The following is a 70,675-nucleotide window of genomic DNA, read 5'->3' as shown; positions in this document are numbered from 1 at the left end:
TTACACACACACACACACACACACACACACACACACACACTCCTCCCATCCCCAGATTTCTCTCCCAATTTCAGAACCATAAGCCAATTCTGACCTCAATATTCTCCCCTCAAGCCTTTTGGCCCAGGTGAACAGCAAAAAAGGGCAACAGAATTCTGCCTGCAGCCATACTCATGGAACCTTTGAGGAGCCAGTGAGGGTGTGGGCAGGTATTACCTAAGAAGAAACCCCAGACTCTCCAGTGCCTCCAGGGACGAAAGAAAAGAGGGGATGTAATAGGTGAAGAGGTGAAGAGGAGCCAGCGGGGAGGCAGAAGTGGGACAGGTCTCAGGGGAAGCCAAGGCAGGGCAATCCTCCAGCCAGAGAGCAGCTGAGGGTGGGGCAGGCTGGGGGTGGGGAAGCCGGCTCTCCTGGGCAGGTGGGAATCAACCCCGGGTGGGCGAGCAGGGAGAAAGGCTGGGCGACGGGCAGCTCACCTCCGGGTAGCAGTCCTTCGCTAGCACCTGTAACATCGCTGTCTTCCCACACTGCACATCTCCCACCAGCACGAGCTTACATCTGACCACCACTGGCTGGGGTGCCCGTCTCTCCTTCATAATTGCAGCCTCCGAGGGACTTGGACTCGGGATTCAGAAAGGAGCGGGTTGCGCCAGGTGTGCCCCAGCACACCAGCTCAGCCAATTCCCTGCCTCCCTCCAACTGAGCAGGAGAGCGGCACAGTGCCCTTATATCTGTCTGGTTGAGCCAATCACAAGAGGAGGCGGACTCTGTCGAAGCCAATCCCTGGGGTGGGATCCCCTGCAGCATCCAATGGTAAGAGGATCTGAGTCAGCGCCCTCTTCCTCCCTTCCCTTTCTCTTAAAGCTGCACCGTTGCTTCCTCTTGAAAGGGGATTCCCACGCTGTTTTGTGTTTGTATTAGGAGAGAGGAGAAGAATTGAAGCAAAATTAAATAATATCGGAGTATCCACCAGATAACAAAAAACATAAGCTAGTCATGGAAACAGAAGGTGAAGTCAAAATGGAGTTTTAGGGACTGTCCCAAGAGGAGAACAGGACTTGCCTAAATTATGGACAAGCAGCACCTGGGATTGGGGAGGGACGGGATGGCCCCAGAGACCTCTGACTCCTTTGTTTTCATCTAATTCCTATCCAAACCACTTCCCACTTCTGGCTTTGCCTCCCAATATCAGCTCCTACGGTACCCCTTTTAAAGTCTCTTCTGAAGATACCCTTTTTAAATCTCTCTTGCTGTACCTCTTTTAAAGTCTCTCCCTCAGGAATAACCTTCACAAAATGAACAAACATACAGTTTTTGAACCAGAGATTGGCAGAGAGAATGAGGGAATCTGCAAGTGAGGGGTGAAGCACAGGAAGAGAGCAAAACAACAGAGCATGCTCTGTTAGCCAGACAACCTCTCACCCCAGACCTAGCAGGAGATGCTTAAAGGTGTTTGTTCTGCTGCCTGGGTTCAGCTTCCTGGATGAATCAGATGCAGGTCTAATTCCAGGTTGACACCTACTGATACTAACACTCTAACATGTGTCACCTGGTTAAAGTCCAGCCTGGAAGACTAGGCCTGGGACTTTGGGATTAGAAGCTGGAGGGTAATCTAAGGTTGAGATGAGCTTCATCCTGCCTATCTACCCTGCCCTTCAGAGCACTTGCATCTCAGGGGCATCTCTACTAGATAGAACCATGGATATACATAGCTCTTATAAATCACTGACTATCCAGTAACCAAGGTATCCAAATAAGGCCTCCAGGGGATTAGGGATTAACAGAAGCCAATTTAGGGCAAATTTGAGAGCAATCCAGAGTCTGTCTTTAGATCTCTTCACCTGGACAAGTCTAATACCTCTGGAGCCCTGGGTCTTTTATTCATTCTTTATTTATTTATTTATTTCCTTTTTTTTTTTAAATACCAGGGATTGAAATCAGAGGCGCTTAACTGCTAAGCTACATCCCGAGTTCTTTTTATTTTTTATTTTGAGTCAGTATCTCCCTAAATTGCTTAGGCCATTGATAAACTGCTAAGACTGAATTTGAACTTGCAATCCTCCTTCCTCAGCCTCCTGAGCTGCTGGGATTTCAGGCCATGTGCCACTGCACCCAGCAACATGCCCTGGGTCTTATTCCATCTGAGCTCTTAATTCACACTGTTGCTATCCAAGGACATTTTCCCCACAATAAAGGATGTTTAGGGCTGAGGATATAGCTCAGTTGGTAGAGTAGTAGAGTACTTGCCTTGCATGCTCTTGGGCCAAGGCCTGCACTGCCCTCTGCCCATCTCCTAAGCCCTATCATTTCCAGGTATGGCAATTACCTGAGAGAAGCTCTAGGGTAGAAAAAGAGTTATTCAGGGGCTACCATTAGCTGGTTACCTTCCTGTCCCAGGCTCTCTGGAAGTTTCTTCCCTTGACCTTCACCCAGGTCTCATCCTCAGCCTTCTGATAATATTCTATCTATGGAATTTGTCCTCTTCTTGCCCTTTTAAAGCAAACTGACAGATTCTCTGAGCTGCCCATAGTGTAGCTTGGGAGAGTTCCAGAGCAGCTGCCACAACCTGGAGTCCTTTCCCTCAGCCTGACCTTCTCCTTCTGTACCTGACCATTCCCCACCCTCTGTCTCATCTGTATTTAGTTCAGGAAACATCAGTAGGATTCCTATGCATCTTCTTAACCCTTAACTGGGTTCCCTCCAATTGCAACCCCAAAGGTCTTAGGCTTCTCTCTATGTTCTCTCCAAATCTACCTGTCCACATACAACTTCCACCAGCCATTCCAAATAAACATCCAATACAAGTAAAAAGAGTTCCTGCTGTGCAGATAGATTCCTCTGCCTTCTAACAAGATTGCCATTCCTGAATTCCTCTGAGGTAGAAATTCTGGGAGCTGATGCCAGCACTGACTTTTCCCTGGGTGGCTACATTCAGGGAAATGTAGCAGAAAGTCTGCACAGTGACATGGAGTAGCCTCCACCATGGCTGTCTCAAGATGTGTCTCCAGAGATATCTTGAGAATCACATGTCTATGAGTCATGGTGGGAAAGGTGTTGTGAGGTGACTTGTGTGTTAGGTGAGAAGGCAGTGTGACATGACAAAAAGAGGATGAAGCCAAAGTTCCACAGATCTGGGCACTGGATTCAGCTCTGTCCTTCAGCTGTGTGCCTTTGGGTGACTCACTTCCCTCTCTGGGCCCTTATTTCCCTAAACGTGATGTGAGGAGTTTAACTAGAAAAGGGCTTTTTTTAGAGTTAGGTTCCCTGCCCCAACTTTATTTAAACCTCCTCCAAGTGTCTTTATTTAAAACTCTCTAAGATGGCTCTTTTCCTATTAAGACCAGAAAAGTTCAAGACAAGGTTATACTTGAAAGCATTATGCCAAGGTGAAAAAAAATCCAGTCGCAAAAGACCACATATTGTATGATTCATTTATATGAAACATTCAGAATAGGCAAATTCAAAGAGACAGAAAGTAGATTAGTGACTGCCTAGGGCTGTAGGGTTGGAGGAAATGGAGAATGACTGCAAAACCAGTGAATTGTACAGTTTAAATTGGTGAATTGTATGGAATGTGAATTATATTTTGATAAAGCTCTTACTTTGAAAAATAAGACAATTCCAAATCATCTTTATAAAGTCTCTATTAATTTGTTTTTTTTTCTTGTGGAAATGTTAAAACATTTATAAAGAAAGAATAAGTGGGCTGGGGATGTGGCTCAAGCCGTAGCATGCTGGCCCGGGTTCAATCCTTAGCACCACATACAAAGATGTTGTGTCCGCCAAAAACTAATAAATATTTAAAAAAATTCTCTCTCTCTCTCAAAAAGAAAGAAAGAAAGAAAAGAAAAGAAAGAGAAAGAATAAGTGATCCCCATGTACTCATCTCTCAGCTCCAACAATTATGAGCATAATCCTGATTCATCTTTACCCCCACCCACTAGCTCCCCTACTTCTTCTGTACTGGATGATTTTTAAATAATTCCCCCCCTTTTTTTTCATACCAAGGGGCACTTAACTACTGAGCAACATTCCCAGCCCTTTTTATTTTTTATTTTGAGAAAGGTCTTGCTGAGTTACTTAGAGTTTCACTAACTTACTGAAGCTGGCCTTGAACTTGTGATCTTCCTGCCTCAGCCTCCCGAGCCACTGGGTTAAAACAAATTTTAGACAGATATTTTATCCATAGACATTTCAGTATTTATCTTTAAAAGAAAAATACTCTTTGCTAACAACCACTCACAGTTATTGCAGCTAAAGAATAAATAGCTTAACTATTTATATTGCCAAATACCCTGTCTGTGTTAAAATTTCTCTGACTTTGTTATATATTGATGCATTCAAATAAGAATCTAAACAGGGTTCACACATAGAGTTTGTTTGATGTGGCTTTTATTTCATAGACTTTTTCTTTTTCTTCTTTGTGTGTGTGTGTGTAGAACACACACACAAAGTATAGAACCCAGGGATGTTCTACCACTGAGCCACACTCCTTGACTTTTTTATTTTTTATTTTGAGACAGGGTCTCACTAAGTTGCCCAGGCTGGCCTGGAACTTGTGATCCTCCTGCCTTAGCTTCCCGGCTGCTGGGATTTCACGTGTGTACTGCCATGCCAGCTTCATGGACTTTAATTCTATAGGTTCTCCCTTCCTTTGCTGTTTCCTTGCCATTTGTTTCTTAAAGAAACCAGGTTTTATATTCTGTAGTGGATTCCATATTCTCAGTTTTATTGATTGTATCTCCAGTGGTGGTTTATTATTATTTATTTATTTCGGTGGTGTTTTTTATATATATAAACTCTTAAAAATTCAATTTCAGGGACTGGGGTTGTAGCTCAGTGGTAGAGCACTTGCCTCACATGCATGAGGCACTGGGTTTGATCCTCAGCACCACATAAAAATAAATAAATAAAGATATTGTGTCCATCTACAACTTAAAAAAAATTCAATGTTATGCAGAATACCAAAACAAAGACAAAAAACATAACTGGTTGAATCAGAATGGGGACATGCAGTGGAAGTCAACCAGTCTTCACTCCCCTCCTGGGTCCTTCCAAGGGACAAATCCCAGGGAACACAGTTTAAAAACTGCTAAGTCTGCCAGGTTCAGTAGCACACGCTTATAATCCCAGCTATTTGGGAGACTAAAACAGGAGTATCATAAGTTTGAGGCCAGCCTGAGCAATTTAGTGAGACCCTCCTCAAAATTAAAAAAATAAGGATCGGGGGCTGGGGTTGTGGCTCAGGGTTAGAGCATTTGCCTAACATGTGAGGCACTGGATTCAATCTTCAGCACTACATAAAAATAATAAATATAATACATGTATTGTTTCCATCTAAAATGAGAAACATTATAACAATAAATAAATAAATAAGGATTGGATGTAACTCAGTGGTAGAGTGTCCCTGGGTTCAATCCCTACTACTATAAAAAAAAAGTAAAAATAAAAACTACTAAATCTTCATAATACCCTTTTCGCTGAATGTGATTGTGTGTGTGTGTGTGTGTGTGTGTGTGTGTGTGTGTGTACTATGTGCTCAAAGCTCAGAACTGCCCTATCTTTTTTTTGTGTTGTTGTTGGTTCAGATTACTCTGATAAGTTTCCTATCTAGGACAGTGGCATAACACACAAAGACATTCAGGATGGTAGCAAATTAAAATTCACTTTGACGCTTAAAAGAGAGTACACAAGCCCAGTACTTTCTCTGCCCTAGGGATTCTTGCAAAGACCTCCTAGGCACCCTGCCACCTTTGTCTCCCACAAATCTGGCAGGGCCTACCCCATTCTCCCCTTCCCTTAATATGACTCAGGAGCTACACCCGCACTAGAACTTCTTATGATCTCAAGAATCTCTGTTCCCTAGCACTTGGTAACACCTGATCTTTTGACTGCTGTTATTTAATCTAGAGTATCCACTTAAAGTGCAGACCAAGCTCACAAGACACACCCCTGCTTTCAGAGAGTTTTCAGCTAAGAGGATAGACAAGCAAGAAGCCTGATGGGTAATGAAGATCAAGAACAACAGGAGTGATCATGGAAGAGGGTGCTCTCATGTTGGGAGGTACTAAGCATAGCCAAGGACTGAAGAATCAGTCCATCAACTGGAATGGACAGTTCAGGGTCGGGGGTAGAACAGTTTGCCTGAGAACATAATTATGAAGGAAAAATATACTGCTAAAATACCATAAAAAGCAGTTCAAGTACAAAGATACAGGAATTTGTAGTTTAAAGAAACACCAACAAGGGCTGGGGTTGTGGCTCAGCAGTAGAGCACTTGCCTAGCACGTGCCTAGCACGTGCAAAGCACAACATAAAAATAAATAAATAAAATAAAGATGGGGCTGGGGATGTGGCTCAAGCCTGGCATGCGTGTGGGCCTGGGTTCGATCCTCAGCACCACATACAAACAAAGATGTTGTGTCCACCGAGAACTAAAAAATAAATATTACAAATTCTCTCTTTCTCTCTCTCTCTCTCTCTCTCCTCTCTCACTCTCTCTTAAAAAAAATAAATAAAGACATTGTGTACAACTAAAAAATATATATTAAAAAAAGAAAAAGAGGGGATGGGATTGTGGCTCAGCGGCAGAGTGCGTGCCTCTTACATGTGAGACCCTGGGTTCGATCCTCAGCACCACATAAAATAAATAAACAAAATAAAGACATTGTGTCCATGTATAACTAAAACAAATTTTTTAATTTAAAAAAGAGAAAGAAACATCAACAAATATACCTATACTTCGTTCTTGATCGTTAATGCCCTATAGCCAAAGACCACCAGTAGACACTTATAGTTGAACAAAATTGCATTTATTGACTCACTTCAATAAGAACACACACCACAGCAGAACTGAGGCACACTCAGTAAAAAGGTATTAGGAAGGTCTTGGGATTTGAACTTAGGTTTTGGTGATTTGGAGCGAGATCAAGGAAGTCAGGCTTTGCTCTGGGTTGGATGCTGTCAGAAAGTGGGATTTCTTTTTTTTTTTTTTAAAGAGAGAGACAGAGAGAGAATTTTAATATTTATTATTTTTTAGTTATTGGCGGACACAACATCTTTTGTTTGTATGTGGTGCTGAGGATCGAACCCGGGCAGCACGCATGCCTAGTGAGCGCGATACTGCTTGAGCCACATCCCCAGCCCAGAAAGTGGGATTTCTTACTAACCTTTATCTAGGAGACAGAGAATGAAGCAAGACTAAAGCTTTGATTGGTAAAGAAGCAGCATTCTTTCAGATTAGCTAAGATAGATGGATGTTCAGGATTTTGTGTGTGTGTGTTTGTGTGTATGTGTGTGTGTGGTTTTTGTCTTTGTTCAGATATTATTACAGAAAGCTCTTGCTTTCATCTCAATCTATTCTGGTCCTAGAGTGGCCTTTCCTGATGATGGTATTCTGTGAAATGGCTCATCTTTAACAGGAGAAGACCAAAGCACTACTGAAAGTGCCCCACCAGTTCCTGGATATCAGGGGCTGCCTTCCTCCTTCTCAGCTCTTCTTCTGCTCCTCTTCCCAGGAGCTGGGCACAAAGCAGAAGGGGAAAATAAAGGCAAGAAGAGAATCTTCCAGGAAAACTTCTTAGATTCTAAGTAGCAGTGACATGGAATACAAATCAAGAATAGGATACTGAGAGCTGGGCCAAAGTATAGGGAACGTTCTAGAGGACTGGGATGACTTGGAAGAAAGAGATGGAGTTCTAGGGAAGAAGATCATTGTATACAGTGGAAGTGTGTGTTTGTGTGTGCAAATAAATGTAGGTAAAGGGGAAAAAAGACAAAAGTCAATCAAATAAATAAATAATTTGAAAGCAAATAAAATAAAATTTTTGAAAAGCAAGCCACCTGAGGCGGACTAAGAACTAAAAGGGACATATGGAAATGGACAAGGATGGGGTCACAGCAGAAATAGGGAGGCACTGAACAGAGTGGTCCTGAAGCAGCCTGTGTCCTGTCTGGTTTGGGCTGACCTGGTAAGTGGGTGTGGAAGGCAGAAAGGTGCATAAGGTGGCCAAAGGGAGTTCAGCCTAGCCACCCAAAGGGCAGGCACTCTATAGACCATGTTGTGTGGCCCTCCTGCCTTCTTTTGCCACCACCCAGGGCTTGGCCAAGACCAAGATGTGGTCTTGTTAGGTAAGTAGAGGAAGTTTTGTGCTAGGGAAATCCTCAAGAGGACTGGCCTCAGAGACACAGGAGTGAGCTGGGAAATTATGCCAATCCTAAGCCAGTCCTCCAGTTTTTCAGGTCCAGCTACTCCTCATACTCTGGTGTGCCAACTCCCTCACCCTCTATCACCTTACTTTTTTTTTTTTTTTAACCCTCCATTACATCATTGCTGGGGATATTGCTTCCCCTCTCTGGGCTCTTCTAGCTCCTTCTTGATCTAGCAAAGATGGGCACGAGTATAATTCTCCCCATATTGCTCCTGCCCCTAGATTTCCCACCTGCAAAAGTAAGGTAAGTACACTATGACAGAAAAATAACTGTAAGGAAGTTTTGGGGTTTTTTTTTTGTCTCTAAATAGATTAGCTAGGCGTAGTAGTGCATGCCTGGTAATTCCCAGTGACTCCAGAGGCTGAGGCAGGAGGATTGCAAGTTCAAGGCTAGCTTCAGCAACTTAATGAGGCCCTAAGCAATTTAGTGGGACCCTGTCTCAAAATTAAAAATACAAAGAACTAGGGATGTAGCTCAGTGGTTAAGCAGCCCTGAGTTAAATCCTTAGTACAACAACAACAACAGGGGCTGGGGATGTGGCTCAACCGGTAGCGCACTTGCCTGGCATGTGTGTGGCCCGGGTTCAATCCTCAGCACCACATACAAAAAGATGTTGTGTCCGCCGAAAACTAAAAATAAGTATTAAAAAATCTCTCTCTCTCTCTCAAAAAAAAATTATTAAAAAAAATCCAAATAGGTTTGGGGCTAGGGTTGTGGCTCAGAGGTAGAACACTTGTCTAACATGCATGAGGCACTGGGTTCGATCCTCAGCACCACATAAAAATGAAATAAAGATATTGTGTCCATGTAAAACTAATAAATAAATATTTTTTAAAGAGAGAGACAGAACTTTTTTTAATATTTTTTTTTTTTTTTTTAGTTTTTGGTGGACACAACATCTTTATTTTTATGTGGTGCTGAAGATCAAACCCAGTGCCCCGCGCATGCCAGGCGAGCATGCTACCACTTGAGCCACATCCCCAGCCCCATAAATAAATATATTTTTTAAATCCAAATAGGTTAAAAACAAAAACAAGACAGGCACAGTGGTGCATACCTGTAATCCCAGTGACTAGAGGCTAAGGGCAGGAGAATTGCAAGTTTGAGGTCAGCCTCATCAATTTAGGGAGATTCTAAGCAACTTAGCAAGACCTTGTCTCTCCAATTCAAAACAAACAACAATAACAAAACACAAGAAGGGGCTGGGGTTGTGGCTCAGCGGTAGAGTGCTCACCAACCACGGGCAAGGCCCTGGGTTCAATCCTCAGCACCACATAAAAATAAATAAAATAAAGGTATTGTGTCCATCCACAGCTAAAAGAACAATATTTTTAAAAAAACACAAGAAGGTATAGAGATCATATCTATCATTGACTTAAAGTCTTCCTATGGGGATAAAATTCAATTGAATAAAATCCAGTTTCTTATCCTGGCTCATAGAGCTGTATATGACTACTCTGGCTCCAGCCTGCCCTCATCTCCTGTGGTTCTTCCTGTTTTCACTATGCTCCAGCCACATTGAACTTTCTTTTCTTTTTAAATTTTCATTTCAATTTAGAATTCTTTTTAAATTCTTTTTTATTTTTTAATTAATTTATTTTTATGGTACTGGGGATCAAACCCTGGATCTCAAGCATGCTGGTTAAGTCCTTCACCACTGAACTACATCTCTAGTCCTATTTTTTTATTTTTATTTTTTTAAATATTTTTTTTTTAGTTGTAGTTGGACACAATATCTTTAATTAATTAATTTATTTTTATGTGGTGCTGAGGATAGAACCTGGGGCCTCGCCCATGCTAGGTGAATGCTCTACTGCTGAGCCACAACCCCAGCCCCAATTTTCTTTATTTTTTTAAGAAACAAGGTCTCTCAGACCAGGCTGGCTCTGAACTCCTAGCCTCAGGTGATTCTCTGCCTGAGCCTCCTGAGTAGCTGGGACTGCAGGTGGATGTCATCATGGCTGGTTTATATTTTTATTTTAATATAGTAATTGTACTATTAATTAATTGTACATATTAATGGGGTATACTGTGACATTTCCATACAAGCATAGAACATGTAATGATCAGGGTAATTGGCATATCTATCACCTTAGACATTTATCATTTCTTTATATTGCGGAACTTTTTTGTATTCTTCCAATAATGACTTTCAAACTTTTCTGTCCACAAGTCACAGTCAGAAATACAGGTTTAAATAGGGAGGCATGGTGGCACACGCTTGTAATCCCAGTGGCTGGGGAGGCTGAGACAGGAGGATCAGAAGTTCAAGGCCAATCTCAACAACTTAGTGAGGCCCTAAGCAACTTATCAAGAGCTTGTCTCAAAATAAAAATTTTTAAAAAGGGCTGGGGATGTGGCTCAATAGTTAAGTGCTCTTGGATTCAATCCCTGTTACCAAAAAAGATACACTATAGAAGAAAAAAATACATGATAAATCATCAATATCCAAATATAGGCTCACGCTATAGATATACAGATATAAACAAATGGATTATCACACTATCTCTATGTCTATAAATCTCCTAAAGTTTCCCAACACGTTTGCTAATTACAATGCACCCTGATATTTTCTACTTCATTTAAAAAAAAAAAAACACTTGTCAGGACTTACTAAATTTATTTCCCTGTCCACTCTGCTCTGGCAAACCAAATGTTTTGCCAAAAGGGCCTTTTCCCTGGCTCTTCCCTCTGCCAGGAATGCCCTTCTCCTTAATTGTCCCAATTGGCACCTTTTAATCTTTTAGATAATCAGGCTATTACCAACTGCCCAGAGAGGTCACCAAGACTACAGCCATTTGATCTTTCTCTTTTGTGTGCTCAGTAAGGCCTTTATCACTGATGTTTTTCTGGTTTATGTATTTTTTTGTTCATGTATTATCTTTTGATGGTCTTTTTCCCTCTGGCTAAGATGAACTCTGTAGGGACAGCGTATCATGTCTAGAACAGTGCCTGTGGCACAGCAGACCCTCATTGGTAGAGCAAAGAAATGAGCTTTGTCCAGACTACTCCTCTTTTCACACCTTGGCATTCTCCTCTATAGTGTGTGACATTGGACAGGAGCCCCTCCAGCTCTACTGACATTCCAGTTTTCTGGGACACACCAGAGCAGGTGCTCCATACTCCCACGTCAAACCTGGTGGGCAGGACAGAAGTCAGGCTCTTTACCCACAATCTGTGCACAGATACTGAGGAAGGGCCTTACACAGACCCAGCCAGAAAACAACTGATGGAAAGGCAGAACTGGAGGCAGCTGGACCTAATGAAGACTCCCGTTTTGGTGTACTTCCTGGGTGTTAAATGTTCTGCCTGCATTTTCTCACTCAATCTTTAGTCTCTGAGGGTGGAAGAGGTGGTAGAGAATATCATGACGCATTCTACTCTGGAGCAGCCGGGTTGGATTCAAAACCTGACTCCAACACTTGCAGAGCTGCACAGGTTGTGATCTGGCGCAGGCTTGAGCCACACTTTGTGGTTTGAATCCTGGCCCTACCAGCTACTACTGTGTGACCTTGGATAAATCACTCACCCTCCCACTGAGCTTTCTCATGTCTCAGATGATGCCATTAATTACATTACCTCATGTCTTTCCAGAATATCTCCAGGAAGCTTTCCTGGGAATTAGAAATCTGAATCAAATGAGTAATCACCAGTTGGCCTCCCATTCCACATAACCCTGTGGGGCTCCTGGCCTTTGAGCACATCTGGGGGTTAGAAGGTCTGAGTCCAGGGTCCAGCACTTACTAACTTATGAACTTAAACAAGCTACAACCTCTGGGAGTCTGTTTCCTCAGCAAGGATTTTGGATTTCCAGAGCCTACATTTCATCCATAGGTAGGACATTCTGATGCTGATGGCCAGTCTCAGTCTCCACCACCCTAACATTTCTTCTCCCCTGAAGAAGAACAAATAGAATTGCCACTGAGAGCCCTGAACGCTGATCTCTGTTTTTCCTTTTTCTTTTCTTCTTTCTTCTTCCTCCTCCTCCTCCTCCTCCTTCTTCTTCTGGCAGTTCTGGGGACCAACTCAGGCCTCAGGCATGCTAGGCAAGTGCTCTATCACTGGACTACATTCCCAGATCTTTATATTTTTATTTTGATATAGGATCTCACCAAGTTGTCCAGGCTGACCTCAAACTTGTGATTCTCCTGCCTTAGCCTCCCCAGTTGCTGGGATTACAAGGGTACATCACCATGCCAGTTTCCGATCCTATCATTCTTGAATCTCTCCTTTCCTCCTCCAATTTCCTCCAAGTTGAATAATGAAAATCCTTTTCTCTTGCCCTCAGAGGGTTAATTCTCAGTCTTTCTCACATCTCTCCCTCACCACTTCAACTTATCATCTGTTACTTCTGACACTGGCAGCACTAGGTCTAGTTTTGTGACCCAGGCTAGGGTTTGAACTGAGTTGACCAAGAGGGTTGAGACCTTTTGTCCTGAACGCCCCTAAAATTCGGGGAATAATAACTCTATTCTTGAGGCCTTGTCCTTGCAAAGTGCTGTGCAAAGTGTTCTCCTTGCTTGATTTCACTCAAATCCCTCAATGACCCTGTTTATTCAGTACTATTTTACTGATGGTGATACCTGAATGTAATAGGTAGGGAACAGGGTCTTACATTTTTCCCATGGCACAGCTCCTTCTTTGAATCAGGGTTCTGTGCCTTGAGTTAAGCCAAGAACCACAGGATAGAGCTGCATTTTTGGAGGGAGGGACAAATGCCACAGTGAGGAAAACTTTTAGGAGGGAAAAGGTAACAATATAAAAAGGATAAAAGACCCAGAGGCACTAGCACACACAGTACACAGGTTCGGAACAGTGTTAGGAGCTGCATGTATCAGTCCTGATAGGACTGAGTGGCAGAGTGTTGGGAGGTGGGTGGGGTAAGTCCGGGAATTTTCAACCAAAAGAATGTGCAGTGGGGAGGGGGGGGTGTTAGGCAGGGTTGAAGAACAGTCAGGGAAAGAAGTGCCTTGGCGCCCACGCCTGTGGAAAACCAAAAAGATCAGGAAGGTGCCAGTGTGCAAACTGTGTTTATTTTTTTTCCAAAGTCTAAAAATAACAGAGAAAAGGAAACATACACATACTAACCTAACCAGAAATGGGGAAAAGTGGTCACAGTGACAGCTGAGAAATTTGAGACAGGAATTTCAGGAACTGGGATAACTCAGTGACCTGAACTTGGAAATTCCACCCCATGACGTGACAAAGCTCTTGAAGCTGCTGGCTTCCGATCAGAGTTAGGAGCACTTTCCAGCAACCCAGGAGGGGCAGAGAGAGAATGAGAGGGCAGACCTGTCAGGTCTAGGACTGAGGGTGCAAAGGATCCAGTGTGGGGTCCTCCATTTAGCCCTCTCTCATAGTAATAATAACCAGTACAACAAAAACAACCCTTTACTAAGTGTTCACCAGATGCCAATAATCTTGTAAAGCAGTATCATTTCCACTTTACAGTTGAGGACACAGAAGCTGTGAGAGGTTAAGAAATTTGCCTAAGTTCTCACAGCTAACAAATGACAGCAGTAGAAATCTTGCTGAGGGCTGGGATTGTGGCTCAGCGGTCGAGCACTCGCCTAGCACGGGCAGGACCTGGGTTCGATCCTCAGAACCACATAAAAATAAAGGCATTATTTTTATTTTTTAAATAAATTTTTAAAAAAAAGAAATCTTGCTGAAATCACAACCTGTTTTGAGGATCTGAAGAAAGCTACATATCCAGCAGCTGAGAAAACAAAGTATAATGAACTTTTATTTGCACATTTCTTATTCAACTTCAGGGGGTTCAAAGAGATAAGAAAACTGAAGATAGTAGGGTCAATGTTATCTATCTCCAACCCTTATCCTCAATAAACAAAACAACAGTAAACAAAACAACAGTGTACAAGGGGATGGCTTACAGCAAATCCATGGTCCCTTGAAACCTCTCCTTTCCTGGGATGGAGGGTTTGCCCTAGTTGGTTTGAGAGTCCACTCTGGGGTGAGATGGGGATAGCAGTGGCAGGTGGAAGGAGGCCTGTCAGGAATGCCATAATGGTCTCTGGGGAGAAGCCTGCATTGTGTTATATATCCCTCGCCCCCTCAGGGTATCCTTTTCGGGCTGAGATTTGGAACTGCCCAGCCTAGAAGAGATGAAGGCCTCCTCCCTTAATTAAATGCCCAGGGGTTGCTATGGAAACCAGAGCTTCCAAATCCTGACCAGACAATGGGGAGAGGAGCTATCTCCGGCCTAGATAAGTGAAGCTTCAGGGGCCGCACTGGGGACAGGGATGGGGGCCAAGCAATGAGAAAAAGGTGGTGGGGGGTGCCAACCCAAGAACTCAGCATCCCCTCTCCCTGGAAGCGTGGGAGGGGGGCGTCTGAGAACTCAGGGGTCTGTCTGAGACCAGGGCAACCCTCCTGGAAAAACGGAAGGGAGTGGGGGTGGGTAGCTGGAGCCAGGCAGTGCCCAGAATTGAACACCTCCTTTGTTCCCAGAGGAGAAAGCCAGCCAAGTGGGTAAACAAAGGGAGGAGGCCAGAGGGCAGACAGCTAAGCGATAAGGCCTGGAACTGCAAAGAGCTGAGTAATGGAGCCTTAGAAAGGGAAGGGAAATCTCTAGAGACCCAGTGACTGCAGCTTGTTTGCATACAATGTCAACTGAGACACACAGGACACGTGTGTGACAGACATGCACCTCTACAGAAACTCCATTCCTTTGGGACACTTACCTTTGTCCCCTTACCTCTCTTAAGGAGCCCCCTTTTGATTTTCACTGTTTAAAGTATCTGCTTAGGGAAGGCTGAGAATGGTCTAGTCTTCTCTTTAAAAAGTTCAAGTCCCCACAAGATGCTTCATGTACTTCAGTGGGTCATGGGTTGTGTTATCTCATGGAGAAGAAAATCCCAATTTGGGAAACAATACAATACCTATGTTAATGTATATTCATGCAATACTTAGGTGCCAGGAACTGTGCTGAAGGCAGTGGTCCTTCATTTAATGCCCCCTGCAACTCTGTGAGATAAAAATTATGGTCTTTTTTTTTTTTTTAAATGACAGTGATAAATCTGAAGGCAGTTAGGTACATGAGGCAAGGGTTCGAGCCAGGAAGTAGCAGAGCTGGGATTTAAACTCAGGTTCATCTGACTCTTGCCATTTTTCTTATCTTCGCTTCAAGAGCTTCTTGGAAACTTTTCTGAGCAAACCCACTCTGTTCTTATCCCTTCATTCTCCCACTCAGTGTTACCTAAATACATCTATAGAAGCAGCTCCCAATTTCTAAGCTGGTTATTTAAAGGGTTTATGTATAACTTGGTTGCTTGGAACCAAAAGACAGTTTTCCCAGATTAAAAAAAAAGAAGAAGAAGAAAAAAAAGTTAAATGGGTCCATAAAGTCCACTTTGGTCCAGAAGATAGCCAATGGTGGTATGTGTAGTTCAGGACCACCCTAGACAACCATCATTAGTGACATTATTTCCTACAGAAATACCAAAACACCTTTGTTACATATGAGAAAGAAACCACCTAGTTCTCCTCCCTCATCCTGTAGACATGTTTTTTCCATCCTGTAGAGTGGAGTGTATGTGTGTGGGGGGGGCGTGGAAATCTGATCTGAGGGAGCATTTCTTGAGAAGGGGGACCAGAGTGGAGAATGGTTAAGAGGTCACATCTCTGGAGCTGAAAGAACTGCTTAAATGGCACAGAGAAGATTTGAGGGCAAGGGGATGAGCACAATGCTTGTCTGCAAGTGTTAAAGAGGAAGTTCCAGGGGACCAAAAGGGACAGAGAAGATTTTTATTCTGTAAGGAAGAATGTTCTATTAAAATCTCCTCAAAAATAGAATGGGCCTCTTGGGGAAGTAGTGAGCTCACTGTTACTGGGAGTATTCAAGGAGAAGGAAGATGACTGACTACTGGGTAAATAGCAGAAGGAAAGAACCACTGGACCAGTGGACCTCTGAGAGGCATCTAAATTCATATATCCATTTAGCAAAATGATTTGGAGTACGCCTATGTGCCCTGCTCTATGCCAGGAACAAAGATGAGGTCCTAGGGCTGGGGATATAGCTCCGTGGATGAGCATTTTCCTGGAATGACTGAGGCCCTGGGTTCCATCCTTAGCACCCACACACAAAAGATAGAGTCCCTGCCCTCATGAGTCATAGCTGAATAGGAGAATTAGAATAAACAATTGTGTTTATTTATTTATAATTAGTTAATTATAAATAAATAAACACAATTGAATATGTAACTTCAAATTGTGATGTATATTTTAAGGAAAATAATAGGGCTCTACTATGAGGGACTATCAGAGGGATCTAATTTAGAGATTGGACCTGAGGGGGCCTCTTTGACAAACACACAGGAAGGCAGAGATCTGAAGGATGAATGGGGGGCAGCCTGGAAAACATAGGATGTGTGTGTATGGGGAGAGGGTGTTCAGAATAAAGGCAGCAAACAATAAAGTCCCAAAGAAGGACAGGGCAGTGTGACTGGAAAACTATGAATGTGGGAAAAACAGCGAGAAATGACAATAGGGAAAACAGGGGCTAGGTTTCATAGATCACTGTATTCGACTTACCCTGTTGCCCCATGCCCTGACCCTGTTATCCCTCTCCAGTGCTGACCCTAGGAGCTGCTAATCCAGCAGCTCCCCCCAGTTGCAAGGCCTCACTATTTCTCATGGTTCCTCTCAATTCCTGGGACCTTCCTAGTATCAGATGTTCTTTGTACCTCATCAGTGTCTTGGGAGGTAGAGTGGTAGACTTTCCACCTGTCTTGTGGGAGGCCCAGCTTCAATTTTTAACCCTTGCAACTGCTTCTCAAGAAGTAGTATAGTAGCTCAGCGGACACTAGGACTCCAAGATGGCGTCAATCGTGCCAGTGAAAGAGAAGAAACTCATGGATGTCAAACTAGGGGAGTTGCCAAGCTGGATATTGATGTGGGATTTTACCCCAAAGGCATTGTGGGAGCATTTCAGAGAGGTTACCACTGGTACTACAACAAATACTTCAACGTGAAGTAGGGGAGCATCCCGGGGGTCAACATGGTGCTGGCAGCATACGTGCTTTTCAGCTACTGCCTTTCTTACAAAGAACTTAAGCACGAGTGGCGACGAAAGTACCATTGAAGAGGGGCCAGTGTGGAGACCATATTACGTACTCTTGAGACTGCCTCCCCTGTGAAGAACTGAAATCATGGCCTCACGGCAGAATCCTTTCATATCCTGAGTATTAATACCCAATAAAAGGTGACTGGTTAAAAAAAAAAAAGAAGAAGTAGTATAGTTTACTGGTGAAGAACTCAGACGACTCTGGTATCAGACTGCCTGGCTCTGTCACTTAACTTGCTATTTTATCTTGTCAAATTACTTAAAAAGTTTACCTGTGTCTAAAATGAGACAGATGAGCATGCCTGTCCCCTAGGAGTATTGTCAGGTAATATTTGCCAAGTGTTTAGACAGTGCCTGACATGGAGCAAGTACTATATGTGTTTGTTAAATAAACTAAATCACTGGCAATAAATCATTGCATCATTTCCTGTTTCCCTATCTCATTCTATGTTCTCCTAATCTCATCCCTAGGCCTACAGCAGGGAACCAGGTACAAACCTACTGCTGCTGTCTCTCCTTACCCACTTTTCTGTCAAAACTGCCTCTGGCCACAAAATAATATCTAAAAAAAAGTAGGTGGAGCTGAACTCACCCCCAACTGGCCCTCCTCACTCCTGAAATGAAAGAAGTTCCTAATGATGGGTTGTGGTCAAATTCAGGTACCCTCATGAGGGCCTCCTCCTTCTCACCCCTCCAGCTATCTTCCAAGGCTGAAATTCTCTGCACTCACTAAATATATCACTAACCCACCTCCCACTTGGAGTCCCACTTCACAGATCCTACACCCGATCCCCAAGACAGAGTTTAATCTCCCACATGCTATCACCCTATGCTCAATACATATGGAACTTAAACTTGTGTATGTAACCACTAGCTTTCTTGTCTTTGTCCTTGAGGGCAGAAGCGGTCTCCTGTTCTCTGCTGCATCCCAGGACCCACATATGGCATTTACCCATCTAGCTTCATTTCTCATCAGTCCTCCTGGCATCTTTGAGCCCGCCATGTGGGCCTGCTGTCAGGTTTGCTGTTCTCTCTGCTCAGGGCCTTTACTGGTGCTCTCCTCCCTGCTTTAATGTTTCCTTGCCTAGTCAGCTCCTACTCCTCCAGGTCTCCGCTTACCTGTTACTTCCTCCAGGAAGACTTCTCTGGGGACCCTGGTCCAGGTAAGTTGCCTTCTTCTAGGATGTTCCAAAATCTGCATCTGCATTTCCTCCACTGTGTTTTAAGCATCTCTTGTCTGTGCCTCCCACTAGTCTTTTAAATTTAGGTAGGGGAGGATCACATTTATCTAATTTGCTACTCTATCCCAGTGCTCAGGACAGGACCAGCACATAAAAGACCAAAGAGGAGGCTGGGGATGTAGCTCAGTGGTAGAGAACTTGCCTAGCATGTAGAAGGCCCTGGGTTCTGTATCCCAGCACCAAAAGAACAACTACAACTACCCCCACCCTCAATACAAACAAACAAACAAAACAACAACAACAACAACAAAAAAAAACCCTGTGTGTAAAAGAGAGAGAGATCAAAAGATATGCAACATCTCCCCCTCAAAAAAGATTAAGAACCACTGTGTAGACATTCCATAGATACTTGTTTTGATTGGATGTATCCATCCACAAATGGTTTATACTCGATAAACTGTTATTGAATGAATAAATAAGCCTCCCCCTCAGGGTTAAGGTGTTTTTTGATGTTTTCCATGGATCAAGAATAATCTCAAGAAATCTGCCAGAAAAAGTTAAAGTGCTGCTTGCTTCAGCCTCTGACCCTGTGGCCCTATTACTCCCTCAGTGCAGCCCACAGCTTTAAACCAACGCTTCGGTGGCTCTCAGACCCTGCCAGAATCCATCTCCCGCCCGAATTCCACCTACTGCGCTTTTGCAGCCTGTCAGCTGAAAATAATCCTTGTGAAAGCAAGGGGGTAGCACACGAACAGGGAGGAAGTCCTGCAGAAGCTTTAATGAAGGAGACTCTGCCCCCTGCCGGCTGCCTGCTCCCCTTCAGCACCTGGCCGAGAGCCAGGTGACTCAAAAACCGAGGTCAGAGCCGGAAAAGGGAGGCGAAGTAGAGGGCCGGGAGGAGGCGGTCCCCCGCTGGGCAGTCTTTCCTTTGGCAATTTGGCTTTGTCTTAAAATATTTCAAGGGAGGCTTTGAAGGCCCTTTCGCTTCTTCCAAAGGCTCGGGTCTCTACTCTCAAGCTAGCAGCTTAGGGAGGCAGGGGGTGTAAAGTGGCTGGAGACTCTTCTGGAGCTCCAGAGAGGTCCAGTCTTCCAGACTTGGCTTTCTCATCGATTTATTTTCCCTGAACCTGTCTACTGCCGACACCTTTGGATACTCAGCCAGTTCTCTGCATCGCCTACACTTGGCGGTGCGGCGTAACAGCCTCCCCACATCACCATGGAAACAGGAGCCTCTGCATCCATCCCAGATCTGATTTGCGAAGCTATAAGAAGAATCTGGATTTCAGGGAGGAAGTGCAGAAGGATACAGAAAGGGCAAAAGGGGAACGTTCACAGAAATGAGAAAGACACAGAAAGTCAGAGTGGTGGGTGGATTGCTTTACAAAGGTTATTAAATAACTTGTACCCTGTTAAGCGGGTCAGCTTCCTTGACAAGACAAAAATGCGGTATTTTTCCGGGCCATCAGTCAATCCAAACTGACCAACTTCCGCACTGTCACTCAGGAACCACATAATTTTGAGTCAACCCTCTAAAAGTATCACTTTTCTCATCTTTAAAATATAAATAATAACAGCGCTTACTTCACAGGATTTTGTAAGAATCCCATGAGGTAATGCAAATATAACACTTAACTCAATACTTAGCACAATATGAGCGCTCAAAAATTTGGTTATTGAGCCTGGCACGGTGGTGTACACCTGTAATCCAAGTGGCTTGGGAGGCTGAGACAGGAGGATTGCAAGTTCAAAGCCAGCCTCAGCAAAAAGGTGCTACACAACTCAGTGAGAACCCTGTCTCTAAATAAAATACAAAATAGGACTGGGGTTATACATGCTACCTGTGTCTATATTTATTATTTTCTCTGCTAAATTGCCAGCTTCTCAATAATAATGCCTTTTTTTTAAACAATATTCTTTTTTCTCTTTCTTTCTTTCTCTACTGATATTGGGGAGTGAACCCAGGGGATGCTCTACCACTGAGCAACATCCCAAGCTATTTGTATTTTTTGAAACAGGGTTTTGCTAAGTTATCTAGGCTGGCATGGAAGTTGTGATCAGCCTCTTGGGTAGCTGGAATAACAGGGATGTGCCATCATGTCCAGCTTAGTTTAGTTACAATTTTCAAAGTGCCTTTTTTCTTTTTTCTTTCTTTCTTTTTTTTTTTTTTTGGTACCAAGAATTTAATGAACCAACCATTGAGCCACATTCCCCCCTCCTTAGCTTTTTTTTAAAATATTTTTTAGTTGTAAATGGACATAATGTCTTTATTTTATTTATTTATTTTTATGTGATGCTTGGTAGGCAAGTGCTCTACCACTAAGCCACAGCCACAGCCATCATATAGCCTCCCTTCTCAGCTTTTTGTTTTTTATTTTGATACAGAGTCTTGATAAGTTACTGAGGCTGGCCTTGAATGTTCAGTCCTCCTGCCTCAGCCTCCCAAACCACTGGGATTACAAAGCTGCACCACCATTTCCAGCTCAAAGTGCTTTTTACACATAATTTTGAATTTGTTAAGCTCCAATCCTAAAAAATAGGGAAGGGATTATTCTCCTCACTTTGCAGATGAAGATTATTCAAGTTTAAGTTTGTTCAAAACTTGGTTCTGACCTTGTGCTAAAATACAGGACTTCGTTGAACCGGAATTCAGGGCCCTATCCACTCATTTCCATGCTGTGTGCCTCTGTGCCCAGTATGATATTGCAAGCAGTCAGTACTTCAGTTTGATGACACTGATTTTCTGGAGCAAGAGTTCTGTGAAGAGCTAATCCTGAAGTATGAGCATTTGGGTTTGACCATAATGAAAGTAAAAACTCTTAATTGAATCTATAATTTTCAAAAATTCCAAAACATGTGTGGTGGTACTCTTCTATAATCCCATCTGAGGCAAGAGGATTATAAACTCAAGGCCAGCCTCAGCAACTTAATAAGACCCTACCTCAAAATAAAGTAAAAGGCACTGGGGGTATAGCTCAATCATAGAGGGCCACTGGGTTTAATCCCCAGTACCTTACCCCCACAAAAATTCTGGGTTGGGGGTATAGCTCAGTGGTAGAACACTTGTCTAGCATACACAGGGCCTTGGGTTCAATCTTCAGTACCCCTCCCCCAAAAGAATTCTTATAAGCAAATGTCATACTTAGTAGTGAATGTTGAAAGCTTTCCCTTTGAGTAAAGGGGAAGCAACAAAATGCCGATTATTGTCTATTTAATATTGTTTTACATTGTCCTAGAGATTGTAATGAACTCACTATTTAGAGATGATATAATTATGATATGGAAAATCTAGAAAAATCTACAAATAAAGTACATGGATTAAGAAATGAGTTTAGAAATACTGCTGAATTTGGGCTGGGGGTATAGTTCAGTGGTAGAGTGCCTGCTTAGCATGAACAAGGCCCTGGATTCATTCTCCAGCATCAAAAAATACATATAAATAATAATAATAATAATAAACACTACAGAAATACAAGATCAATTTTCAAAAAGTTCATTTCATTCTTGCATGTTAGCAACAAAAAAGGTTTGAAAAGGTGCCATTTATGCTGGAATAGAATTATCAAATACCTAAGAATAATTCTAACAAAATATATTTAAGACCTCTAGCAGGCTGGGATGTAACTCAGTGGTAGGGTACTTGCATAGCAGGCATGAGGCCCTGAGTTTGATATCCAGAACTGCCAAAAATAAAATAAAACAAAAAGATCTTTAACAGAAATACTATATAAAAATATTAAGACAAAGAATAACCTAAATTAATAGATATCTCACGTTCATGAATTAGAAGACTCCTTATAAAAGTGATAGTTCTCTTCAAACTCATCTAAGAGATTCACTGCAATCCCCTATAAAATCCCAATGGCTTGAAAACTAACAAACTGATTTATGAATGTACATGGAAACTCAAAGGTCAAGAATAACTAAGATGCAGGCTGGGCTGTAGCTCAGTGGCAGAGCGCTTGCCTAGCATGCATGAGACACTGGGTTCAATCCTTAGCACTATATATGAATAAACAAATAAAATAAAGGCATTCTTTCCATATACAACTATTTTAAAAAAATCACTAAGATGCTCTCCAAGAAGAACAAATGTTAAGTTCTTGGTCTAGTATATATTAACACTTATAATAAATCTATGATAATTAAGACAGTGTTATATTGGTACAAAGATAAACAAGGTCAATGGAATAAAGAACCCAAACACAAACCCACGCATATATGGATATTTTATTTATTTATTTTTTGGTACAGGGATTGAACCCAGGGGCACTTAACCCCTGAGCCACATCCCTAGCCCTTTTTATTTTTTATTTTTAATTTAGAGAGAGGGTCTCACTAAATTGCTGAGGCTGGTTTTGAACTCACTATCCTCCTGCTTCAGCCTCCCAAGCCTCTGGGATTACAGGCATGCACCACTGTGCCAGGCTATTGGACACTTGATTTATGACAAAGGAAAACAATGCAAAGCAGTGAGGAAATACCCCAAAGGAATATTTAAAATCACAACATCAAACATAAACTCCAGTGCTGGGTTTCTGTTCATGACCAAAAGTCTCAGGGGTCACTCCAGGTAAACTGGGCTAACTAGGCTACACAAAATAACCACACAAGAGACACAAATACCTTTTTGTTTGGGGTCACTGTGATGGCTCCTCTGATCTTAAAGGTCCACAGGAAGAGAGAGAGCAAGAGCACATGCTGACGCCTTTTATTGAGGAGAAGCTATTCAAATGAGGCAAGGAGTCAGGTTTCAGGGGGCTGAGTCTATCTTCATGATGTCCACTGTCAGCAGGTTGACTGACATCTAGGTAGGCCACACCCAAGGGCACAGTAAGAGAAGGGGACACACACAAGGCACTTCCATGGGACATTCTATTCTAAACAGGGCAAGGGGTAATACTACAAAGGAACAGACGAGCATAGCTCCACCCATGGGGCTGTAGGAAGGCACAGTCACTAGAACCCTAGAAGAGTGGGGCAGTCTAGCAGCATGGGTGCCTGATGCTACATCGCCCAGCAGGGGAGTTAATTCAGTCACATGCGAGGTTGGTCTCCCATACTCCATCCTGAGAGCCATAGCCAAGTAAGAATGAAGCACGGCATTTTTGGTTGAAAGGTGACCCCGCTCAGGGATTAGGGTGGCTCCAGGTTTAGGGTGGATCCTGCAGGATTAGGGTTGCTCCAGGTTTAGGGTGGATCCTGCTGGGAATAGGGCGTACCCTGCTGCCTCAGGCGCCCGCCCGCTCCTTGAGTTCCCATGGAGTTCTCTTGGGGTTCTGAGAGTATTGGTATGCAGAGCCCAGAGGAGGGAGTGTAATTTTCCCAGAACGTGTGTGTAGAGTGCCGGTGAGAGTTCAGGAATAAAGAGTTGCTGTTGGAATCTACAAGGCTTTTGTGGTGGCTCGGTTATTTTGTGCCCAGCCAGACTGCAGCAACTCCAGGTGAATTATAGTTACAAATGTAAAAGTCAGAACAATAAAGTCTCTAGAAAATAAGGTAAAAAACCTACCCTTATGACCTTAGGATAGGAAAAGACTTCTTATCAGTATAAAAAGGAGGGAACTGAGGTGTAGCTCAATGGTTACACACTTGTTTGGCAATCATGAAACCCTGAGTTCAATGCCCAGTATCTCAAAAAAAGAATACACACACACACACACACACACATATATGAAAAAGAAAAGGTTAAATATTATGGTATGTGAATTAACATTTTTATTAAATTTTTTTTAAATGAAAAGGTAAACCATTGACTGGAAGAAGTGATTTGGAACACATACTGATAGAGGACTTTCATCTAGGTAATAAAATGAACAATTACAATTCAATAAAAGGCATATAACCTAATATAAAAATAGTCAAGAAGTTTGAATAGATACACCACAAAAAGAGATGTCCAAATGGCAAATAAACAAGGGAAAGAGCAAATCCAGATTTGCCTTCCCTGAACACAATGCTTCTGCCAAAACTATCATCCGTGACTTTCAGGACGTCTTGTCCACCGTCATGCTATTTCACACCGTATAGCTTTTGATCAAGGAATTCACTTCCCTGCAAATGAAGTATGGCAATGGGCTAATTCTTGTGAAATTAACTGGTCTTATCATGTTTCTCACCAATCTGAAGTAGCTGATTTGATAAAACAATAGAATGGCCTTTTGAAGACTCTGTTATAGTGCCAACTAGGTACTGTAACATACAGGACTGAGGCAAGATACCCACAAAGGCTATATGGATGTTGTGAATAAGCTTGGGAGTCATGGGAGTGGCACCACTCACTATTGTAACCCATTAGTAAAAGTTTTATATCCTCTTCCCCTGATCTCATGTTTTGCTGGCCTAGAGATCTTAGCTCCCTGAACAGGAATGCTTCTACCAGAAGACACAACATTTCCACAGAACTCTCAGTTGAGATTGATGCCTGGTCACTTTGGACACCTCTTGACTTGGAATCAACAGACTAAGAAGGGAATTATGGTGTTGTCAAGGATGATTGATCCTGACTACCAAGGAGAAACTGGAATATTACTACACAACTGAGGGAAAGTAAGAGTAGTCTGGGAGGCAGGAGATCCCTTAGGTCATCTTTTAGCAAACCCTGTGACTAAGGTCAATGGAAATGAACAATTCAGGCAGGACTATTAATGGCCCAGTGCTTCAGGAAAGAAGGTTTGGGTCACCCTTCCAGGTAAAGAACCATGATCTGCTGAGATGCTTACTGAAAACAAAAGGAATACAGAATGGTAATGGGAAAAGGTAGTTCCAAATATCAGGTACCACAATGTGACCAGTTATAAAGCTGAGGACTGGAACCATTGTGAGTATTTTTGTCTTGTTTTGTTATGAATATATTTGTGTGTATATATAATAGGCAATTATCTTTAGATTTTTCTTCTTTTATTCACTTATCATGTAACATAAGATTATCAACTTGATATCCAATATTTAAGTATTACTAACTTTACATCATAATATTTGTTTTTTTTAAACCATCTCTTTTTTTTTAATATTTACTTTTTAGTTATCCGCGGACATCTTTGTTTGTATGTGGTGCTGAGGATCGAACCCGGGCCGCACACATACCAGACAAGCGCGCTACCACTTGAGCCACATCCCTAGCCCTACATCATAATATTTGAATTATGGGATAGCAAGAAGAATAAACATCATTCAAGGAGTTTAACCCCTTCTGTGTAAGGAGTTAGGGTGTTTTTGATTATATATAGGATAGTTGTATCATGTTAGGAACAATTATGACCTTGTTATTATCTTATTTGGAGATTAAGTATGGTTTAAGGAGATTCATATGGGGACAAAGTTGACAAGGGCTATTTTTTATGTCAACTTAATTGAGTGATGGAGTACTGGACATTTGTTCAAATATTATTCTGGGTGTCTTTGTGAGGTTGATTCTAGATGAGATTAACATTTGAATCCATAGATGGAGTAAAACAGTCCTCATAATGTGGATGGGCCTCATCCAGTCCTTGAAGACCTATATACCAGAAAGGCTCAGTGAGAGTGAACTCTTCCTGTCTGTTTGAACTGGTCTTTTCTGAGACATAGGCTCTTCTGAATCTTGATCTGGTGACTTTCAAATTGAAGTTTTCCTAAGTATCCAGTTTGCCAACTGCAGATGTCTCAGTCTCCAAAATCACACGAATCAAATCCTTGTAAACACACACACACACACACACACTGGTTTGGTTTATCTGGGGAACCCTAATATGAGCATTACATTTCACATTTAAAACAACTTTGAGGCACATTTTGCATATCTGATATAAAATCTACTCATTTCAATTATACTGTTCAATGACTTTTTAACCCAAATTTATCAAGTCATTCAACTTGACTCAAATTTTAGAACGTTTCCATCATCCTAATATGATCCCTTATGCACACTTACTATTAATCTTCCCTTCCCCTCTTCCAGGCAATGATGATTATTTTAGTTCAAGCCACCATACAGAATATCATATACTGGGTGACTTAAACAACAAATATTTCTTTCTCAGTTTTGGAGGCTGAGAAATCCAAGATTAATGCCCTGACAGATCTGGTGTCTGATGAGGGCCCTCTTCTCAGTGTGCAAAAGGCAGTCTTCTAGTGTCTTTTTTTTTTTTTAACCTCAGTACTGGGAATTGACTTATAGGCACTCTACCACTGAGCTACATCTCCAGCCCTTTTAATTTTATCTTGAAATAGGGTCTTGCTAAATTTCCCAGGCTTGTCCGAAACTTTTGATCCTCCTGCCTCAATCCCATTTCTGGGATTATAGTTGTGCACCACCACACCCAGCTTGGAATCTTCACAAGACCAAGAGAGACAGTTTGTAGTCTCTTTTCCTTCTAAGGACACTTCCCATTATGGGAACCTATCTTCATGATACTATCTAAAGCTTATTACAGCACAAAGTTCCCACCTCCTAATACCATCCTATTAGGGGTTAGGATTTCAATAGTAATCTACTTTCTGTCTTTACAGTCTAGCTTTTTCTGAAATTTCATATAAATGGTATGATACAGGGGGATGCAGTGGTACATGCCTGTAATCCCAGCTATTCAGGAGGCTGAGGCAGGAGGACTGTGAGTTTGAAGCCAGCATGGTCAACAAGGGGTAGCCCTGTCTCAAAAAAATAAAACTAAAATAAATTAAATGATATAATATGTGATGTTTTTGAGGTTTGTCCACATTATAGCATGTATCCACCTCTGTTCCTTTTTATTTCTGAATAATGTTCCAATACATGGACATAGCATATTTTGTCTACCCATTCACATATTGATGGACAGTTGTTTCCAATTTTTTCAATTGGTCCTGTGTGAGTGGTATAGTTGAGAACACCCCTGTGCAAGTCTTTGTGTGCACACATTTTTCTCTTAGGAAAAATTCCAAGAGTGAAATTGCTGGATCACATCATAAATTTACATGGGTTTTGTTTAACATTTGCCTTTTTTTGGGTCATTTTTAAATTTTATCTATTTATTTATTTTTTGCTGTTCTGGGATTCAAACCCAAGCCCTGTGTTTGCTCTACTAATGAGTTACATCCCAAACCCTAACCCTTATGTCATAGATTCTGAAAAACTGCCAAACTGTTTCTCCTCATTCCCTCCAACACTTGTTACTATCTTCTTTATTATGGCCATTCTAAACAACCAAAAAGTTCTCTGTGGAGGAAAAAAATAAATAGAAACTTAAAAATATAAAGCACACTGCGGAGACTGAGGTTTTTGAAGGGGTGAAGGAACTCTCACAAAAACTGACTGCGGTCCTCCAGCTGGTAGGGGGCGCTCCAAGACAGGGCTCTTCTCCCAGCCTCTCACTGGGCTGTCTTAACGAGATCTTCGTTGCTAGGAAACGAGACGCATTTATTTCCCCTGGAGAGGCGGCGATCACAGACCGCTGGGGTTCTCTTGTCTGAAGACTGAGAGCTAAGATCCCGCTATCTTAGTTCCTGGGGCAGTTCCAGAAGGAGGTGTCTTTCTAGGGAGTGTTTTCCTTTTACCCTAACGTGGGCTGAGGTCAGCCGCAACTCCTTGTTTGGATCCAATCCTCGGCCTAAGCATGCTTAGGAGAGGGAAAAAGGCCAAGACACCTCTGTCGGAAGAGGAGCAGCTGCTTCTGTATCAGCAGAAGTTGCTGGCAGAGGAGGAAATGGCCAAGAAGAAAGAGAGGCTCCTCAGCCAGTTCTTGAAGGTGATGGCCTTCTGCATTATGTCCTGCCCAACCCCCGCCACCCCCTGCACTGGCCCTGTCGCCTGGCTCCTGTCACCGCGGCAACTCTTTTTCTTTCCCTCCTCCCCTCCTCCGGAAACCCTGAAATCCAAATATACTTAGATTTAAGGCAACACTGATTGGGAGGTGGGGAGTACTCTGGAAGCCTAAAGGAGGGCAGGTGGAATAGAGTTGGCAGTCTCAGCTGAACCCCAGAACTAAGTAGATGGTGCTGGCTATCCGAATTTAGCTATTTTGAATTCTGATATTCTCCCCGGAGATGGGTCATTATAATCATCCTGCTCTGATGCTTGAATGCCTCCCCTTGACTTACTCTTGCTCTCCCTATGATGCCATCATGCTATTCCTGACTTACTTTGGGCCCTCCGAAAACAAAAACAGGAACCCCCTGAGTATGATCCCTTAGAAAACAGTGGATAAGGTGTCAGGTGACAAACTACAGTGATCTTGTTCATCGTATTGTGTCAGGGCAATGGGCCTTAGTCTCCTAGAGGTGTTTATTCATTCCTTCACACAGGACAAGCTGGCCAAGGAGGAACAAAACAGTGCTCTTAACCTTAATAAGATTAACACACAGTGGAGAACTGTCCTTCGGGAGGTCAAGACTAAAGAACTTCATAAAGACATTGAAATCCTCAGTCAAACATTCGAACGAGTGGTGGACTGCAAGGACAGTGTCATCAAGGTAGGCACTCTTTCCAAAGAAACAGTTGAGTATGGCTTCCTTGATTCTTAATAGAATGGACCTAGGGAATTAATCAATCTTAAAGCCCTCACAAGACACAGACTATTGTTAAAGGCAGGCTTTTGGCAATAATTGTTTTTCTTGAGATGAAAAATAGAGTATCTTTTTTCCTTGAAGGGAGCCATTCTCCTTGGTCATCTACTGCCCCAAATCAGAACTATGTAATACTAGAGGGTTGTTTGGTTTGGTTTTGTTACTAAGGATTGAACTCATGGGTGCTTTAACACTGGGCTACATACCCAACCCTTTTTATTTCTTGAGACAGGATCTCATTAAGTTGCTGAGGATGCCTCCTTGAACTTGTGATCCTCCTGTTTCAGCCTTCCAAATTGTTGGAATTATAGGCATGTGCCACCAATCCCAGCTATAATATAGAGTTTCAAGGGTGATATATATATATCACCCAGTGAATTGAACTTAGTCCCACACCTTTATTACAGTGTCAGAGAAAGGAACTGACTTGCCCAAGACCACATAGCTAGTCAGTGAGAGAGCTAGGAGAGTACAACATGGGTTTCTTAACTCCTACTCCAGTGCTTCATTCAACCAGATTGTTTGGCCTCTTTGATATAACCTTGAAAAAGGTTGGGAAGATCTCCATAGGTAAGAAAATTTCTGGATTACTAAGCAATTCAATCATCCATGCTTATGCTCCTGGGAGGTTCTCCCCACTACCACATTTTTTATTGGTGTATTATAGTTGTAACATACTTATGGGATTAGTTGTTACATATTTGTACATGCACACAATTCACAAAATAATATAATTTGACCAATATCATTCCACAGCACTTTTTCCCTCTTTCCCCATCTTGATAGGTTCTTAAGTTCTTGATTCCTCCCTATTTTCAAGGAATTTTTGCTTTATCTTTCCTTCCTTTTCTCTTATTTTACAGTACTGGGGATTGAACCAAGGGCATTCTATAATTAAGCTATATCCACAGCCATTTATATTTTTTTTATTTTGAGACAAGGTCTTGCTGGATTGCCAAGGCTAGCCTTGAATTTGTGATCCTCGTGCCTCAGCCTCCCAAGTAGCAGGGATTATAGGTGTGCCCACCATGCCCAGCTTCTTCTTTTACCCAGCTTTTTATATCCTACCTCTATTTACTGATTTCTTGGTTGTTTCCATTTCAAAAACAAAAAATCCACAGTAACAGCAAATATACACTATCAAAAAGGTATTCCCCCCCTCCTCTAGAAAACATGCTTTTTGTTCCTAGCCTACCCCTGGGGAAAAAATTCCAGCAGACCTGGGCAACTGTCAGAGATGCTTAGTAAGAATCTTCAAATTTGCAGAAAAAAATACACTAGACGTTTTTCACTCTGCCAGTTTATACTTAATGGCTTTTAAAATGGATTTTACCAGGAACATATTGGAAGTTATCAAATAATTGATGAAACAAGAACCAGTGGTATTCATTAAGGAGTGGATATTATTATTATTATGATTAAGAAATGTTGAGCAGTTGGTCAGGTTACCCATGAACCAATTAGCTTCTTCTTACAAATAACTTTGTAGCTTATGATTGCAGTCCTTGCCTTAGGTCAATCACACAGTGCTAATATTAAGCATTTTCAGGGTAATTCCTGAATAACCAAGATTGCGCATGTTAAATATACAATATGCAAATGTTAGTGATCCTCACTACCGGCCTCTACTTATTCATTTCCCATTTACCTTGCATCCCACAGTATCCACCTTTTTCTAAGAAATTACTCTGATAAAAGTTACCAGTCCAGAATCCTGGCTACTTTTCATCATTACTTCTCCTCTAATCTGACCTTTCCATGGCATTGACACTCTTGTTCATGACCTACATCTTAAAATTTTCTTTTGGCTTCCATGACACCATTCTGGCATTTCTCCTGCCTCTTGGGACACATATATCCAGTCCTCTTTGTGAATTCACCTTCCTCTTGCCATCTCCTGAACTTTAACATTCCTTAGATCCCTGAGCCTGCTCATCTCACCCTTTAACCAGTTGTCTAGGGCTTAGACAATGTGACTCATTACCCTGGCTTCAAATACCACTTAGCTCTTGATGCCTCCCAGGTCTGTAATACCAGCCTGGGTTTTTCTCTTTGAGTTCCAAATTCTTATATTCAAACTTTGAGGTATCTATTTCTGGCTATTGCACTATACTCACAACTGAACTCATTAGTTTCCCTTCCCCTAACACCCTCATTCTCCATTCTCCACAATCTGTCTTTATACTTTCTATTAGGATGATTGGATTCACTAAATCACCTTGCCCATAAACCTGGGAATCATCCTAATTTATCTCCATCTATGACCTCCTATAAATCTCTGGTTTTAAGTATTTTTCAAAGCTACGCCCTGCTGTCCTTCTCCACTGTCCTGCTGTAGTTCAGACCTAAACACCATCTCTCATCTGGACTACTGCAGAAGTTTCCTATCTTCCAGCTTCATACTCAACTGCCTTCAGATGATTCTCTACACAATTACCAGGATTATCTTCCTGAAGCAAAAATCTAATCCTTTTATTCCACTTCTTAAATCTTCTTAGTGGCTCACCTCATCTACAGGAAAAAAAAATCCAAACTCCATGGTAAGAACATCATGGCCCTTAATGATCTGTCCCCTGTCTGTATCTTTCATACAGCCAGTTTTGATTCTTACCTGTGTCTTCATAACTGCTGCTCCCTCTCTCTGGAATTCTCTTTCTCCACCTCCCCAGGTTTCTTGAAAAACTTTTACTCTTCTTTCAAGGGTTGATGCAAATGACATCTCTTCAGTGACACCTTCCTCAGTGCTCTTAGTCAAATGTAGGCACTTGGTCCTTTATATCCCATTGTCATGTAATAAATCATCAATTTCATGGCAATTCCCATGTCATATTGTGATTTTCTCCTTATTTTACACTTTCCCTACTAGACTGTGAGTTCTGAGGGAACACTGAGCATAACTTTTCCTCTCTGAATCCTCCTCGTCTAGCACAATTCTGGTACATAGTAGGGGTGTAGTGAACATTTGTTAAGTGAGCAAGAAATCTTTTGTTATAAGAATCTATTTCACATATTTTTTCATTCTAAACATAGAAGGTAAAAGCTAGCTCTGTATAGAGGCTGTAATCGTTTATAGTAAGTATATTCAAAGTGCATGGATTATATGAATATGATTTAATATGTTTTACTTTTTTGAAGATTACACATTCATCATATTCCAAATTTGAAAGATTAAAATGGTTATATAAAGAAAAGTTCTATAGTGCCTTTCAGCCATCCAGTGCCCCTCCCAATAATTCTAGTTTCATGCATAAGTTTTTTCATATAAATGAGAATATTACATATTGTTCTGCACCTTGTTTTTTTCACTTAACAATATATCTTGGGGATTGTTTCATGGTCACCCATAAAAAGCTTCTTATTTTTTATAATTACATATTATTCTGTATTATAATTTTTTATTTTTTGTGTGTATGGTGCTGGGGATAAAACCTAAGGCCTTGAGCATGCTAAGCAAGTGCTCTACCACTGAGCACATCCCTAGCTCCTTTATTGAAGTTTAACATGTTATACTGTCCTATTTCCTGTATTTTGGCAGCTGGTTATAGAAGCTTAAAGATGTGTTCTTCTTGGGGCTGGGGGTGTGGCTCAAGCAGTAGCACGCTCGCCTGGCATGTGTGAGGCCCGGGTTCGATCCTCAGCACCACATGCAGGCGGGGATGTTGTGTTTGCCGAAAACTAAAAAATAAATAAAAATAAATATTAAAAAATTCTCTCACTCTCTTTAAAAAAAAAAAAGATATACTTCCATCAGAAAGTATATAATATCTAGTTACCTTTCAGTGAGGGTTGCAACTACTGTGATCCATAATTCATTGGTAATTACAAAATGATGATTTTCTAAAATAGTATTGTTCCTTTTTCATTTATTAATTTGAATATGTCTATAAAATGCTGATTTTCTAAAATAGTATTGTTTCTTTTTCATTTATTAATTTGAATATGTCTATAAAGAAATACTTCTCTTTGGGCTAGGGTTGTAGCTCAGTGATTGCCTCACATTCGAGAGGCTCTGCATTCGATCCTCAGCACCATAAAAATAAAGATATTGTGTCCATCTACAACTAAAAGAAAAATTTAAGAAAAAATAAATACTTGTCTTCAATTACTATTCGCAATTACTAGAGGTATAGTTTATATAGGAAAAGTCAGGATAAATGCTTAAACCCAGGGCCTTGCACATACTAGGCAAGCTCTACCATTGAGGTACAACCTCAGCCCTTTTCATTTATTCATTTTTATTTTAAAACAGGGTCTGGGGCTGGGGATGTGGCTCAAGCGGTAGCGCGTTAGCCTGGCATACGTGCGACCTGGGTTCGATCCTCGGCACCACATACAAAAAAAAAACAAAAATGTTGTGTCTGCTGATAACTAAAAAATAAATAAAAAAGGGTCTCAGTAAGTTCCCCAAGCTGTCCTAGAACTTGCAGTCCTCCTGCCTCAGCCTCCCGAGTAGCTAGAATTAGAGTTGTACACCACCATACCTGACATTTTCTCTTCCTTTTGCTTACTAGTTTTTTAAAAAATGGTTTGTCTGACATCTTCAGTGATAACTGACTTTTTTAAAAAAACAGTATCTTTATGAACTCAAAATCAAATATATTTGATGTTTTTCAATCCAATGCTGCTGTTTTGTTTTGTTTTTAGTTGTAGATGGATACCTCTATTTATTTTTATGTGGTGCTGAGAATTGAACCCAGGGCCTCACACTTGCTAGGCAAGTACTCTACCACTAAGACACAACCCTATCCCCAATTCTGTTCTTATCTTTATTGATGCTCAAACTATCCTCATCCCTTTTTATTTTTTGTCAGTGGAAGCATTCCAGTTATCTATTGTTATACAACAAGCCATCCCTAAAGTAGTGGCTTAAAACAATTTATTATTATCTCTCATGATTCTGTTAGGTAGACTGAGCTCAGGGTGATTCTTCTCAAGCAAGGTTAGTTTTCAGTCAGATGTCAGCTGGGGCTGCATTCAACTAGGCCGGATGGCTAAATGTCCTAGGTGGCTGGCTCTTGATTCTGGCTGTCAGAGGAGTTTAACTAGGTTGTTCACTATGCTTTCCCGTGACCCCTGTGTAAATTGGGCTTCTCACAGCACGACAGCTAGGTTCTTAGAGGGAGCATCCCAAAGGGCAGGAAGCAGAAGTTGCCAGGACACATAAGGGGCTATGCTTGGAACTGGCACAGGTCACTTCCACCATATTCTATTGATCCAGGGAGTCACAGAGTCTTCCCAAATTCAAGATGATGGAAAAAGAGTCTACTTTTTGATGGCAAGGTCATATTACAGAAATGGATTGGCAAGATCATGTTACAGGAAATTATCAGATGGGAGATACTGCTGTGCTTATGTTTGCAAAATATAATCTACTATATGTATTTCATAATGGTTCCTGAGTCCTTATGACATGACTATATTGGTTGTTGATAGCTTCTTAATGATCTTTTGTGATAAGATACCCTAGGTTCAACTTATTTTCTGCATAAAACTTCAAAGTGGTCATTTCTCCAAAAACCCTGATTCCATGTAGTGGTGGCCCCATCATTGTAAATATTTGTTGTCCACAGGATATTGGGGATCCCTGACATCATCCTTGCTTTACACTCAAGAGTGAGTAGGTGCCAGGCATGGTGGTACACACCTATAATCCCAGTGGCTCGGGAGGCTGAGGCAGGAACATAGTGCATTCAAAGCCAGCCTCAGCAACATAGGCCCTAAGCAACTTAGCAAGACCCAGACTCAAAATAAAACAAAAAAAAGGGGCTGGGGATGTGGTTTGGTGGTTAAATTCCCCTGGGTTCAATTCCTGGTACCATAAAAAAAAAAAAAGTGAGTGAACCAGTACTTACAAAGCCAAAGTCTTGGCATTAGAAACTGAGGGAAAAAATGCCATCTTGTCATCCAGCTAGCCAGCTGAATAAATTTTTATTTTCTCACACAGATGCCATTTGACCAGAATGGTAACTCTGTTTTTCCTGTCCAGTCTTTAGCTAAGGACCTAACAGAAGCTGAGGAGCAGTATGCCCATGCTGACCAGAATGGTAACTCTGTTTTCCTGTCCAGTCTTTAGCTAAGGACCTATCAGAAGCTGAGGAGCAGTATGCCCATGCCCTACGCAGCCACTTACACAATATTGACCAGCTCTTGGCCCTGCAGAGGCGCCGGCTCCACCTCCTGGAGGAAAGTTACAACAATGAGCTGGAGGTCCTAACCAAGGAGTTTGAGACAGAAAGGTATGGGTCCCAAGAGAAGACAGGGGTCTGAGTCCAGGGGAGTGACTGTTCTGTGTGAAGGAGCTGCTTGTAAGCAGGTGGCCAGTACCTGGAAGCATTCCACTTTTATTATGACATGACCCACAACAGAGAACATTCTGAGTTTGTTCTAAACAAATTCAGGTTCACCTTACAGCCTTTGCTTTCCTTTACCCCTTCCCCCACCCCCCATATCCCTACACACACACACACACACACACACACACACACACACACACACACACCACCCCCTGGCATCAAAATGCCCTTACCATCCACTTTCAAATATCAGAATCCTACCCATCTCACAGCAGACAGATTTGGGAGGGAGACTTCACTTATATTTATATTTGGATTAATGTATTACTTATTCAAAAATCAAAATAAAATAATCTTATTCTCTCTGGCCATAAAAATGTAGAGCCCACCCTCTCTCTGTTCTCTGTAATATCAAAGAGTTTGTACCATTCATACAGTTTTATTACTACTGCTTTAAATTGTCATTATTGGTCCATATGCTGTATCCATTGCAGCAAGGACAGTATCTTGTCTCCTATAGGAAGACAATTATTGACCAACATGAGAAAGAGATTCACTATCTACAAGATGTCTTCATGGCCATGGAGCAGAACTATATAGATTCTGAGTATGAAAGCAAGTTGGAGTTCCAAAGCATGTGGGATGATCTCAAAAACAAGGTATAGAAGGGATTAAAGGGACAGGAACTGGGAGAGAAGTAAGAGAAAAATTGTTCAAGCTACTACAGATAGAATAGAGCCCTGTAACCAACAGTCAATAAAAGGGTGTGCCACTGTAGTTGCTTCAACTGCTTTTTGTAATTTTGTAAAACTGGTCAGGAAGGAAGATCATTCTAAAATATCAAGGGAATGCATTTTGGAGCTTAAAAAGCAACAAGGAGATCATCTGGCTTCCTCTGAACTACAGATGAAGATACTAAGGTCCAAATAAATAAATGACCCGCCAGACTCACGCTTCTGATTTGTGGTAGAGCCAGAAGAATTAATCTAGGTCTCCTGCCACTTAGCCCAAAATATTTTTTACCATATTGGAGATTATAAACTTAACTACTCCATAGACCTAGGTTTAGATATAGGGTTCTTTTTGTTTTTTTTTTTTTTGCTTTTATTTTTATTTTGGTACTGGGAATTGAAATCAGGAGCACTTTACCACTGAGTTATATCCCCAACTCTTTTTATTGAGACAGGGTCTTGCTAAGTTGCTGAGGTTGGCATGGAACTTAAAATCCTCCTGCCTCAGCCTCCCAAGTTGCTGGGATTAGAGGCATGTGCCACTATGCCTGGTGGGGTTCTTGTTTTCATGTTATGTCAATGTTTTATAAAAACTTTGAATACATTTTCTATATTTAGAAATTGAAAATATTTCACATAAAAATCTAAATTTTCGACTTCCCTTGAAAAATTTAAAGATCTAGTGGCAACATTGGGTCATGTTTCCAAATGGCAGCATTCATGTGGAGTTGTAGGAGCTCAAGTTCACTACAGGACCCACTCAGCCCACAATACTTTCTTATATTATCTTCCTGGTCTTTATGGGCATTTTGAAACAGTTCAAAACATGAGGTTTCTGGTGGAAATAAAGGGCATTAGTAGCATAATTTTAAACATTGGGTATTTGGGGGGAATTTCCTAGAATTTAGAAGAGAAGCACTTTCTACGAATACAACTAGAGAATGTAGTAGAAGATCTGTGGAGAAGGTTCCAAGAAGCACTCAAGAATTACACTGATGCCACAGAGGATCGGAAAATTGCCTTTGAAACCTTAAAGGTGAAGGACGAGAAGAGCTCCAAAGAAATTGAAGCACAAATGAAAAAAATACAGAAACTACAGGTAGTATCACCATCAAAAAGCTGCTTACACTACTCCATTATTCCCCTTTCCCCTTTCTCCAGTTCCCACTGGGTCTCATTACTCCACTGAGTGAGAAAAGATGATATACTCTGATTTCAGTTCCCAGGCTGCCCTTTTCCTGGTCAATAAAGACCCTCCTCTGGTCAAGTATTTCCTCTGTCTGTCCAGGAGGCCATAACTATTTCAAAAGGCAAAATCATGCTGCATAGTCGTGAGAGTGAAGATCAGAACCAGTATATCCGTAATGACAAGGAGTTGGTCCTTATACAACTGCGAAAACTTAAGGCTCAAAGGATGCAGGCTCGAGAGGTATCCCAGGAGAACTTAGTCAAGCTCACCCTGGAAAGTAATGCCACCCTCAAGGCCTTGAAAAAGATCGTTGATAAGGTAATAAAGGGGAGAGGACAGTCAGAACAAAGGCAAATAAACTGCTTGAGGTGAAAGGAACTTAGAGAAGTAGAGGAGGGTTTCCTCGTGCTTCCTAAGCTTAAGTGAACACTAGGAATATCTTCATTATTCTCTCTCCCCCCCCTCATACATTTTAAATTAAATAATAACAGCTTAATTTAATAAAAATATGAAATACTTAGACCAGTGCTTGGCACATGGTAAGCACTAGGTGTTAGATGTATTTATTACTGTTGTCTCTCATTTTAATGAGAAGTTCCGCTGGAGTTGTTTCATGCAGAGAACTAACTCCACTATTTCCCTTTTAGCCCTTTCCTAATGAAGTCTGTTCCTGCTTCCAACAGGGTGAAAAGATCCTTAAACTTGCTGAAATATGTAGAAAATATGAAACAGAGGAAGAGAAAGTGCTGCCTTTTTATTCATCAGTATTGACAGCTAATATACAGGAGGAGAATGAGGAACAAAATCCCGAAGAGCTTACTATGGAACTTGTGAAGGTAAGGGCTGGGAGAGGATAGGCTTTGGGATAGCATTTGCTACTGAGTCCTGAAGCACACTTTCCCTCTCTAACTCAATTACCAGGTGATGGCTGACTACGTAGGGATGGAGAATTTCTGGAAAAGGTACAACAAGGTGAAACTGGAGCAACTGAGCCTCCAACACAGACGAGCCCAGCTGTTGGAAATTAATGGGAAGCTTCGGGAGATGCTCAAGCAGTACTTGGATGGCATCTCTGTGAGTGATGAAGTGTTGAGCAAGTTCAACCCACTCTTCATAGTCAACCATCAAAGCAACTTATCCCAACCCTTGTCCACATCTACTGCCCAGTCAGGTGACAAACCACCTCCAACTACTTATAATATCATTGAAGCAGCCCACATCATCTCCCACACCCTGTGATCCAAGGGAGGACACGTCTTTCCAACCTCAAAGAAAAAAAATTTTTTTTTGAGACCCAAGTGCTTTGCTATTAAAAACTTCCATGGAGTTTATGAACTCCTTATATTTTTGCTGTCTTGGACAGAGCAGTTCACTTTGAAGACACTAGGAATACTGCCATCCTGGGGAGCAGAGAAAATAGGAAGGCAATGACGCAGTGAAGCACAGCCCTTTGGTGTTGTGGCACCATGGGAGCCCATACCAATACCTTAAGGACCTAGAGGCCAAGTGGGCAGATCCTATGGGCAGATCTTTGGGGTATATTAGGACAGCAAGAGGTGGTCAGGGGAAGTGGTGACCTAAGGCTTCCAACCACCCCCCCTTGCCAGGCAAGATCCAACTCCAGAATGCCTTTTTTTCTCAGCCCTTCACCTCTTTCCCACTTACAAAAAACAGCTTCAGAAAGTATCAGGTGAAGAATACAAAGCTCTTTAAAAGTACTATCATTTATTTCTTTTTACTCTTGTTTCGTTTTTCTTCCTTGAGCTTCTTTTTGGAGACTTTGGGTGTGTTGGCCTTTTTGTATAGGTGAAACCCAATGAGACACAGGAGGCCTGGCACCATGGCCATGCCTACCAGAGGCAAAATGCCCTTCACCAGCTTTTGCCAGTAGTTGGCTCGGATCAGTGCAATCAGCTCCACGTCATACTGCAACACTGCATCCGCTGGAGAGGCAGAGGGGAGGTGAGGATTAGAATCTCTTGTGCATTTTATCTGGGGCTTTGAATATGAATGAAAACAGGAAGGGCTGGCTATAGCAAAGCCAACTATGAAGCTGGCAAGACTTAAATGTGGGGTTGAGTTCCCTTAGACAAAGGCAGAGGAGGGTTATAAGCAGAGTCTAGTAATAGTCATATTGACCCCAACTACATGTATGGCTTGGATTCAGTGAGGTCTTTGACAGCACAGGAAAATTATGAATATGAAATATATAGGCTGTTCTCCATTTATAAAAGAACCCTCTATACTACCTATACCCATTTTCCAAAGAGCCATATGGACAGAATCATTGCAGAGCTAAAATTAACTGGATTTAAAGTAGACAACTTTAAAATTCCACCAACCAATGAGCACATTCAATGTGATTATTAGAAAAACAGTAGTTTGGGGCTGGGGCTACAGCTCAGTGGTAGAGCGCTTGCCTAGCATGTGTGAGGCACTGGGTTTGGTTATCAGCACCACATATAAATAAAGGTCCATCAACAACTAAAAAAAAAAGAAAAAGAAAAGAAAGAAAACTTACAAAAGAAAGAAAGAAAACAATAGTTTAGCTAGGTGTGGTAGTGCACACCTGTACACAAGAAACTGAGGCAGGAGGATCACAAGTTAGGGCCGGCCTGGGCAACTTAATGAGACCCTGTCTCAAAAAATAAAAAAGGCTGGGGGTATGGGTATAGCCCAGTGATAGAGTGGCCCTGGATTCAGTCCTCAGTACCATAAACAAACAAATAGGGGCAAGTGGAAGAGGAGTGAATGGGAAGGGAGAGGTATACAAAGAAGCAAATAAGCAGTACTGTGAATTGGGAAGTAATAGAACATTGGCTAAAATAGTTTCTCTCTAGTCCCCCTACCCTCTTTCCAGACCTTCCTCTAGCTGGGACTAGGAGAGGAATTATGTTCTCAATGCTCTGTGGAATAAAACACATTTTAGCTAATAGAACATTTGTTATAACCAAAAGCAAAAGATATGTGTCTTGGGAAATCTGTCCAGTATCAGCCCTTTAAAAACAGATATAATAGGGGTGTAGTTGTGGCTCAATGGGAGCTTCAACTCAGTTGTAGCTGAGTGTGAGGCACTGGGTTCAATCCTAGCACCACATAAAAACAAATAAATGCATTAAGTCCATACATAACTAAAATTTTTTAAAAAACAGATACAACAATGATTTATAAGAGTTTTCCAAGTTATGGGGTAGACTTGGCTTTTAAAGATTGCTTTTTTTGAGTTCCTTGACTATTCTGAGAGTAGTAATACAAGCAGCAGACCCATGTAGGTCAAGCACGTATCTCTTCCCTAAAAATATTCCAGCTGCCAGAGGTGGCCTTAACAGGTGATGTTTGTAGTCTCTATTGGTGACCTGAGCAGAAAAAAAAAAAGTGGCTCTGCAGAAGGAGGCCCCAGCCACTCCTGTCCCTTTCAGTAAACCTGATCTGGACCTTCTCAAGCTCCAGACCAAAAAACAAAAAAAATTAATTCCTTGTAGGGACTGGTTTTTTGATGGCCTGAAAGAAAGACCTAGTCAGATTACCTGGGACAGATGGTGGAAATCCCCGTTTTCCATAGGCCAAGTGAGAAGGGATGATTGCCCTTCGCTTCTCTCTGAGGGAAGGAATGTAAGTCACAGCCAGAGGTGGGAAGGTGGGCCAGTACCTTCAGTCAGCAAAACCCCTTGTATATTTATACCCAAAACATGAACTTTCCCACCTGCGTGTCTAACAGCAAAAGTGTCCATCTCCCTACAACCCCAACTCCTCCAACAAAACCAGAGGGGCACCGGTTTTAGATATCCTCAGAAGGCCTACTGATGTGGACCTGTCCAATGTGAAGCCACAGTCCTTTATCCCACATTCTACTGACTCCTGCAGGAGCAGGATGGCAGAGAAAACCTCTACCCAGGGAAAGGGGATACCCACCCTCCTATACCCTCTTCCCAGATACTCACCCTACACACATGTCTAGAAGGCTCTGCTCCAGACCTTGAGGAAGAAGACATAACTTACTGGAAGCTACTCACATTTACCAAGTCACCCAAGAGAAAGATCAGAGGTTCACACTTAACTCTCAATTGAGTCTTCCCCACTTCTCAAATTCCTGGTTTCCAATGGGGTATGGGGCAAGAGAAGTATTAGAAGTGGGGCTTAAATCTTAGGAAGTAACTGGAAGAGCCCTGGGGTCTTATTCCAAGAGGCCTTTCCTGGGCAACTTAGGGGTTGAAAAGCCAAGAAAGGGCATAGGTTGGGAAGAGGTGAAATGAGAGGCACAGGTCACATACCTGGAATCACCTGCTTTTGGCCAAGTTCTATAACCAGAGGATCTCTGGTCAGAGAGGTGTCAATAATGCGTCCATCTATCAAGGTACCCTGGTTGGGAGAGAGCGTCAAGAGCACATACCTAGTGCTTCCTAAGGAGGCGGGCAACACACACACCTGGACCGCAAGGTGGCGGCAACCCCCTTATTGCTGCAGTTTATCCCTCTAGGGCAAAAAGGAACAGGAAGTCCCAAAGGGCTGGCACTTACTAGAGACCTCTCCACCCTACGTTTCTCAGTGCCAAGGAGGAATTGGAGGAAAAGCACCAAGGGGAAATAGGCAGGAAAGAGGGGCGCCCCTCCCCCCCCCCCCCCGCCACGTGCTCTACGACCCCAGAGCCTGAATTTTTCCTTCCAAACCCTTGCCACGTGTCTAAGCCAAAGCTGACGTGTTTCAGCAATGCCCCGCCCCTCCTAGGCCCCGCCCCAACCCCTTGTGCCCCTCACCGTGTAATGTATGTGGAGCGTGTCTCCAAAAGCAGCGGGTTCTGCACACGGTTCGGGGGGCTCCACCTACGATCGGACTACAAGGGTCACGGAAGCTCCTCCAAAGATCTAGTTCTCTCCCCTAGACCCAGCACCATCCAACTCAGTTCCCGCACTTCCTCTCTTCCCCACTCCCAGGTTCGTTTAGATCCTGGAGTTCCCCCACAGGTTCTGGCCCATCTCCTCACCAAAGTCTCCACTTGGAGGGTCCGGACGGGACTTTCGGTTTCGAACCCAGCCTCAGCCCGGCACACCGTCCCACTGAGCAGCAGCAGCAGCAGGAGATGGAGGGGCAGGAATAAGGGGCGCAGGGTCATGACTGGATGGGGGCAGGGCACTGGGGCACCTGGACAGGCTACTCCAGTGGCGGAGATTAGGAGATCTTTTCCTCGGCGCCCAGGCGAGACTGGACGCGACCGGGCTTGTGGTGATGAGCGAGCTCCTCCTCTCGCAATCCTTGCTCCACCTTGTCCCCACCTCCTGGAGGGAGGAGGCCGCAGGAAGCCCTCCCTACTCTCTGAGATAGGGAGTTCGCATTCTGACCCATCTGTCCGTTAGCCGTTCTGTCCCACAGGAGGAATTGCTGCCACACCAACAGTTGTCAAAGGTGGCATCCCTCTCCCATCTCTATACCTTCAGCTCCACTCTCTGGAGCAGAGCACTGTCCTTTCCTTTTGCTTTTGGAAAGCTAACTGGAAAGCACAAGGAACTATTTTCCTGTAAGAATGGGATGAATTCCTGATCTTTTCCTCTGGCATTACCATTTTTCTGCTTTCATTAACAACCTTTTTAAAAGAGCAGCACAAAAAATAAATAAATAAATAAAAGAGCAGCACATACAAACCTTTTGTTTATGCAAGAATTTCAGTCTTTAAAGAGGGTTTCAAATGATTTCAGTCGATCCTACCAGTACCATTTGCATAATTTGTTCAGCCTTTGGCACCTGGATTCTGCTCGCTCAAAGGCTATCAGGGAGCTCACATTTACCAAACTCTGGGGCCATTTCTTGGCCTGTTGTCTTTAGCATCATCTCTCTGGTATTTGGTGCAACTGAGCTTTGATTGCCCTTGCAAGCCCTAGACACAACTACCTACTAGGCATCTCCACCTGGATGTTTTGCCAGCACTTCAGACTCAACACACCCAACAAGTACTCATTCTTCCTCCTTCCATCCCACCCACAACAACCTGGTCTTATTCTCCCAATCTCCTCTTTTTGCTAGGGGCTCAGCATTCTCTGATTATTCTTCATCTACATTCAACCAGTCTCCTTTGGCTTCCCCCTCCAGTCTCTCCAGCTCTTTTTCATTCCCATTAAGACCTCATTTTTTCTGCGCACCCTCCCCCAAGCCCCAGCCACTCTATGGGATTGTTAAAGAAAACACACACACACCAGCAGGAGGGAATTTCTGGAGTGATGAATGCTCCATAACGTGAGAGGGACATGAGTTGGATGCAAGCACTTGTCAAATCTTAAACTCTATGTTTACAATCTGGGAATCTCACTTTATGCAAATTATATCGCAAAATTCTAAATACTGAATATATCCCCATAAAACTATATTTCTATGTCTCCCTTAAAGCTGCATATGGTCACAGACATAGTGGGGCACACCTATAATCCCAGGTACTAGGGAGGCTGAAGCAAGAGGATCACAAATTCAAAGCCAGCCTAGACAACTTAGTAGTAAGTCCCTGTCTCAAAAAATAAAAAGAGGCCAGGCAAGGAGGCACATGCCTATAATCCCAGTGGCCTAGGAGACTGAGGCAGGATTGCAAGTTCAAAGCCAGCTTCAGCAAAAGTGAATGTTAAGGAACTCAGGGAGACCCTGTCTCTAAATAAAATACAAAAAAAGGGCTGGGGATGTGGCTTAGTGGTTTAGTGCATCTGAGTTCAATCCCTCTTACCAAAAAAATAAAGTGCTAGAGATGTAGCTTAGTGCCCCTGGACTCAAACCCCTGCACTGCAAAAACAAACAACCAACCAACCAACAACAAAAAAAACCTAGAGGACTTATTGGTCACCTAGTTTATATCTAATAAGAAACAGAAGTGTTGAAAGCATTGTCTTGGCCCAGTACCAAAAAAAGAAAAAGAAAAGAAAGTAAGTATTGTCTTGGACTTCCAAGAAAGTTCTTCAAAGGGAGTTAGCTAGGAAATGTATCATTGTGTTCCTCTCCCTCCCCACAAGGTCTTGCCTTCCTTCCTTCTGCTACCTGGAAGATAGATAAGATTAATTATGCTCTGGTAGCTATATTAGACCATGAGGTGATCATAAGGATGAAGGCTATGTCTAAAACTGAAGAGCCACCACATCAGCCCCTGGATTGCCTACCATCAGATGCCTTCCTCTAACCATCCCTTAGGGATCACTGGAGATTGAACCCAGGGTCTCCCCCATGCTAGGTTAAATACTCTACTATTGAATCACATCCCCAAACAATCAAACATCTTTAAATTGAGATTTTAAAAAATACTTTTTTATTTAAAAGAGGAATAAACCTCATTCCCAACCTCTCCTACTTGAGACATTCTGTACATTTTTACTATTTAGTTTGTCATGTCAGTTGCCCACCAAAAACCTACCATGACTCCACACTGCCCAGTGAATAAAATTCTGACTCCTTGACATGCCAATTAAAAGCTTTTGTAATCTAGCACTTATTTACTTTTCTCAACTGGTCTTTTAGCCTATTAAACTGAAAGCCTTTTAGAAACAGAACCTCACGTTTCTCTTTTCTATATCCTCATTGCTTGTGTCTGACATACAAATGTTTATGAACTAGACCAAAACCTCTTCCTGCTTCTGGACTGTGATCTGGCCATCAGAGGAACCTATACCATGTGTTTCCATCTCTATGTCCTAGTTCATGCTCTTCTCTTTACCTGTCAAGTTTCCTCCAGGTTAAATTCAAGTATCTCCTCAGTGAAGCTCTGATTCTCTTAGTTAACAGTGACTTTCCCTATTTTTGAACTTCAGGCATATACTTAGGGACATTTTTATATTTTCCCTTGGGTTGCAGCTATTTGTGCATGCCCCTCTCCTCCAGTCTCATATCCCCTGACAGCCAGCTCACTGATACCAAGGACAGGCTGTGATCATTCCTAGATCTCCCAAGTACCAGCTGAACAATAATCTCCAAATAACAGATTCTAGATAAATATGTTATTTTTCCTCCTTTGGTACTATGGATTGAGCTCCTCTCCAGTTTTTTTGTTTGTTTGTTTTTTGGACACAGAGTCTCTCTAAGTTGCTGAGTCTGGATTCCAACTTGTGATCTTCCTAACTTAGTCTCCTGAGTCACTTGGGATTGCAGATGTATGTACCACCAAACCCTGCACAAGTGCTTTATTTTGAAAAATTACACAATGAAATAAGGAGAAACTATCAAAAATAAAGAGCTAACTATACTAGTATGTAAATCTTCTAAGCCAAATGTATATACCCTTAAATAAAAAAGCAGGTACAGCACACATGTGACATAAGTGCATTCATATTTTAACTAAAATGTGTTGATATATATATTTTTAAAAGGTAATGAGAGGGGGATCAGGGTTGAGGCTCAGTGGTAGAGCACTTGCCTAGCATGTGTGAGGCACTGGGTTTGATTCTCAGCACTGCATATAAATAAATGAATAAAATAAAAGTCCATCAACATCTAAAAAAATCTTTTTTTAAAGGTGCTAGGAGCATAACTGAGGGTGGTGAGAAGATAGAAATGGGAAGAATAGACATCAAATTCCACATTACTCTATATATTTATGTTTTGTTTGTTTGGAAGTACAGGGAATTGAACCTAGGGCAACATGAATGTTAGACAAGCACTCTACCCCTGAGTCATATCCCTAACACTTTTTGTTTTGAGACAGGATCTTGCTAAATTGCCCAGTTGGCCTCAAATTTGTGAACCTCCTGCCTCAGGCTCCAATGTAGTTGGGATTACAGGCTTTATCCCACCCAGCACTATTACTTGGATCTTTTATAATATATTTTTATTGTAAAAAATTTTTAATTAAATATTAATCAACAAGATAGATAACAATACAAGGGAAGTGTGGAAGGTGTTGACTGAACTATGCTAATAAAGGTAAAGGAATCAGGGTGGAAGAAAAAAGGAAAAAAGGCCTGTGTTTAGAGAGGCCATGGGTAGCTTTGTGGAGGAGGTGAAACAAGCTAAATCTTAACATGGGATTTTTTTAATCAAACAATAAAGAAAGTAAAGGCAGAGAAAACAAGATTTTGGGGTGAAATTAATAAATCAACTTGGTGAAAATAAGAGACTGGGCAGAGAAGCAGAGAGGTAGGTGGAGAGGGAATTAAGGGCTGGTTGTGAAGAACCCTGAATGCCAGTCTAAGGCAGTGGAAACACTTTGAAAGTTCCTGCTACATTCCTAGAATGGTGTCAGAAAAGTGGGAGGCTATTGTCTTGTTCAGGCTCTGTTTGAGAACCTGAATGTGAAGGGAGAGTGGATACAGTGAAAAAGAAAAGAACAAAACTAAAACAGACAACAATATCCACCTACAGAAGGTAGCACAAGCCCACCTCGACTCAGAAGGGACCAAGGAAGGAGCTTTTTCCCTGGGTTAAGTTAGAAGAACCTGAAAGAGAAAGATGAGATGGGGTTCTGGAAAAGGGAGGGGAGCTCACTCAACCCTGACTAGAAGTATTACATAAATCAGAGAATCACTCCTAGAAAAGCTCCCACCTTCAGAGGTGCCAGAAAACTCTCAATGGTTTGCACATAGGTAGAACTGGTCAGCCCTGTGCATGGAAAGCCAGTTCTGCCTTGAGTGTTTCTACCCTGCTATGTCTAGCTCAGAAGCCACATTGGATCCACAAGTAGGGCCCAGAACTCTCCTGCGGTTCATGGCCAAAGTGACACACACGAGCAGACACTTTCACACCTGACCCAATTTCCTCACTTCCAGTGAGGAACCACACTGCCTTCAGTGGTTTTGCTTCCTTTAACATACTCAAAGCTTCCATTTCCTCTGTCCTAACATGCTTCACCTTTCTCAGCAATTCAGAGTTATTCTTACCCATACCAATAACCAGGGTCAGGAAACCCAATTAGAAAAAACCTTTCTAATTAAGGAATGAAAGCATCTGGATCCTGTCACTCCCCAGGGACCACCATGATACTCCACCTCTTCAATTACTGAGTTAGAAAGTGAGAGAACTGGAAAGAAGCTGCTTAGCATTATTACAGCCTGACCAAGTACACTACTCCCAACTCTGTGCAGCAGCAAAAGACAGGGTATCTGCTACACAGTTATTCTCCAAATGGTACATTATATATATCCCAAAGGATTCCAGAGCATCCCAAAAATGGATTCCCAAGTCCCTCCATGAGTATAGAGGTCTGACCCATTTTTAACACAGACCTTAAAACATGAAAGTACTTGCCATCAGGCACAGTGGCACATGCCTACAATCCCAGCAACTCGGAAGGCTGAGGCAGGAGGATCACAAGTTCAAGGGCAGCCTTGGCAATTTAGCACAACCCTGTCTCAAAATTAAAAATAAAAAGGGCTGGGAGTGTAATTCAGTGGTGGAATACTCCTGGATTCAATCTCCAGTACTGGGATACGTGGGGATAACAAAAAATATATAAAACTTGTCAGCTTTCTCTTTTAACCAATCCAGAAATTTGAATTGGCAATGCTGAGTGCAATGAATCCCCAGAGCCTTCAGACCTTGTTGTACCTCATATTGTTTTGTTTCTTGCAGTGCTGGGGATTGAGCCCAGTACCTCATATATGCTTGGCAAGCACACTACAACTGAGTTACATCCCCAATCCCACTGCCCCTATACTCTGGAACAAAGAGTATAGCTTTGTCCCCCAGGTTGTTTCCTCAATCCATGTTCCCCACAAACTGGATGGTTTAAATAACTACCACAAGAGGGCTGTCTTCTACGTCTTCCTGGAGTCTTGAGTATTTGGGACAAAAAGGAATAGGACAATCTCTTCAAGTCTGTTCAGCTCAAGCGTGCTCCATTATCATTGTCTGATGAGAAGTTATAGCTCTGGAAGTTATCTATTTATTAACACACAAATAAAGCACTTGGGAAAAATGCTCTTATTAGCAGTCTGTCACCGAGCAGAAGACCTTGGAGGAGCCTAGGAGGAAACTGTCATCCGATTTGTGTATTTGTGTGTGTTGTGTGGGGGGGATGGTAGTACTAGAGAATGATGTCATCTAATTTTGAGGGTAAATGGGTAATGCCTCAAGCTACAGAGTTGGTACAGTGATATCTAGCAGTTTTGAGGGTTACAAGTAGGCAGAAGCACTTGGTCCTTGAGAGTGATAGCTTATTAACAGGAGAGAGGCTGAAAAGGAAAAATGGCAGGGAAGGCAACTGAAAGGTAATTGAATACAAATTATATACTTCATACTGGTACTTGGGCTTCCAAGCTTATTATAGTCCGAAATCCTGTCCATTACCTACCACAGCAACCTGGGAAGACCTCTGTCCACAAAGCATAAGAAAGTATTGAGAATGGGGGAGGCCTGGATGGCTTAACTAGCCTAAGCATAGCACCATCCCTTTTTCTTTGCCTGGAGCCAGACAACAATATCAAAAGAGAAACAGAGCAGTGGTGAGAGTGGGATGGGAAAAAATAAGCTTTATAGAATAGTTTGATTCTCCAAGACATCTAACAATCTCTGAATGAGGCTTCGCATCCTGATAGTAGGGAACCACAAGCTAGAAGTAGAGTTGATGTAGGGCCATCCACTCAAGAATCAAGTTCACAGATTTGTACACTTAATGCATATTTGCTACCAAAATCCAGGTAGGGGGACTCCAATATATGATTGAGGGGGTCCATGTCCAAATGGAAGCACCTGATGTGCAGGCCTAGGGAGATCTGAGATTGGAAGAAATACAGTATCCTCCAAGTTCAGGGCCCTCCAGTCATTGGAATGCACAAAGGATACCCACAGGTGATAAATATGGCTAATTTCAGAGTTACACCCTTCATTTCTAGAGGAGCAAAGTCACAGAGCCTTCACATTCCATCATCAGATTCATTTGGACCCCCTACTATGGGATATGATGGGGGAAGAAATAAATAGTGTAGAGATGGAACTAAGTTCTTCCATAACCTCACTCTCCTCTCAGCAAGTGTATCCATTCTCCCCTCTGCGGAGAGAAGAAGCGTTCTGGAGAGAGGGACCACAAAGAGAACTACCTTCACCATTAACCCAATACCCCACAGCTGCTTCACATCAAGGATGAAGGTCTGCTCCAAAGCTGCATAAAACAAGTTTAATTTCCAACCAAGGTCACAGTCATTGTGTTATCCCACATTTTGAGCAAGGATAGAGAAGGTGAGTTATTAAACATATACAGTCTACATTCCAAAGGAGGAAAAAAGAGAAAAACCAGATCAAAACTGCATTTACCACTATAACACCACAAACAAACTTTGGAGTACGGGGAGGAGGGGAGTCCCCAGAAAGAAGAAAACTAGAACATGGGAAAGCACAAAATTAAATCCACCTGAGGAGACCAGAAATGAAATGAAATACCCAATCCTAAAAAATGCTATTAGGTGAATGGGAATGTAGAAAGGCCCACCCCTGCTCAAGGACCTGGCAGTCAGGGATGCTACTAGATCACTTACTGCCCCCTGCTGGAAAGATCTGAAGCAGCATGAATGCAATCTCCAAGGCTGCTTCCTAACATCCTCAGTCCCATATTGGTCTCTGGACCTCTCAAACACAAGATGGGGTTGAAGCCTAAAATAAAGAAAACATATTTGGAACTGGCATCTAACTAGGGAAGGTCAAAAAAGGAGTGAGGCAGGAGAAGAGGCAAAGTACTCTCCAACTGCAAAGATACACAGTGGGGAATCAGAAATAGGAAAAAAAAAACAAGAAAAAGAAAGACAAGCAGGCAACAGTGGTGAATAAACTGAGAAGGCAGAGGAAAGAGTTCAGAGAGGGAAAGGCAACAGGGACAGCACAAAAAAATCAGGAAACAGAGCAAAGAAAATATATGGAGGAAATAATCTACAGAGTCAAAGAGTGAATGCATTTTAAAATGGACAAAAATGAAACAGAACCTCCAACACCCCCCCACACACACACACCAAACACACATACACACACACACACACACACACACACACACACACAAAACCACACACAAAGGCCTAGAGAGCAAGATACCTGCAAACACCCACTGCATTTTGGGTAACACCACTAAGTAACTGGCACTGAGGGAGACACCCCTAAGCCTCTTTCACAGTTCAAATCTGGGTGGGGTCAGGAGTATTGATCTGCTTGCTGTAGACAAAGATGGCAGGAAATCTGGCCCCATGGAGTGGGGCTTGGGCAGGCCTTCTGGAAAGTGGTCCCTTAGCCCCAGGGCTCAGGCCTGAGCCCTGACCTTAGCAGAAAGGTTATAGGCAGCCGTCTTAGAGCTCAGGGAGCAGCCAGCACACACAGGAGCCCACAAAACAGCGACAGCTTCACAGAATCTGCAGAAGTCAGGACTTTAGGGACAAGTGCCCTCTGTAGACAGACACAGTAGCAGCAGCTTCTGAACAAACTACATAATAATGAGGGATGGACCCTGAAGACCACTGTCTCCTACCAGCACCAATCACCACCATTCAGGGTCCAGTTTCCTCCAATCCAATCCCCAGATCCATTTATGATAAGTGAGTTGAGGACAGGGGAAGGCTGTTGGAACGAAGGGGAAGGGGACAGCAAGGATAGTTTGAGGGCCTGGAAACAATACAAAATCTTCAGCTCTCAGCTCGTTCTGTACTAGAAAAAGAGAATTAGAGAATAAGGGGATTGATATTGAGGTCTGCTATGTCAACCCAACTCCACGGCTTCTCATTAGACTACCCAGTCAGTCCTGATCAGGCCAGCAGGACTATTAGGGTGAGAAAACTTCTGACAAAGGACAAATGAAACCATCCAGCCCCCAGGATCAGAGGGCGAGGCACAGGAAGGCAGGAATAGGACTGACCCATGCCTCACCTCTTAATAACAAACAAGGAATGTAGAAACCCTGAAGCCTTCCCCACCACAATGCACCCCACCCCTGTGTACCCTGGGTCCCAAACATACCAGCCTTGCTATCTCTACCTCCCCCTCAAGCTCTTGAAGAACAGATCTAAGGATAGTGGGGGAGGATCAGTTAAACACTCTGGGCTAACAATGAGTAGGTTTCTCTTTGCTTCTCATTAATAAGGCAGAGCAGAATGGCATCTCCTTGGGAACAGTCACCTAGGGATAAATGCCACCCCCTGCCCTAAGAAGGGTGGATAAAGGGGTATAAGGAAGATGGTAGTAAAAAAATCCATGATCTATCCTATCATCCAGGAACACCTACCTGCAGAGAGGAGAGGGATGAGTCCAAGACAGGCAGTCCTGTCTAAATGAAACCCTCTTCCCTTTATCTCAGCACAAGGAAGGGACAAATGACAGGCTCCACTGGGCAGTGTCCTGGCTGTAAGCCCTGAGCTGCATTCTACCCCTCCCTCTTTCCCTGTGGACCCCAGATATATATCTCTCTATACATGTATATACAGGCGCACACATGCACGCACACACAGAGAGGCCCGTGCAGTTTCCATGTAGAACAGGGAGAGGGTGTCAAAGAAAAGGAAGACAAGGAAAAGGAGAGGGGTCTAAAGGGGACAGGAAAGGGACTCAGATGCCAAAAGCACAGCAACCAGTGCCAAATGAACAAACGGACAGAATACCCCATCCCACCTCCCAAAACCCAGAGAGTGAAGGGGGTACCCCATGAAACCATAACAACCTCGTTTTTGTTTTAAATCCAGTAAATTGGAATGATTCATCATCAGGACAGTAATTGGGGACTGGTCATGTCGGTGGACAGGGAGAGGAGGAGAGTCGGGGAGGCAAGGCTCTTGCTGGGCATGCGGACATGATACCCAGGGCCCTAGCCACACTTGCAATGGAGGGGAAGGGGTAGGGCTGGGATAGGGAAACAATAGGTATGTAAGGGATGGGTAGGGTAGTCAGATAGGGCTGCCTGGCTCTCACTTCTTGTTTTTGAGCTGATTGGCCAGCCAGTCCAGGCCTTCATACAGCCCGTCCCCGCTGGTAGCACAGGTAGCCTGAATGTACCAGTTGCGATGGCGCAGGGAATGTAGGCCCAGCTTGTCTGTGATCTCAGCAGCATTCATAGCATTCGGTAGATCCTGGAGTGCAAGAGAGAAACACATAAAGGAGGCTTAGGATCTTTCAAAGGCTTCTAAAGCGCCACCTACCTTTTCCTCCTCCTTCATTTTAGGAAACCATACTTTGGACTCAGTCATCCTAGACCCCCAGATCCAAGGCATCAGTTAGTTATTCCATAGAGGAGTTGGAAACCAAACACAGGGTTGGTAAAGAAGCAGAAGTGATTCAGACAAGGTGAAGAATTAAATCTGCCTGACAGCAGGAGTAAGAGCAGTTCCACTAAAGTTCACAATAGAGAAATGAAAGATTTGAAATGATGTTTTCTACCACACTGATCCCTGAGGACTAAAATGTTGCTAAATAAACCTTGGCAGAGAAAATGAGAGGCATAAGCAAGCTGACTGCTTATATTTTCCACACTTCCAAAATTGAGGGTACAGTCACAGGACTATAAGCTTGTGACAATAAGCCCAAGACCCCATGATTTCCACAGACTGGTTGCCCTCTCCCAAATTCAGGTATGGGGAGAAGTCTCACCTGTTTATTCGCAAAGACAAGGAGCACAGCATCTCGGAGCTCATCCTCTGCCAGCATCCTCATCAACTCTTCCCGGGCCTCATTCACTCGCTCCCGATCATTACTGTCAACCACGAATATCAAGCCTAGGGAGGCACAGCATGGGCTGCACAGATATGACAGATGCCGCATTGCCCTCCCCCAGATCAACACCCTTTTCACCCCCTTCGAATCTGCTCCTTTTCTTTTTTTCTCTACCCACAGGAGATGCAGCAGAACAAGGGTTGGTGTCCCTTAACTAAAGAAAACAGCCACACTTTGTTCATACCCAACCAACCCATTCCAGTCCTGAGCAGTTTATCTGTCATACCTTGAGTGTTCTGGAAGTAGTGTCTCCAGAGAGGCCGAATCTTGTCCTGGCCACCTACATCCCACACTGTGAAGCTGATGTTCTTATACTCTACTGTTTCCACATTGAACCCTTTGGGAAAATACATGCAATGGTTACTTGTCCTCAAATACCAAGCCTGCAAACAATGTCCCAATGAGTTTGGTCCTGTTTCCCCTCAGCCTTCCTCATGACACCAACAATAAAAAGCTAATGTTTCCTCAGACCTGACAGTCTGACGGCCAAAAAGAAAATTTAAGGGGAAGAGTCAAAGAGAATGAGAAGTTCTAGTCAGGAGGTTCATAGCTGCCTGGGTAATGTAAATCAAGCTTCTCCAATCACTCCTTCAGACTCTGCCCCTCTCTCCTGCAAAGAAATGACTCAGCCCCATTCCTGTACCCTGGCCCTCAGTGTCTGCCTCATCTAAGATGTGAAGCTGAGAGACAGAGTGTATAGTAAAAAATCAGCTTTAGTACCGGAGCCCCAGTGCAGAACAAACTGACCATGATGATCTGAAGCCCTGATCTATGTGGCAAATGTTCTCCCTCCCATAGACAGGTCTTAACCAGGGAACAGCCACCTAAGATCTAAACCAAAGCAATTCCAGGCCTCTGGCAGGAACATCAAAGCTCTTCACCTGCTTTCCAAACAACACAAAGAACAAACCAACTCTAGGGCCTGAGGGCAATTGCTGATGCCAGGTTGTGGAAGTTCCCGTATCAGGGAGGGCCAGGATACGTGGGCAAATGGCAGTACCAGCACCTGCTAGTAAGTTAAATAGTCATCCTTTTCTGAGGCTCACAAATTGTATGGACTTGCCTGGGGAGAAGCCAGGTAGGGGATCTAGGAATAGGCCCTGGCTCAACTGTTGGCATAAAAGCCTACATACTAGTTGCGCCCTTACCAATGGTAGGAATGGTGGTGACAATCTCCCCCAGTTTTAGCTTGTACAGTATAGTAGTCTTCCCTGCAGCATCCAGGCCCACCATCAGGATGCGCATCTCCTTCTTCCCAATCAGGCTCTTCAGAAGGTTTCCAAAGATATTGCCCATGATCACAGCAGCTGCTTTCTGAAGACAGTGGGGCCCAAGTCAGGGCAGTGGCAGTCTGGTCCCTGATATGGAAGACTTGATCCTAGATAAAGAAAATGCAAATCATTACCATCATTCATTTGTCAAGACTTCATGTAAATGGAATTTGCCAAAGTCATAGTGGGAGTTCATTTATGACAACTGAGAGCCTGAGGGGATTATGAATATCAAGAACTACTCAGATACATCCTGAGCCTTTGGGAGCAGAGACAAAGCTGGGAACATGCAGGATCCATACCCCTGCCAGTAATGTACTGTGTGACTCTGGGAAAATTATTTCATCTTTCCAAATCTACACCTGTAAGCTGAGGGGGTTCAACTAGGTGATTTCTAAAAGTTCTTTCAGTTCTGACATTCTATACTACACCCCAAGGCATTGCAAGATCATTTATACCCCTCCCTCACCCAACCTTACTGAGACTTCTAGAAAGAGTGGGAGAGGAGGGAGTGGAATGAGGAGTGGCTCTCTGTGACTCCTGACAAGGTTCAGGCTTGTCAGGTTCTCAAGGTTTTGCTCTCAGTACTCATCAAGAGATTCTGCTTCTTCCCTATATATTTTTGCAATTCCATCTTCCTTCTACATCAGTGTAAATGAAGAAGAAATAAGAAAGCAGCACTCCTGGGCTGGGGATGTGGCTCAGCAGTAGAGCGCTCTCCTAGGGCGTGTGAGGCCCTGAGTTCCATCCTCAGCACCATATAAAAATAAATAAAGGTATTGTGTCCAACTACAACTAAAAAATAAAAATATTTTTTTTAAAAAAAGAAAGCGGAGCTGGGGATGTGGCTCAAGCAGTAGCACGCTCACCTGGTATGCGTGCGACCTGGGTTTGATCCTCAGCACCACATACCAACAAAGATGTTGTATCCGCCGAGAACTAAAAAAATAAATATTAAAAATTCTCTTTCTCTCTCTCTCTCTCCTCTCTTAAAAAAAAATAAAAATAAAAATAAAAAAATAAAAAAAGCGGCACTCCTAAGAGGCTAATTCTTTACATTCCGAACTACATGCTGCTTAAGATATGCCCTATCCATATAATAGCATACTTGAAAATGGGAGATAGAGGGGAGCGAGGCTATCCTCTCCTTAGTCAGGCAGATCTAGGTTCACTGTAGCCCATCCACAGAGCAGCCAGTGATTTTTTTTTTCTGCCTTACTAGAGATTGAACCCAGGGCCTTGCACATGCTAGACAAATGCTCCTTCTACCACTAAGCCACAATCCCAGCTCTAAAAAACCAAAATCAGGCTGGGGATGTGGCTCAGCAGTAAAACATTTGCCTAACATGCATAAGGCCTTGGGTTCAATCCCTAGGATAGCACAAAGGAAATAAAAGCAAAATCATGTGATTCCCCTACTCAAAACCCTCTCTTATGCTTGTCTAATATCAACAAAGATCTGGATCTGAGTCCCAGTATCACCCCCAGTCACAAAACAAAAACCTCTCTTGGCTTCATATCTGTCTTCAATAAAATCCAAAGTCCATGCCATTGTTTACAAGGTCCTGCAAGATCTAGACTCAGGCCAAGATTTATCTCTTTGTTTAATATTTAGTTTTTAGTTGTAGTTGGACACAATACCTTTATTTTATTTATTTATTTTTATGTGGTACTGAGGATCGAACCCAGGGCCTTGCACGTGCCAGGCGAGCGCTCCACCTGAGCCCCAGCCCCAGCCCTCATCATCTCTCTTACCACTTTCTCCTTTGCTTGCTCCACTCCAATTCCCCAATTTCCTGACTCAGAGTTTATGTTTTTGCTATTCCCTCTGCCTGAAATGCTCCCCTACCATGTAACCTTCATGGATCACTCCCTTTTTTTCTTCAAGTGTCTGTTCCAATGTCACCCATGAAAGAGGCCTCAACAGGTTCAACATAAACACCATTTCCTACCTCACTATCATACTTTACTTATCATTATAACATTTATCACCATGTGACACATTATATAATGGTTTCTTGCTGTATTATTTCACTCCTCCTACTATACTGTAGATCCTTATGTGTTCTATGTCCCTAGAACCTAGAATAGTACAAAGCACATAATAACTGAATAACAGAACTAACTCCTAGGTTCTCTACTGACCTCACTGACAGCTCACTCAGATTGGATTTTTATGTCTGGTATATAGTAAGCACTTAATAAATACCTGATGAAAGGATAAAGAGTAGTAAGAACCACTATGAAGATACAAAATGCCTACCTGCCCATCTTGTCCATTGCTTCTAACAGAAATTATCAGATTCATTCATTCATCTCTCTTCTTCTTCACTGCCTTCTCTATGGCACAGGATAGCCATATAAATGCATCTTTGAGACATGAAATGGGGGTTCAGAACCACCCATGTTAGTCAGTTGTCTGTGCCTGCAGGAGGCATGCATCAGAGGGCAGCTTATTCAGCAATCACCATATGCCAGCTACTGGCAATCTCTTATGGTCTGGGAACCAGAGAGAGATACACACATCCCAAACCCAAAAGGTGAAGAAACAGGTCAAGACAGAGTACACCCAAATTCAAGAATGTGAAAGATGGATGGGGAAGAATTCTATTTAACAAGCTATAACATGGGAGTTTGATGAGAGTTTTTTTTTTTTTTTTTTAAGAAACTTCTTCACGCTTTTTGTTTTGTTTTTCTTATTCAATCTGCAGTAAATTCCAGACTAATGCAAAAAAGTCAGAACAACAGCCCCTGGAGACCAAAGTACTAGCTTGTCCAAAAAAAATAGAATCAATGCCTATGGAGTATTTCATCTTCAAAGGTTTCCCCAGACATCCACTAATGAGCCAGGCGTGGCACTTCTGGTAGATTCCCCAGATGAGCCCTACCCCTGACCCACAGGGCTTAACACCCAAGAGAGAGGGCCTGGCTCAACTTTAGGACTCAATTTCAACTAAATGACCCACTAACCATCATCATTCCTGCCCTTCTTGCCTCAACCCACCCAGGTAGACAGACTCCTGAGGATCCCTGAGGCAGGAGGGGACACCTGCCCAGCTAATCAGATCAACACTGACAATTTGTAGTAGTCAAGACTTCAGAGTGGCTACCATCTCCTCCAGAAATATAAACCTTCCCCAAGTCTTTCTCATCTTTATCCTACCTCCTGCTCAGGAGACCTTTCTTTCAACTCTAGACGATACTTTGTTTTAAAGGTTTGATATCAGGCTTTGGCCCAGATTCTGAATTGAATTTATATTTATAATTGAATTGAATTTATATTTATCTTGCTGTCCTTCATAATTGAATCTACTGTTGAGTAAATGATTATCAACAGGGGCTGGGGTTGTGGCTCAAGTGATAGTGCACTCGCCTAGCATGCGTGAGGCACTGGGTTCCATTCTCAGCACCACATAAAAATAAAGATATTGTGTCCACCTAAAAAAACTAAAAAATAAATATTTTTTAAAAAAAGGATTACCAACACAAGTATAGTAGTGGTTAAAAAGACATAATCAGTCCATCCTTTGACCCATAACATGTGAACCTTTAGTTTATTTCTCTGCTAAGCTGTCGTGATGAAATCTTGCTTTAAAAGCTGACCTTACGGTTGCTTCTATTTCTGTTTCCTTGCATGCCATATTAAGGTCCCTGAATGATGTGAACCACTCTTATGGTACTTACCACCTTCTAGAGTTTTTTCCTTCCTTTATAGATATGTACGTTTACTATCTCCCCAATTAAACTGTGTACTTCCAATTGGTAAGGACTATATCCCTTATTTTGGACCTGTCCTCACCCCTAGTGTCAACTTTGTAAGAGTTCAGTCAAGCACACTGTCAAATTTATTTAAGTCCCATCTAAGGATATCTTTATATAATTTCTTCAGCTCAGGAGTACTTAATTTCAGATGGTTGCTTAAATATCCATTCCATAATATCTGACCCAAGGACTGGTTCATGAACTCCATGAAAGGACTAGAAGAGCAGAATTGGTAGAATCTTCTCATCACTTAATATGAATATCAGATGTAAAAATAATATAAAAAAATAATATGAAATGGCATTGATAAATATATGTTTAAATATCCAGTAGCTGCTAAGTGGAGTGGTACCTGCCTGTAATCCTGACTGAGCTCAGAATACTGAGGCAGGAAGATCACAGAGCCAGCCTCAGAAACTTAGTGAGACCCTGTCTCAAAATAAAAAATTGGGCTGGGGATGTGGCTCAGTGGTTAAGTACCCCTGGGTTTGATCCCTGGTACCAAAACAAACAAAAACACTGTGTGTGTGTGTGTGTGTGTGTGTGTGTCTCTCTCTCTCTCTCTCCCCCCTCCCCACTCCTTGGCCTTGAAATTAATGGACATAATGATTCTCTTTAAATATAATTAGAAGCGTGACTTAGCTGAGTTTTCCAAAGGGAATGCTGGCTTTCTAAACTTTCTCTGTCCCTGCCTATTACCAGATAGTATGCTGTTTTATCACTGGGATGGTGGTAGCTTTCAGCTTTTGTGCCATGAACACAAACTTTTGGCTACACAGCTAATTCTCACTTCTATCATAATGCATTCCTTAAAATAATAATAATAAAAAAAAGCAGAATGGCAAAAAATAAACAAACCCTGAATTCTCTCTCCATGTACTGTAGAGCCTATACAGTTACTCCTTTTCACCACAGATGGTGAAACACAGGACTTCTCAGGGCAAAATGCCAGGGTTCCATGGGCTGTTGGAAACCAAGAAGAGCAGTTAAAACTGAAGGTGAGTGACTCAAGATGAAAAAATGGAATATAAAAAAAAAACGAAAAAATGGAATTTGGTAATAGTTCTATTAACAAAGAAGAATATAGAATAACATTCTATATTACAGTTAGAAATTTTGTTATCAGACATAAAAATAACCACTGGAGCTACAAAATTTGTTCCAGTATTATCTGTGTGGGGCATTGTATGAATTCAATCAAGCAAATTTGCTGATTCAAAACTCATCTGAGGATATCATCACCTGAGGACCACTCACCACTCCCACCCCACCCCCTCAGGAGAGGCAGGCTGTTGCTATGGCTGGCTGCTCAGTTGTCTCAGCTTGTATATATTGCAGGAAAATGCCCGTCTCCAGCTCCAGGCCATTCTGAAAGTTGCAGCCCTGTCTGCCATACACATTCCCCCACCTTATTTATATATATATATTGCTGATAGATCTTTATTTTTTTTAATATGTGGTGCTGAAAATTGAACCCAGTGCCTCACACATACCAGGCACGTGCACTACCACTGAGCCACAGCCACAGCCTCTCCCCCACCTAATTTTAGTGACTGACTAGCCTTGTATTCTGAAACACCTCTAAGGGGACCTCTGATTTGGCACCACCACCTTCTCTTCAACAGAAAGGAAGACCAAACCTTCTGCTGTCAGGCAAGATGCAGAAAAAGCAGTTATATTCCCAGATAATTTTCAGATAATTTTCAAATTGAGACATCATTAACAGATGGTATTTTTAGCACAGCTAACCAAACAAACCAATAGAATTTAAGGAAACAAAAGCAGGGTATGTCTGCATTCAGTTTCCTCAGTACAACTGATCTGTGACTATAAACTCCCAGTTTTTACCTCAAGTGCACTGAAATCAGAACACAAGAACTTCTAAGTTAATATATCAGCAACTTCTATTAGACTCAAAAATTTCCCAAAGCTAAGAAATTGCTTGTGATGTCAGCTTCTAATCATTCATCAGATATTTATTGAAGCCAGGCATGGTGGCACATGCCCATAATTCCAGGAGCTCAGGAGGCTGATACAGGAAGAGCCTACATTCAAAGAAAGCCTCAGAAACTTAGCAAGAGCCTGTCTCAAAATAACTTAGAAGGGGCTGGGGTTGTAGCTCAGTGATAGAGTGCTTGCCTCGCATGCATGAGTACCTGGGTTTGATCCTCAGCACCACATAAAAATAAATTAAAATAAGATATTGTTTTTAAAAAGGCTTTAAAAAATAAGAAGGGCTGAGGATGTGACTCGGTAGTTCAAACTCAGTAGATGAACCTCGGGGTTCAAACACTGGTACATAAAAATACATATTACACACACACACACACACACAAACACACACACACAACATGGGGAAATAGAGAATACTGAACTATGAATTCAGAGAAGATAGTTTCTGCCTTCATGAAACAACCTAATGAGAGAGAAAGACTAGTAATAAAAAATTACAAAACAACGTAAGGATAACAGTGAGGTAAGCACAAAGTTTCATGAGGACAGAAAACCAGAGAAGTTAATCAAGAATAAAAGATAAAGGATGATTCCCAGGGCTGGGGATGTGGCTCAAGTGGTGGAGTGATCGCCTCGAATACGTGAGGCACTGGGTTCGATCCTCAGCACCACATAAAAATAAATAAGTGAAATGCTGTCCATCTACAACTAAAATAAATAAATATTTTTTTAAAAAAGATGATTTCCAGACATATTCTCAGGTCACAACTGAGCTGACTCCTGAAAAAAGGAAATAACCACACAATAAAGATGGAATGAATGAGAGGAAATAGTGTGAGCAAAGGCATAGACTGAGTTACAGATAGCGCTTTTTCTTAGCAAAAACCTTGGATTAAGCACAGTGAATCAACGAAAGTGAAGAGGAATGGACTAGAAAGAGAAGTAGGGGCTGGATCATGAGGGCCTTAAAAGCAGCACTGAGCAACATGATCAAATATGTACTTTAGAAAGACCATTCTGGAATCAGATTCCAGAGTAAATTAAAAGAGGGAAAGACCAGAGGCAGAAATCACTTGAAAGGTACAGAAATAAAATCATAAGTTCTTAAATGGAGGTGGCAATAGAGAAGGGGATAGATTTGAAACATCAAAATGGTAGAATCCACAGGATTTGATTACTGATTAATTGTAGGAAAGAAGAGTCAAACATGATTTCTGGGTTTCCAGCTCAGATGACCATGTGGCTTTTCTTCAGGAAGGAAATAAAAGAGGAAGAGATCTGAGGGTAAAGATGTTTATTTTTAAATTAAACATTGATTTTGAGGTGATAAGGTATGAAATACAGGAGACAAGTGTGGGCTGGGAATTTGGGTGTCATCTTTGCAGATGGGAACTGAAGCCCTTAAGAGGAACCAAAATGACCCAAAATGGCAGAAATTACTGGGTATCTACACAATGACCATTCTTTCCCTTCTTCCTTCTAACAGAACTCCTATTTTGTTCAGATGTTAGGGTACAGAAGCAGGATATCAAATGTACTTCAGCAGACACAGCCCTTCCTCAGCACCAGGGAATGAAAAGTAATCAGTATAAAAGACATTCCATTTTCTTGCCAATGACTGGGTCATAAATGGTCATTTGCTAATTCTAGCTAATAAATATAAGAGGCAGGTACATTGGTGCATACCTGTAAACCCTGATAAGGCAGGAGGATCACAAGTTTGAAGCCAGCCTAGGCAATTAAAAAAAAGAAAAGGAAAGGAAAGGTGGGGAGACGCTGAAATCTTGGCTCAGTGGTAGAGCACTCACCTAGCGTGTATGAGGCATTGGGTTTGATTCTCAGCACCACATATAAATAAATAAATTAAAGGTCCACTGACAACTAAAAAAAAAGAAAGGTGGGGGCTGGATATGTAGCTCAGAGGTAGAACACTGCTAGGTTCAATGCCCAGTACTGAATGGAAAAAATTTTTAAAATGTGAGAAAAGAGCTGAGGGTGTGGCTCAACAATAGAAAATGTGTGAAGCATGCCAAGTCCCTGGATTTGATTCCCAAGCCCCACAAAAATAAATAAATAAGGAAATAAATAAATAAGCAAGCAAGCAAGCAGATAAATAAATGGCAGAAAGGGAGCCCAGTTAAGACTAAAAAACAGCTGGGCACAGTGGCATATGCCTATAATCCCAGTGGCTCCAGAGGTCGAGATAGGAGGATCGTAAATTCAAAGACAGCCTCAGCAACTCAGCGAGACCCTATCTCTAAATAAAATATAAAAAAAGGGCTGGGGAAGGTGGCACATACCTGTAATCCCAGTGGCTCTGGAGGCTGAGACAGGAGAATCATGAGTTCAAAGCCAGCCTCAGCAACAGTGAGGCACTAAGCAACCCAGAGAGACCCTGTCTCTAAATAAAATACAAAAAAAAAAATCCCCAGTACCAAAAAAAAAAAAAAAAAGAACATTAAAGGAGGGCTGGAGGTAAAGCACTTGCCTATCATGCTTGAGACCCTAGATTATGATACTCAGCACCAATTAATTAATTAATTAAAGATAGAGGGCAGCTGGGCACAGTGGCACACACCTGTAATCCCAGCAACTTGGAAGACTGAAATAGAAGGATCAAAAGTTTGAGGCCAGCCTCAGCAATTAGCAAGATTCTGACTCAGAATAAAAATTAAAAAGGCGAGGTGTGATAGTGCACACCTGTAATCCCAGCAACTGAGTAGCTGAGGCAGGCTGCTTAGCAACTTTATGGAGGACCTAAGCAACTTAGCAAGACCTTATCTCAAAATTTAAAAAAAAAAAAAAAAAAAGGCAGGGGTTGGAGATGAAGCCAGGTGTGGTGGTGCATGCCTGTAATCCCGGCAGCTCAGGAGGCTAAGGAAGGAAGCTCATAAATTCAAAGCCAGCCTCAGCAACTCAGCAAGGCCCTAAGTAACTTGGTGAAATCCTGGCTCAAAATAAAAATAATGGCTGGGGATGTGGCTTAGTGGTTAAAAAAAACCTGGGTTCAATCCCTGGTATAAAAAAAAAAGGGGGGGCGGCTAGGAATGTAGTATGCAGGTCAGAGGTAAAACACCCCTGGGTTCAATTCCTGGTACCAAAAAAAGTAAAAACAAAAAGGGCTCAGGAGGTAGCACAGTGGTAGAACATAATGAGTTCAATCCCCAGTGGGGGTAGGGGAGGGATGAAGGTCAAAGGCCATATAAGGGGCTGGGGATGTGGCTCAAGCAGTATAGCGAGCTCACCTGGCATTCGTGCAGCCTGAGTTCAATCCTCAGCACCACATACAAACAAAGATGTTGTGTCTGCCAATAACTAAAAAATAAATAAATATTAAAATTCTCTCTCTCTCCTTTCTCTCTCTTTAAAAAAATAAAAAATAAAAAAAAGGCCATATAAGGGTCAAATTAAATAAGGCCTGAAAGGTACTACCAGGCCATCAATGACAACTTTGGTATAAATTAAACTAACTAGAGCTAGCTACAGTAGCACATACCTGAAATCCCAATTACTCAGGAAGATCACAGGTATTGAGGCCAGTCTGGGGCAACTTAGACAGTCACAAAATTAAAAAAAAAAAAAAAAAAAGGAACTGGGGATATAGCTCACTGGTAGAGTTCTACTGGGTTCAAGCCCCAGTACTGCAAACCCCACACACACATATACACACAAATATATTACTAAAATCAGGACCCACTAAAGTTTAAGCTCAGGCCAGAGTTATATGCCAGTTTCCCTTTTAGCTGGATACAGATTTTTTTTTAATTTTTATTTTTGGTACTGGGGATTGAATCCTCACTCAACCACTGAGCCATGTCCCCAGCCCTTTATTGTATTTCATTTAGAGACAGGGTCTTAGGGCCTTGCTAAGTTGCTGAGGCTGGCTTTGACTGTTGATCCTCCTGCCTCAGCCTCCTGAGCCACCAGGATTACAGGCTTATGCCACTGTGCCCAGGGCCAGGAAATTAAAAACAAAGAGTACTAACTGGGCCTGGTAGTACATACCTATAATCCCAGCTATTCAGGAGACTAAGGCAGGAGCATTATAAATTCAAAGTCAGCCTAACGAATTTAACCAAACCTTGTCTTAAAAATTTTAAGAGAGACAATTTTAAAAGGGCTGAGGATGTAGTTCAGTGGCAGACTGCTTGCCTGGCATGTGTGAAGCCGTAGGTTCAAACCTGATACTATACACACATACAAAAAAAGTGTCCTGGAGAAGACTCCAATGCATGAAAACTGAAGATGTCAGATATCAAGGATCCTGAACCTCTCTAGCTGAAGCCAGTCTGGGCAACTTAGACAGTCACAAAATTAAAAAAAAAAAAAAAAAAAAAAAAAGGAGCTGGGGATATAGCTCACTGGTAGAGTTCAAAGGCCATATAAGGGTCAAATTAAATAAGGGGATATAGCTCACTGGTAGAGGTCAAAGGTCAAATTAAATAAGGCCTGAAAAGTACTACCAGGCCATCAATGACAACTTTGGGAATATAGAGAACCCTCAGCAAGTCAGTCAGGACACAGGATATATAGGTCTGTTTCAGAATACATGAACTAGCCAGATAATACAGTAAGCAGATGAAAACTAGACTCATTTGTTTCCTTGGAACATTCTATGGCACTGCCCTCTGAACAGTTTTCAGCTTATCTTGTTCTTAGAATCTGACGAGTTTACAACTGTTCTATATCCTGATATTTATTCTGTGGCTGCTACAATGTTTGTATATATATATATATAGCCTTAGATATATTGAAGACTATACTTTCCTAATTACAAAACTGATGAAAATCGTCAGTGACTCTAGGTAGTCAGCCTAAACCCCATTAAACCTTTGCCCCTAATCTGGTCCCACAGCACTTATCAAAGCAGAGTTGACAGCAAACAAGTTAAAGACAAGCCAGGATTTGGACAAGGCCAACCATTAAGAGCAGCCTAAGAACAGAAGAACAGGGACCTTGGGGAATAAAAAGCTACCTGTGATCCCTCTGCACCTCAAACATTCTTCTACTCTTGAACTTATCAGAACATGATTTATATTTATCTGAAACTCTCTACTCTAGGACTTATCAGAACATTATTTACATTTATCTGAAACTCCGGATATGCCTCTAATGCTTTACAGATCAGCTGGAGATAATGATCCCAAGAAACAATGGCAGGACTTGGGGTGGCCATAGCCCTTGGGTCGATCATCTTAAGTTTCAAGAAGCTGTATCTAGGGCTGGAGATATAGCTTGTGCTTGCCTCATATGCACAAAGCCCTGGGTTCAATCTCCAGCATCACAAAAAAAAAAAAAAAAAAAAGCAGCAGTTGTGTCTATTTCTGTGTATGTCATGTTAGGATAAAGGTTGGGGCCTTCTACCTGAAATCCCAGCAGCTCAGGAGGCTGAGGCAGGAGGATCACAAGTTCAAAACAAGTCTCAGCAACTTGATAAGGCACTTAGCAACTCAGCAAGACTCTGTTTCTAAATAACATATTAAAAAAGGGCTGGGGATGTGGCTCAGTGGTTAAGTCCCCCTAAGTACAAAAAAAAAAAAAAAAAAGGTTGGACAATTTTCCACTAGACTGTGAGTCCCTTTACCTGCAAGATCTATGCCTTATTCATGTTTCATGTGCCTAGCACCATGACTGACTTGTAGTTAGTGACTGAAATCCTTGCAGAGGAGAATGGTTCTACTAAGGGTGGCAAAAAAAATCTGGGGAATCAAAGACAACAGTACCATATATGTGGTCCCTGGTTCTTTTCCCATATTTTACAAACTGAATAAGTGGTTTCCAAGATCTCAGAGCCCTCAGGTTCTTTGGATGGATTCAGAGGCTGCCTGGGAAAAGGAGGAGGTCCCATTATGTTCTCCCATCCCCACTAATACCAGAGCAGTATTCTGTTTATTTGCAGTACTGGGCATTGAACCCAAAGGCATTCTACCACATCCCCAGCCAGTTTATATTTGATTTTTTTTTAGATGTTAATGGACCTTTATTTTATTCATTTATTTATATGCAGTGCTGAGAATCAAACCCAGTGCCTCACACATGCTAGGGAAGCACTCTACCACGAGACACAACCCCAGCCCCTTGTATTTCATTTTGAGACAAGGTCTCATTAAGTAGCCCAGGCTAGTCTCAAATTTATGATCCTCCTGCCTCAGCCTACAGAGTAACTAGGATTACAGGGAGTGTACTGCTACACTCAGCTAACTTTTATTCATTTGATGTATTAGACTTCAAATAAGAGTTTAATAAGGTAAAGTTTGAATGCTTTTTTTTTTTAAAAAAAAAAAAAGGGCAAAAATCATTGCAACAGAAAGCAAACACTTTACAGCATATTAAGTTCATGTCGAAGTTTAAACATTCATGTCTAACACTTGTGCATAAGTTAATAAAGGAAGTGTTATGCCAGGCTCTCACAAGTAAGAGCTAGAAAATACCATGAGACCTGCCATTTCATCTTTCTTCAGGAATATGGCAATAATAGCAGATCCCTGAAATCTTGAGCCATTTCCTTTCTAGTCCATAAGGTGTGGCAGATTCTCTGCAGAAGTCCATGGCAAAAGCCCTAACACAAAGAATTTACCTCAGTCAATTCTTTCCCAGCCTACAATACAAAGCCTTTACACTTGTGGGACTCTTTCTAAATGTTTCTCAAGTCTTTAAATTATCAAAAAGCTTTATTAGGGGGTGGGGTTGTAGCTCAATGGCAAAGCGCTTGCTTGTGTGAGGCACTGGATTTGATTTTCAGCACCATATATAAATAAATAAAATAAAGATCCATTGATAACTAAAAAAATTATTTTTAAAAAAAAGGCCTTATTAGCACTTCACCTATATTTACCACAGATGCTGGAGTGATTGGTATGATAAAAGAGAATTACACAGATATCACAATCTCTATAGATGTTAAGACAATATATCATGAAAGAGATACTCAGAGGCAGACATTTTAAAAAGGTATGACTAAATGAAAAGAGTGACCCAGGAAATGGAGGATCCTGAAATACTGATTGAAACTTAAAACAAAGGGACCAAGGAATCTAAACCTCTGATGAAGACCAATCAGGATGTTCAACCATTACCTCAGAGTCATGTTGACTTTTCTAACAAACATTATTAAGCTCCCACATCCTCACTCTACATCCAAGTTGATGGTACAGGGCCCCTGTTCTGCTTCAGCTTCACCTCCCACTCAGGCAGCAGGAGCTGCCTCTATGAGGCTGATGCTGAAAAAAGATTTCACTGCTCATAGCTACAACCAGCATAAAAAGTCATGGTAACAATCATCCCTTTACACAGGCACCTCAGGTGCCAAGATGTTCTTTTGTAAACCTCTTCTCCTTTAAGGTAGCCTGGAGTGATCACGTTATTATTACTATTATGATGATCAATTATTCATAGCAGCTAAGGTTTTGGTGCTTCATACAATACTAAGTGCTTTACATTTTTCATCACATTTAATTTTCATGACAACCATAGGTACTACCACTGTCTTCTTTACAGATAAGGAAAATAAATCTAGGGGAGGACAGGTGCTTTTTAACAAAAATACGCAACTTATAAAGAGCAGAGGCAGAATATCAACTCAATTTTATCTAATTCCAAGGCCCACTTTTTAAAAAAAATTTTTTTTTGTAGTTGTAAATGGACAGCATGTCTTTATTTTGTTTATTTTTATGTGGTGCTGAGGATCAAACCCAGTGCCTCACATGTGCTAGGCTAGCACTCTGCCACTGAGCTACAGCCCCAGCTCCCAAGGCCCACTCTTGATTACTACACTATTCTGCCTTAAATTTACCTGAAAGTGAAAAGATGAGAGCCAAAAACAGTTTTGGGTTTTGAGTTTGTTTGTTTGTTTTTGGCGGGGGGTCGGGGGAGACTGGTACTGGAGATTGAATTCAAAGGCACTTTACCACTGACTAAATCTCCAGTCCTTTTTTTTTTTTTTTTTAAATCTGAGATAGGGTCTAAGTTGCTGAAGGCCTCACTAAACTGCTGAGGCTGGCCTTGAACTCATGATCCTCCTGTCCCTGCCTCAGTCACTGGAAGTAGCTGGGATTATGGGTATGTGTTACCTTGCTTGGCTAGTGATACATTCTGACTTCTTCTCAGCATCTAAATTATATGGGAAAGCAGATTCCAAAATTTCCCTCAGTTACATACTCAGTTTTAACAAAACTGGTATTAAAGAAGTTTCTCCTTTTAACCAATAAATCTCACCCTTTGTCCTTTAAGTCTATTTCCTTTTATTTTAAGTCTAGTGGAAAAGAGAGAAGGGAATATGAACACATACTTTATGACCTTTTGTGAATTTAAGATTTCACTTTCATTCTTTCTAGACTGCTGTCTGCTTTCCTTTATACTTTATATTCAGTGTATCAGCAGGTATCATTCACTGGTACCAATTCTGTGCCAGGTACCACATACATACATTGGCCTCTCCTCTCCAGGATCCCAATTAACAGACAACAACACTTTGAAGGACTTAGGTATGATGGAGAGATGCCTTCTGTCCACAATGGGAAAGCAGAAAATTTGAAATTTCAGATAAATAGTGACTTTATATTCTAATAATATTTTTGGTGGGGGAGATCTTAATTTCCATTATCTATGCCTGTTTTGTTCCTCTTAAGAAGGTAGAAAGACCAAGTCTTTTGCTCTGCTATCTTCAAGCACTTTCAATGACAGTCTAGCCATCTCCCTCCTTTCCTTAAACTGTAGTTAGAAACCTTATTGAGCCAGATGTGGTGGCACATGACTATAACCCAAACTTCTCCCAACTACTAGGAAGGCTGAGGCAGGAGGATAGCAAGTTTGAGGTCAGCCTGAGCAACTCAGTGAGACCCTGTCTCAAAATTAAAAATAAAAGGAGATGGAGGTGTAGCTCAGTGGCAAAGCACCCAAACACCCCTTGGTTCAGACCCCAGTGCTACTTAAAAAAAAAAAAAAAAAAAAGAACTTTTAAAGACAGGCTATTCAAACTCAGGTCAAATGTGCAACGACCAATCCTCTGGCCAGTTCCAGTCATAACAGGGCCCCAACAACAGGCCTAAGATAAAATGGAAGGACAGACTGTCTATATTTGCCTGATTAGGGACAGGGAAGGAGGTATAAGGAGTCTAGATTCTCTCCTGTTGCACTGACCCAAGCAATCAGACTCCTGCAGCAGTCGTCCTCTCAATAAAACTTTTATGCCATAGACCAGGGATGACCCAATCCAACAGCAGCAGAGAGGTTTTACATTACACTTCTCCCTCACCCTGATGACCTCACTATTTCTTCTTACTCCTGACCACATACCACACTCCTCCACCTCCATCACCACATTCCTCCTGGCATGGTCAAATGCAGACCGGCAGTAATACAACCCAGAAGGAAAGGAATTCCCCCCAAAGAAGAGTTACCACTCAGCTAATCAAGTGGCCCGTTTTAACAGGGAACTTCACCTCCCCACCACCCCCTCCTTCACTCAAACGATTGTCGTAAGCAATGGCTCCATTTTCTGTTCCGGGAATCTTGGTACTTCCTAAAGAAAGAAAACGGATTGGAAGACACAAACTCTGGGCCAGTGACAATATTCTCCCTCCTCCTGTGTGACCACCCCCGCCACGCCTGGGGGAAGAAGGCCCCACCTCTCTTCTCCAAGCAAGCTTGGATCCCCCTCCCCCTTCTAAAGCCTCCTCTCTATCCTCTCCCCACCTGCTGCCCTCTTCCCAACCTTCTGTTCCCAAGAACCGAACATGCAACCTCCACCAGAATAGTGCCCCTGGGGTGTCTCACCAGCCTGCCCAGTTGCTAACCTCAAGACCTCCTGTGTACCCTTGCCCCATGATGCGGGGGATGGGGGGTGTAACGCCAAAAAGGCTTTTCTCCAGTCTCCTATAGCTAAGGTGGGGGAGGGAGAGGGAGAGAACAGCATTCCCTAGTCCTTTAACAGGAAAAAAATAAAGAAAGAAAGATGCTAACAGCTACACCGCCCCCGCATCATCTCTCTTTTGGACGGCTTTCCTCCCCCTCAACCCCCACCCCTTGAAAGCCCACCACCTGCAGGCTAGGAAAACCTAACTGCAGCCCAGGTTGCCCCCTTGTGCGAGGCGGAGGACAAATTCGGTGTGCCCCCCCACCCCCATCCCAGCTTCGCGTCCTTCAAATGCGGGGGCAGGCGTGGGGCTGGCCCGACGCCCTTCTCTGAGCTCTGGGATGAGAAGAGCTACACCGCTCCATGTCAGGCAGTGCCGGGTGGAGCCGCTCTATCTCCTCAGCCCCCAACCTGACCGAACCTCTTCCCTCTAAGGGGACCCGCCTTCCCTCCCCAGCCCCTCACCTGTTCCAGCTCCCAGCTCTGCCGCTGCTACCACCGCCTCCGCCCCCGCAGGTTCCGCTCGGCTCTCGCTCTCTTTCCTCCGGCTCCCCAAGCCGACTTCAGCGCCGCTGCTCTCCTGGCCCGCTCCCCAGCTCCCTCCTTCCTTCCCTCCACCTAGCACCGGAAGCCGCGACCGCGACAGGAGCTGTGCGGCGCACCCCCACCCCCAGCCCAGGATACTTCCCACCTCCACGATCGCGCGATAGCTGCACGGTACCAAGCGGCAGTTCTCGCGAGACCCATCACCATGGCAGCGGCTGCAGCAGAAGCAGCCCAGCGCTGGAGCTTGAATCTAGGCGGGGGCTGGTGTGGGGGCTGGAGGCTGCAGGCGGCGGAGGCGGGAGCCTGGAGCCTGGGAATGGGCATGCGACAATGGGGACTGAGGTGAGACCCCCTCACGCCCCAGAGCCATGCCTAGAATTTAAGGACTGAGGTCACTTGCTGATTGCACTGGAGACAGGTTGAGCCAAGAGGTACAGGGGCACCTTGGGCAAAGC

At 42.5% G+C, this 70,675-nt stretch overlaps 4 protein-coding genes and 1 pseudogene across 10 annotated transcripts in view; 2 read left to right on the top strand and 3 right to left on the bottom strand.

The window, feature by feature from the left end:
• Rnd1 (Rho family GTPase 1) overlaps positions 1 to 714 on the bottom strand; it is a 7,894-nt gene extending 7,180 nt beyond the window's left edge. The window contains exon 1 of the mRNA XM_005324893.4: positions 477 to 714. Coding sequence (XP_005324950.1) covers positions 477 to 596 — 120 coding nt within the window. The 5' untranslated portion in view covers positions 597 to 714. The remainder of the gene's footprint in view (positions 1 to 476) is intronic.
• A 16,291-nt stretch (positions 715 to 17,005) lies between these two features.
• LOC101968727 (ATP synthase F(0) complex subunit f, mitochondrial pseudogene) lies at positions 17,006 to 17,462 on the top strand (annotated as a pseudogene).
• Positions 17,463 to 27,826: 10,364 nt separating this feature from the next.
• Positions 27,827 to 38,539, top strand: Drc2 (dynein regulatory complex subunit 2). 6 transcript variants are annotated; one of them, XM_005324894.5, is made up of 8 exons: positions 27,838 to 28,178; positions 28,735 to 28,902; positions 35,062 to 35,231; positions 35,809 to 35,947; positions 36,921 to 37,118; positions 37,308 to 37,526; positions 37,892 to 38,044; positions 38,130 to 38,539. In XM_005324894.5, the coding sequence occupies exons 1-8, from the start codon at positions 28,047 to 28,049 to the stop codon at positions 38,445 to 38,447; spliced, it is 1,497 nt and encodes a 498-aa protein (XP_005324951.1). In that variant the 5' UTR covers positions 27,838 to 28,046; the 3' UTR covers positions 38,448 to 38,539. The 6 variants fall into 6 exon arrangements, 5 of the variants coding, with proteins under 5 accessions (XP_077870889.1, XP_077870888.1, XP_005324951.1 ...); XM_021726129.3 differs by lacking the exon at positions 37,308 to 37,526; XM_040280721.2 differs by lacking the exons at positions 35,062 to 35,231; positions 35,809 to 35,947.
• Positions 38,540 to 38,914: 375 nt separating this feature from the next.
• On the bottom strand, positions 38,915 to 49,123 carry Fkbp11 (FKBP prolyl isomerase 11). Of its 2 annotated transcripts, XM_005324895.4 has the most exons (6): positions 42,190 to 49,123; positions 41,963 to 42,028; positions 41,480 to 41,567; positions 41,150 to 41,183; positions 40,736 to 40,806; positions 38,915 to 39,151 (listed from the first exon to the last, which is right to left on the bottom strand). In XM_005324895.4, exons 1-6 carry the CDS (start codon positions 42,316 to 42,318, stop codon positions 38,934 to 38,936), a joined length of 606 nt encoding a protein of 201 aa, XP_005324952.1. In that variant the 5' UTR covers positions 42,319 to 49,123; the 3' UTR covers positions 38,915 to 38,933. The 2 variants fall into 2 exon arrangements, with proteins under 2 accessions (XP_005324952.1, XP_040136657.1); XM_040280723.2 differs by lacking the exon at positions 41,963 to 42,028.
• A 138-nt stretch (positions 49,124 to 49,261) lies between these two features.
• On the bottom strand, positions 49,262 to 70,357 carry Arf3 (ARF GTPase 3). The gene is made up of 5 exons (XM_005324897.5): positions 70,140 to 70,357; positions 53,984 to 54,213; positions 53,062 to 53,172; positions 52,713 to 52,837; positions 49,262 to 52,195 (listed from the first exon to the last, which is right to left on the bottom strand). Exons 2-5 carry the CDS (start codon positions 54,129 to 54,131, stop codon positions 52,034 to 52,036), a joined length of 546 nt encoding a protein of 181 aa, XP_005324954.1. The 5' UTR covers positions 54,132 to 54,213; positions 70,140 to 70,357; the 3' UTR covers positions 49,262 to 52,033.
• Positions 70,358 to 70,675: the final 318 nt, after the last annotated feature.

Source organism: Ictidomys tridecemlineatus, chromosome 6, assembly GCF_052094955.1.
Source record: "Ictidomys tridecemlineatus isolate mIctTri1 chromosome 6, mIctTri1.hap1, whole genome shotgun sequence".
NCBI classification, from domain to species: Eukaryota; Metazoa; Chordata; class Mammalia; order Rodentia; family Sciuridae; genus Ictidomys; species Ictidomys tridecemlineatus.
The sequence above is the reverse complement of the archived record's forward strand: the minus strand, read 5'-3'. Positions and strand labels throughout refer to the sequence as shown.

Bases quoted from the DNA above. Each gene is read 5' to 3' on its own strand.
- Arf3 (XM_005324897.5), bottom strand. From the start codon at position 54,131: ATGGGCAATATCTTTGGAAACCTTCTGAAGAGCCTGATTGGGAAGAAG. The intron at 52,838-53,061 runs GTATGACAGATA...GTGCCTCCCTAG, and splicing joins CTACTTCCAGAACACTCAAG to GCTTGATATTCGTGGTTGAC. The intron at 52,196-52,712 runs GTGAGACTTCTC...CTTGCACTCCAG, and splicing joins TTGTCTTTGCGAATAAACAG to GATCTACCGAATGCTATGAA.
- Fkbp11 (XM_005324895.4), bottom strand. From the start codon at position 42,318: ATGACCCTGCGCCCCTTATTCCTGCCCCTCCATCTCCTGCTGCTGCTG. The intron at 41,184-41,479 runs GTATGTGACCTG...TTCTTCCTCAAG, and splicing joins CCAAAAGCAGGTGATTCCAG to GTCTGGAGCAGAGCCTTCTA. The intron at 40,807-41,149 runs GTGAGTATCTGG...TCCTTCCCTCAG, and splicing joins CTTCTAGACATGTGTGTAGG to AGAGAAGCGAAGGGCAATCA.
- Drc2 (XM_005324894.5), top strand. From the start codon at position 28,047: ATGCTTAGGAGAGGGAAAAAGGCCAAGACACCTCTGTCGGAAGAGGAG. The intron at 37,119-37,307 runs GTAGTATCACCA...CTGTCTGTCCAG, and splicing joins AAAAAATACAGAAACTACAG to GAGGCCATAACTATTTCAAA. The intron at 38,045-38,129 runs GTAAGGGCTGGG...CTCAATTACCAG, and splicing joins TTACTATGGAACTTGTGAAG to GTGATGGCTGACTACGTAGG.